General features: G+C 40.0%; 5 protein-coding genes, 1 long non-coding RNA gene, 1 other non-coding gene and 2 pseudogenes across 11 annotated transcripts; 4 read left to right on the forward strand and 5 right to left on the reverse strand.

Annotated features, from left to right (window-relative positions):
• Positions 1-4,970: 4,970 nt before the first annotated feature.
• Positions 4,971-29,741, forward strand: adgrf3b (adhesion G protein-coupled receptor F3b). Of its 4 annotated transcripts, none has more exons than XM_085133418.1 (19): positions 4,971-5,487; positions 5,958-6,030; positions 8,092-8,154; positions 8,418-8,430; positions 8,924-9,058; positions 13,181-13,333; positions 15,982-16,040; positions 16,156-16,214; positions 16,827-16,969; positions 21,531-21,761; positions 22,273-22,509; positions 22,692-22,829; positions 23,210-23,409; positions 24,286-24,471; positions 25,148-26,461; positions 27,237-27,278; positions 27,415-27,444; positions 27,530-27,599; positions 28,453-29,741. In XM_085133418.1, the coding sequence occupies exons 3-18, from the start codon at positions 8,095-8,097 to the stop codon at positions 27,593-27,595; spliced, it is 3,066 nt and encodes a 1,021-aa protein (XP_084989544.1). In that variant the 5' UTR covers positions 4,971-5,487; positions 5,958-6,030; positions 8,092-8,094; the 3' UTR covers positions 27,596-27,599; positions 28,453-29,741. The 4 variants fall into 4 exon arrangements, with proteins under 4 accessions (XP_084989544.1, XP_084989542.1, XP_084989543.1 ...); XM_085133416.1 differs by having other exon boundaries at positions 5,958-6,034; positions 27,530-27,603; positions 28,453-29,738; XM_085133415.1 differs by having other exon boundaries at positions 4,972-5,487; positions 27,530-27,603; positions 28,453-29,737.
• On the forward strand, positions 9,066-13,174 carry LOC146501205 (uncharacterized; annotated as a pseudogene).
• A 325-nt stretch (positions 29,742-30,066) lies between the features above and the next one.
• On the reverse strand, positions 30,067-33,197 carry LOC146501206 (meprin A subunit alpha-like; annotated as a pseudogene).
• Positions 33,198-41,484: 8,287 nt separating this feature from the next.
• On the reverse strand, positions 41,485-43,566 carry LOC146501207 (meprin A subunit alpha-like). Its single transcript, XM_085133216.1, has 4 exons — positions 42,935-43,566; positions 42,436-42,657; positions 42,179-42,322; positions 41,485-42,088 (listed from the first exon to the last, which is right to left on the reverse strand). The coding sequence occupies exons 1-4, from the start codon at positions 42,966-42,968 to the stop codon at positions 41,877-41,879; spliced, it is 612 nt and encodes a 203-aa protein (XP_084989342.1). The 5' UTR covers positions 42,969-43,566; the 3' UTR covers positions 41,485-41,876.
• Positions 43,567-45,013: 1,447 nt separating this feature from the next.
• On the forward strand, positions 45,014-45,095 carry trnas-gcu (transfer RNA serine (anticodon GCU)). The gene has a single exon. It is a non-coding gene; the product is annotated as a tRNA-Ser (tRNA).
• A 3,892-nt stretch (positions 45,096-48,987) lies between these two features.
• On the reverse strand, positions 48,988-50,409 carry LOC146501209 (uncharacterized). The gene is made up of 6 exons (XM_085133217.1): positions 50,270-50,409; positions 50,078-50,190; positions 49,740-49,901; positions 49,592-49,646; positions 49,384-49,478; positions 48,988-49,289 (listed from the first exon to the last, which is right to left on the reverse strand). The coding sequence occupies exons 2-6, from the start codon at positions 50,090-50,092 to the stop codon at positions 49,080-49,082; spliced, it is 537 nt and encodes a 178-aa protein (XP_084989343.1). The 5' UTR covers positions 50,093-50,190; positions 50,270-50,409; the 3' UTR covers positions 48,988-49,079.
• An 87-nt stretch (positions 50,410-50,496) lies between these two features.
• On the forward strand, positions 50,497-57,102 carry LOC146501210 (uncharacterized). The gene is made up of 2 exons (XR_014869397.1): positions 50,497-52,074; positions 52,181-57,102. It is a non-coding gene; the product is annotated as an uncharacterized LOC146501210 (long non-coding RNA).
• On the reverse strand, positions 53,733-64,392 carry brox (BRO1 domain and CAAX motif containing). Of its 2 annotated transcripts, none has more exons than XM_085133213.1 (13): positions 64,256-64,392; positions 63,658-63,777; positions 63,103-63,209; positions 60,448-60,544; positions 60,265-60,360; positions 59,814-59,886; positions 59,123-59,228; positions 58,774-58,863; positions 57,946-58,031; positions 57,756-57,837; positions 56,828-56,978; positions 55,404-55,563; positions 53,733-55,315 (listed from the first exon to the last, which is right to left on the reverse strand). In XM_085133213.1, exons 2-13 carry the CDS (start codon positions 63,756-63,758, stop codon positions 55,232-55,234), a joined length of 1,233 nt encoding a protein of 410 aa, XP_084989339.1. In that variant the 5' UTR covers positions 63,759-63,777; positions 64,256-64,392; the 3' UTR covers positions 53,733-55,231. The 2 variants fall into 2 exon arrangements, with proteins under 2 accessions (XP_084989339.1, XP_084989341.1); XM_085133215.1 differs by lacking the exon at positions 64,256-64,392 and adding an exon at positions 64,016-64,211.
• Positions 64,393-65,150: 758 nt separating this feature from the next.
• On the reverse strand, positions 65,151-68,702 carry LOC146501212 (alpha-1,6-mannosyl-glycoprotein 2-beta-N-acetylglucosaminyltransferase). The gene is made up of 2 exons (XM_085133212.1): positions 68,577-68,702; positions 65,151-68,461 (listed from the first exon to the last, which is right to left on the reverse strand). Exon 2 carries the CDS (start codon positions 68,202-68,204, stop codon positions 66,948-66,950), a length of 1,257 nt encoding a protein of 418 aa, XP_084989338.1. The 5' UTR covers positions 68,205-68,461; positions 68,577-68,702; the 3' UTR covers positions 65,151-66,947.
• Between the last annotated feature and the right edge of the window lie 1,878 nt (positions 68,703-70,580).

Genomic DNA, 70,580 nt, shown 5'->3' on the forward strand with positions numbered 1-70,580 from the left:
ATGAAGGAACCTTTTAAGAAAACAAGCGCGTCCATGCTCACAGGTGTACACACGGGTGACCACACACAAACTACACCCTTTTTGGCTCCTACCTCAAAGCACACTGTGCTGTCGATCTTACGTGCTGCACAATAATGTTTAATATTTAGTATTTACTGTCATATTCCCATATATCATTGTGATGTTGTTTATTGTATTACTCTCGTTTTCTTCTGCTTGTTTTCTTTTTTCTTTCTCAACAGGTGATCCAGGTGATCGATATATGTATTTTTTTTCTGCTTATTCTGTTGGTTTTTGTTTTTTGCCCTTCTCCCCGTCCCTCTTCTCAACTGTTTTTCTTTCCCTCTTTCTTTCTCCCTTTTCTTTCCCCCAGTCAAGTCTGTCCCGTATTCAGCAAGTGAAAATAAAATAAAGAATAAAAGGTGAATCAAATGGACCATTACGGCAAAGCTGGGATGGTCAATTTGGTAAAGAAAATCCGTTGGGCATCTTTCTTCACCTTTAGACAATAATTCTGATGGCAAAAGAGCCAAACGGGACAGGCAAAAAAAAAAAAAAAAAAAAAAAAAAGAAAATGCCTCAAATCATTTCTACTAACCAAACCAATTGATGTGTCCCCCATTCTCCCAGTGGTGGTGACATATTCCCCTGTGTCTTGCAAATTGGTTGGGATGATCAGGAACCATTTTCAAAATCTTCAAAGAAACCAAATCTTGACTGACCACAGGTACAATATCTCAAAGACAAAGAACACCCATACGTACCTGGTAAGACACTTTTTGTCTCATGGCTGGGAATCTGTTAAGGCGACTGTGATAGAGGCAAATCCTAGATGGTCAGTCCAACAGAGGAGGAGGGCTGAAAAGGTCTGGATTGCCAAATTAAACACAATGTATCCCAGGGCATTGAATGGAAAAAGAATTTTGAAAAACACAAGTTTGATGAGATGTACATAGTTATTGGTCTATGTGTGTGTCTAGTGCTATTATGATGATTATGTGTATTACTTATTCCCATTCAACACACACTGTTCTAACATCCCACCCCTGAAACTTATCCTAAACCTAACCTCACTAAACCCCATGCTGGTACTTATTTGAGCCCTAAACCTAACCTTTCCCCTCTCTCCCTTCCTTCTCCCCTCTCTCTTTCTCTCTTGCTCACTCTCTCTCTCTCCCTCGCTCTCTCCCTCCCCCCTCATCTCTACGTCACAGCTGAACCCTCCTCCTCTAATTAAATTAGTTTGATTAAATTAAAAAACTGCTGATATCCCTAATTGTGAACAAGGAATAGAGCCCTTTTACAGGTCTGTAGTGGGACCATGTGGACCCCTGGGTGGAGACTAAGGAAGGCCTGTGCATTGAAGCCCGGCCGCCTTCGGTGACCGAGCTTCAACCTTGTTTCCCCTAACCTCAACCATGGGGGTCTTTACTTTTCACATGGGGAACCCTCATGTTGATATGTTACCAACATTAATTTAAAAAACATATTAAAAAAATACACAACATTATTAACAACACAATAGCCCCGGGCACACTACCATTTGGCCTATTTTGAATGTATTAATTTTTTTTTTCTTTAAAAAAAGCACCTTTTTCAATTTTTTTCATTTTTCTTTTTTGCACTTGCACTATCAATTAGATACATTATCATTCATACCTACATTCATAAATAACAAACAAACAAATTTTATTAAACTATAATACCAAAGGCTGCATCATCCACACAAAACTTTATTATTAGATAACAAAGGCTTCATCACAGACAAGACAAAACAAAACAACACAATACAACAACACAAAATGGTCTACCTGGATGAGGACCAGGATTGGATCCCTGTACGGTACCGGGGACAGCGCCTACTGCCTGGTGGCCGTAACAGGCAGTGGAGTAGCGGGAGGGCCCAAGGGAAGGATCGTGCACCTCCACGTCCCTTCAGGGACCGGAACACTTTTCCTGTCCCTAACCCCCCTAACCCCTAACCCCAAATTTGATTTCCCCTAACCGGCCCGTACCCCCGTACATATGGAATATGTAACAGTGTGGAGAGATAGTCTCAAACTAAAAGAACCAAGTTTACACTGTAACGCCCCCAAAAACTGTGTTTTCGTCTGAAAGCGCTCCACGTCCACACTAGTATTTTCAGTCGTTTTCACACAGTTGTGCGTCCACATTGAACCGGCCAAAAACTCTTACGTTCCAGTCCTGCGCATGTGCAAAAGGCAGTGAGTATTAAAGAGTTTGAAGAAAACCTATCTGGACCATGTACAAACTGATATTAATCTTTTTTAGGAATTGAAAGCAATCAAAACAACTGCTGTATAATGCACTCCGCCATCTTTGTTTAATTGGTCACATGACTGCATCACATGATGCGTTTTCAAAACACTGCATTTTTCCTTGGGGAAAACGATGTCTCAGTGTAGACGGGATGACAGAACAGAGAGAAAGCAATGCGTTTTCAAACAAACACTCTCATACTCATAGTATCACAAACACTCTTCTGTTTTTAAATGCATGTTACAGATAATGTTTTTCGTTATGTAACTCTAAAACAACATTGTCCTTGAAGTACATGCAAAACTGATCTTCTTTTGTTTTACTTTGCAAAACAAATCAGTTGGCAAGGCTTTTCTGACAAGGATCAGTGAACTTATTTATTCAAGGGTTAACATCACAATGACAAACAGACTTGGATGGACCTACCAGTGAAATTGAACCCCAGCATGTAAAATAAGGAATTGCACTCCTTAATTATCAGAGATTGAAAAAACAGCCATTTCTACTCATCCCAGTGCTTCACTGAATGTCAAATACTTCTTGTGGCATACAGCACTGATCAGACCCGTACCTTTCACCATAGTGTTGTTGTCTATCTTAATGTTAATTGCTTTAATGCCAATATGATAAGAAATGTAGCACCTACCATTATCCATTGCCAATCAGATGCTTTTCAGATTGTATTACATAAGTCAGGGTTCTAGACTAACTTTTTGCCATGGTTGCACTGGTGTGCCTAACTTTTTTTCTTAGGCGCACCAGCACAATGGTTAGGCACACCAAAATCTTTCAGCACGATCGCTTAACACGTTTTGTGCCCAGTTTTACATGTGCACATTTAAGGGGGGAAAATTGCTGTCCATACAGACACTATTAATTTGTAAATGATTAACCTAACAATCTTTTCAATGCGAAATTGGAGCACATTTCTACCAGAAAGATAAGTTACTGAAAAACTGCTTGTGCTTAAAGTGCGTTGGCACTCTTTGACAATATTGTAGGGCAATGTTATACTTAATCATCACATCAGCCTCCTCTGACGACTTGTTTGCTGCTGCTGCCTGCCGCTTAAAGTCAGTGGAGAGAGGGGACACTTGGGCAGTGCATTTATTGCAGCATATAATGTATTTTCTGGATTCACTGTGCTTTTTCAGCGTTCAACAATTGATGGCTCCGTGTCAGAGCACTGACTATGAATTTCAGAAGGATCAGGCCTTAACAAAAACTCAACAAAAATCAATAGTCCTTTTCATCTTTTCTCATTAACCACAGCTATATCCACTTCTGTTGGGCCTAGGCTACTCACTAGGGCTGGGTATCATCACTGATTTCTACAAGCCATTCGATTCCGATTCACAAGGTCCCGTTTCGATTTAATTTTGCCTCAGACAGTCAGAAATATTATAATTCTGAACATTTATCAGTACTGATACATGTGAAACCTTATCAGAGGTGTGAGCATCATAGCATATGCCTTTGGGTTAGGGTTAGGGTTACTGTTCTCCTAACCACCACTGTACTTACTGAGAAAGACTCCAAAATTTTCAAATTTGGTTTAATCAGTCCATAAGGCCATACTGCAGTTCTTTTAAAATGTTTCATGCCTTAGTCTTTTTTCTCTGTTTCCCTTCTTCGGGGATGGCATTTTCACAACCACATGATTGTCATTTATGGTTCATCTCCTGCAAATGATGTAAACACTCCTGTCACTTATTTCTGGCAAGATTTAGGCTAGGATCTCTTTGGGAATTGTCGCAAATGTGCTAAAAGGGACTCAAAGCTCATTACATCATGTTTGCTGATATGCAAATACACAATATGCATTAGTTTGCAATACTGTAGAACAGCAGGAAAATATAAAAAGTGAAAAAGACAGATTATGACTGGTCTTTACGCTTTTGATATAAGATCAGAGGTATTTCCTGTTTTGGATACATCATCACCTTTAATTTGTGTATCATCCTCTGGCTTGCCCTTGGCATGATGGATGCTTGCACTTAATTTGAAATATTTAAATAAGTGAGGAAGTCTTAACAAAATGCAAAAAGCAGATGTATGACTCTGTATGCACGCACCTTGTGTGCACACTTGAAAAGAAACTTTCCATGAATTTCACCCACTTCTTCAGGTATCATGTAAAATGGTTTGTTTCCCTGCAAAAGGTTAATAGATGTATTTAAATGATTTTTTTAATAAAGAAAACCATAAATGTGAAAATTTATATATTTTAAATACATAGATAACTTTGTAAACCCTAGCTGGATTATACAATAGTACAATTTTTGAAATGTTTCTATGATACTGGGGGGTTTTTGCATTCAAGGGTTAGCCTTTTGGGTTTGGTGAGTCTAGTTTCCTTTTAGTGTAAGTAAACTTTGCTGCTGCCATAACACCACAGTCTGTGAGTGATATCTTTACATCTTTTTCCAATGTAAAACTGGATAAGTGAAGAATGGATGGATGAGTATATGGATGGATATTGGTGACAAAAATTAACCATCCTGCAAAACTGAATTATGTCTCTTACAACCCAAAGGACTGTGCTACTGTGTAATATTCTAACATATTGTTTTCACATTATGGTACTCCATACAGGAAACCACTGTAATGTTTCTGTGTCCCTGCAGCAAATGGGGAGCAGCATGAAAGTGGTGGCTTGAATCAACACACTTGCCAAAGGCAAGAGATCAAAGGCTTAACTCTAGATAGCTGAAAAAAGACATTTCTCACTACAGCATTTATTATTTTGTTCAATTTAAGAACCATCCTTATTTTATATTATATACACTAGAATCATCCCTGTCACACAACACACACACACACACACTGAACTTTTTTATGAGGCAGGCAGTTGCGCTCTGACCTCCTGAAGGAGAATGCTCGATTTGTTAGACAAATATTCATGGAAAGTCAAAAGGCTCGACACATATGGAGAGATGCCATCAATGCAAATGGTCTTTCAAAACCAAAGCCAGAACAGCACTATCTGTGAGGGAATGTGTCCCGTAACACATCCCCTCCCAACCAAACGCATACGCACTACCCTTAACACACACCCTCTGTTCAGTGTAACTTAGTGTTCATAAGCAATTTGCTCACTCACTTTGACTGGAAATCTGATCGGTGTCTGATAGACATGGAGTGTTGTTTGTTAATTGAAGCAAAGTTAATGGGTTAACAATCATTTTTGTGTAGAGTGCAGCAAAGGTAAGAATGTTTTATTTGTGTATTTCTTTAGATTGTTGTATCTTTTTAAGGAAAATATAACAGAGGTGAGCTCTCACTACCACCTGACTGAACTACACACAAGTCTGCCTCTTGTATTAAATTATTAGAGTTAAAAGTTTCTGACATTTCAAATTAAGTTTTGTATATTGTAGCCTTTCAGGTTTTATGTTGTCAATGTCTCCATCTGGATATATCAGTTTAAAAAAAAGCATATTACCAAAACACTATCCCTGACCTTTGTGGTTTTTAAGATGTTAAATAATCATAGTTTAACATAATCTAAAAAGTCATAAATCCTGTAATAGTTAAACCTTTAAATGTGAATCTCTTTATGTTTCTGCTATAGAAGCCCCCAGCATGCTATGGCTGTCATGAGATACATTACCATTCAGTATCGCAATATGCTATTCCTATGATAAGAAACCCTTTAACATCTGTTTTGTTAACAGGATCTTCCCTTCCGCAAGCCAAATAACAGAACTGAAAATACTTTGTGATTTCATCAAGTTGAGTAGAATCATAGTAGGTGAACAAGTTGTTTTATATCTATTAATTTCACTGATTAGTTTAGGTTTTTTTTTAGTTTATAACATGGTTTGGTGCATACATTTCTGTTTCTGGATTTTTAAAAAAAATTGTTTTTAAATTATCAATATTTATGATACATTACGATTGTTGATCCCAACACACCGGCCGTGTCTTTGACTCAACAAGAAAATAATGTGGGCATAAGCTATACCGCATCACCAGGCTTTGTGTACACAGTGGTGCTATCCTACCGTTGGTGTGGACAGGAATGAACAGTGCACTGTTAAAAGAAAAACCACCAACTTGTTGTTTGTATTCATAGCCAACATGCAAAATGATGCAAACAGGTTTTTCCTAGCTAAATACAAGCTTCCTGTACTTTGGAAGGGAAAGCAGATAGCAGCTGATAAGAGTGTTATGGAAGCTAAGGACAAAAATAGTTTAAGATAGTTTAAGACTCATAGTTAAATATATGGGAGACCCAGTGCTGACATAGTTAATAAAAGACAATAAAACTTTATGGTGAGATTTCAATAAGCGCATGTAGGAATAGAAACAGGTGATGCAGTCTTATACTGCATTTCAGCTCAGTATTTTGGTTTTAAAACCTCTACCTTTGCACACTTTTGAATCCGGTGCTTTTACTGGCTTCAGAAAACAGAGTTCTTGTCATGATCCTGGGTCTTTTGACCCAGCGTTTTAAGTTTGAGTTTATTTTGTTCATTAGGTTATCTAAGTTCATTTGTTTATTAGATTTCCCTTGTGTATCCAACCCCAACATGTTCTCACTCCCAAAGCGTAACATTTTACGCTAGGTGACAAATCGTCAACATATTACGTTTTCGGCTACCCACCACATTCCTAAATGACGACCTCGGAAAAATGAGGAAATATGAGAACCGTATGGACTCAATCTACACATGTTCGCTCTTTTTCTTCAAATCGCTTAGAAACACGCTATTTAACATCATTAAAGTCCTGGTTAACATCAGGAAAAAGCTTAGCGTTAGGGCTAGGGATAAGGTTAGGTTTAGGGCTGGAATACAGGGCTGGAACGTCTATTACCGTGGGAGCATCATTGCACTGGATTTCAGCCATAACCCGCCGCGTACCATAACAACGGCAAAGTTCTCCTTTTGCGTTCCTCAGGAACGCCGCGGGACGTGACAAAACGTCGGCATGTTACGCCTCGGGAGTGAGAACGGGCTGCCAACCCCTGTTAAGTCTCACTTGTCCTTCATGTGCTTCATGTCTGTGTTTCTTATGTTGTCATGTTTGCGTTTCATTATGTTTCCCATTTTATTTTGAAAGAGGTCCTGTGTTCCTGCATTTTGTTTTACTCTTCCCCTGTGGCGTTATGTTCATGTTGTGTCTACTGTGCCTTTCTGTTCCATGTTTCAGGTCCCTAAGTTCTGTCTCCCCAGTCTGTTAAGTTTACATGTCTTGAGTTCCGTCAGTGTGTTTCCTGTTTTACTTTCACAGTTTGTCCTATGTTAATGTTTCTAGTTTTGCTTCCCTTGTCTCGTCCTGCCTAATTACTCCCAGCTGTGCTCTCCTCCTGTGGCTCATTCCCCCTCGTTATCGCTCAGTGTATTTAAGGCCCATGTTTCTCTTTGTCAGTGTTGCGTCCTCCCTCATAGCTGTGTGATTTTTCTCTGTGGCTCCTTGTGCTTTAGTTTTCCCAGTTTAGTTTTGTATTGTTTTTCGTGTTCCACTCAACGCCAGCAATAAAGCTGTTTTTTGAATTTACTTTTTGTCTCTGCAAGTTTGCATTTGGGTCCTACTCTTGCCTGCACACAGCCGTATTGTAACAGTTCTAGCTTAGTGATTATACTTTCCGACACTTTGTTTTGACACTTTCAATTGAGTTCCATTTTATTTATAATAGCAAATCACAATAATAGTTGTGAGAGTGTTAATGTCCTTACAGATAGGACCAGTATTTCTTTATGCATCCATGTGCTGTACCTTGGATAAATTGTGTACTTTATGTATGTTCTTCATTGAGTGTCTCTCTTCTCAGCTTGTCATAACTCGTGTGTTTTTTTTCCCCAGGTGATGAAAATGTATTCCAAGGTTTTCATTTTCCTGACCGGAGCTGTGTACATCTACTACCAGGTAGAGAACCCTCTTCAGTCTAATGGGGTACTTTTTTGTATAGGAGTACAGTTTACCAATCAAGGTTCAAGTTAAATGTTAATTATATTTTACTACTGTGTGTTATATACTAGTTTAATGTAGAAAATTCAACCTGTTTTATTCCAAATCTCAACTCCACAGTATATCCATATATGATTTGTGTACTTTAATTTGTCTTAACACTGAATTGTTAGTTTTTCAAAATGTGTAATTTTGTAATCTTTCTGGTTTTGCCATTGCAGGTCCTTGCACAAGGTAAGCCAGTAAGGTAAAAAGTTAATATGTTTAAAATGTCTTCAAATAGGCAGCAGGATTAAAAGTCCTGGTCACCGCGGGTTTAAAAAAGTTCTAGCAGATTAATTCCAGTGCAACTGTCACTACGTCTGGATTTAGTCAAAGAGGGTTTTCATACACAAATACACAGTGCTCAAGCCATTTCCTGCTAGTGCAAATCTTTAAGTCCAAAATGGACAGGAGTTGAAGGTGATCACATTGATTAAGCTAAGTTTATTTAATAATGTGTTTTAGTTTATTTTATTAGTAAGCCTTAGGTATTTCACAAGTAATGATGAGAACCAAAATCTACCTTTTACTATCCCAACAAATCTGAATTCCTAAATTGAACACAATAATTCATCATGTAGTTAATATAATTTTTACATTTATTCTATTTCTCAAATACCTCTTTTCAAATAAGTTGCTAATCACACAAAATAATAACATATATCAAATCTTATTCCTATTTAAGATATCTACAGCGCTGAGATAATGGTGGAGAGTAATGTCACACTGGATGCCCAAACTGTCCTGTCAGCTATCAATTCAGCAGACCTCTCACTGACCAAACAAACAGTACAAATCATAAACACTGAACTGGTAGCAGGTATGTTTCTGGAACACTTTCTTGAATTTGTTGATAAGTTGTAATTTTTTTTTTGAAGTAGAATAGAATAGCTTTTATTGTCACTGTTACAAGAATAATGAAAGGCTGTTTGGCATTTCTCCATGTATGTGAAGTACACAATAGCGTAAGTATTTACACAATAACAGACAAATTTACATTTACACAAGAAAGATATGTACAAGTTATACATACACCTGCAAATATACGGATACACCAATACACGCACAGACATACATATATCTATACACATGTATGCATGCATACACACACACACACACATATATATATGCCATCTGAGGAGCAGGTGCATTGAGAGGTGCAGTGTGATCAGTGATATTGCACATCGAGTGGGGGGTGCTGTTGCAACTATAATAAATAAGGTTATAATAAATACAGTTTAAAGAGGTAGGGATGTTGGTTGCATCGAAGTATAAATAGAAATACGGTTTATAAATAAGGTGTAATGTCCATGAGTGTTGGCAGTGCAGTTATCCTCCAATCAGGGTGGAGGTAGGGCATGTTGGACAGCATGTGGGTAAAACTTCTGTTGAGTCTGTTTGTCTTCGACCTGATGGACCTGTAGCGTTTACCAGAGGGAAGGGGGGAAAAGTGAGTGTCCAGGATGCATGGGGTCTTTGATGACGATGCTTGCTTTCTACTGAAGTCTGCCAGTATAAATGTCTCTGAGGGGGGTTAGTGAAGTGCCGATTGCCTGCTGCCCTCACCACCCGCTGCAGTTTCTTCTTGTCCTCTGCGGTGCAGCAGTTGAACCAGAGTGTGCAGCAGTAGGTCAGAAGGCTCTCGATGGTGGAGCAGTAGAATTTAACTAGCAGTCTCTGGGTTAATAGGGCCTGACGTAGTTGCCTGAGGAAGTACAGCCTTTGTTGTGCTTTTCCTGCCTGGTGGGAAATGTTTATGGACCAGGTAAGGTCGGCCGAGATGTGGACTCCGAGGAACTTAAAGCTTTCTACCCTTTCTACCTCCTCCCCATCAATGTAGAGGGTAGAGTGCCCCGATCGCTTTGTTCTTCTGAAGTCGATTACCATCTCCTTGGTCTTGGCTTTGTTCAGATGCAGGTTGTTGTCGTCACACCATTGCTTCAGATGCTGAACCTACTCTTTGTAGGCTGAATCATCGTTGTTGTCGATCAGTCCTATGATGGTGGTGTCAGCAAATTTTATAATGGTGTTACTGGTGTGGATTGATGAACAGTCTGGGTGAAGAGTGAGTACAAGAGGGGACTGAGGACACACCCCTGTGGGACACCTACATTCAGAATGAGGGTGGAGGAGGTGTACTCTCCCATTCCGATGTTCTGGGGTCTGTTGCTCATAAAGTCCAATATCCAGCTGCACAGTGAGCTGCTGAGTCATGGGTTGCTTAGTTTTTTAACCAGTTTGTGGGGTTGAACTGTATTGAAGGCAGAGCTGAAGTCCACCAATAGCATTCCAACATAGGAGTTACTAATGTCCAGGTGTGTGAGGGTTGTGTGAAGAGCTGTTTTTATTGCATCCTCTGTTGTAAATAAATATATAATAATGATAAATAAGTAAATAAAATTGTGTAATCTAACCTTTTAAAAAAAGGATCATCAAGCTGTGATTACTTAAACATTATCTTCAACATAACAGAGCTGCAGTAATATTAACTGCAATTTGTCTATAACTGATGTTTTTCTTACAAGAGTCAAAACTATTGGACTGGACTCTGTTTTAATAAAAGAAGAATATTACCAATGTGCACTGTTTCAGGTTTTGTCAGGAAGTGCTCATTTGTCAGCTCTACTAAACTCATGTGAGATTACTAGTTTATATTGATGAATAAATACACTGAACAAAAATATAAACGCAACACTTGTTTTTGCTCCCATTTTTCATGAGCCGAACGGAAAACATCTGAAATTTATTCGACATATACAAAAGACCCATGAGTCTCAAATATTATTCTCAAATCTTTATAAATCTGTGTTAGTGAGCACTTTTCCTTTACAAAGATAATCCATCCCACCTCACAGGTGTGGCATATCAAGGGGCTGATTAGACAGCATGAATAATGTACAGGTGTGCCTTAGACTGCCCACAATAACAGGCCACTCTGAAATGTGCACAGTTTTGCTTTATGGGGGGGGGGCAGTTCTTGCATCCCAGTTCATGCAAGAACTGGAATGTTTTCAGCTTCCAGCAATTGTGTATAAATCCTTGCAATATGGGGCCATGCGTTATCATGCTGCAACATGAGGTGATGGTCGTGGATGAGTGGCACAACAAAAGGCCTCAGGATCTCGTCACGGTACCTCTGTGCATTCAAAATGCCATCAATAAAATGCACCTGTGTTCATTGTCCATAACATACGCCTGCCCATGCCAGAACCCCACCACCACCACGGGCCACCTGATCCACAATGTTGACATCAGCAAACCGCTCACCCACACACGCTGTCTGCCATCTGCCCTAAACAGTAAAAACCAGGACTCATCTGTGAACAAAACACCTCTCCAACGTGCCAGATACCATTGAATTTGAGTGTTTGTCCACTCAACTCAGTTACGATGACAAACTGCAGTGAGGTTCAAACCCCAATGAGCATGAAAAACATGCAGATAAGCTTCCCTGAGATGGTTTCTGACAGTTTGTGCAGAAATTCTTTGGTTATGCAAACCGATTGTTGCTGCAACTGTCCGGGTGGCTGGTCTCAGGCGATCCTGGAGGTGAACATGCTGGATGTGAAGGTCCTGGCCTGGTGTGGTTACACATGGTCTGCAGTTGTGAGGCCAGTTGGATGTACTGCCAAATTCTCTGAAACGTCTTTGGAGACGGCATATGGTAGGGAAATGAACATTAATTTCACGGGCAACAAGTCTGGTAGACATTCCTGCAGTTAGCATGCCAATTGCACGCTTCCTCAAAGGTTGCGGCATCTGTGGCATTGTGCTGTTTGATTAAACTGCACATTTCAGGGTGGCCTTTTATTGTGGCCAGTCTAAGGTACACCTGTGCAATATCCATGCTGTCTAATCAGCCGTTTGATATGCCACACCTGTGAGGTGGAATGGATTATCTTTGTAAAGGAAAAGTGCTCACTAACACAGATTTATAAAGATTTGAGAATAATATTTGAGAGTCATGGGTCTTTTGTGTATGTAGAAAAATTTTCAGATGTTTGAGTTCAGCTCGTGAAAAATGGGAGCAAAAACAATAGTGTTGTTTTTATATTTTTGTTCAGTGTATATTTTAGAGCTAGATTGTCATGCGCCGAGGCACGCATGCACCAAAGGATCAAAAAGCAGACTCGTATGCGAGCAGGAAAACACACTTTACTATGTTAACAAAAGGTGACCCGGGATAACCAGAGAAGAAAGCGTGGAGCTGAAAAACTCGGGGATGTAAAATGACGCGGGGAAGCCGAGATCGGGACCGTGGGGAGGCTGCAACAGAAAGGGGAGAAAATTACTTGAGAGCCGGGAAAACAGGGAAACACTACAAGACAGGGTTTGAGTAGCTTGCTTACGATCAGAGTGGGGACTGTGGGACTCGGGAGGGGAGTGTGTAAGTCCGTGGAAAGGGAATCTGTGGAGTCGGTGATGAGGCCAGGTGATGCACCGGGTAGTCCAAGCGAGCAGGAGGACAGGCAGGTGGCAGATGCAGGACGCCGGATCGAAATCTAGACACACGAAGGCAGAGCTAACGCTGTTCAAATAAGACATCTGTACAATGCTTCCACGGGAGGCTAGTTTCTACAGAGAGGTTATTAACGGACTGGCGTGGAGCATCCGTCAGCGCGGGGTTAAATAGTCCTTTAGGTAATCACCCCGGATGGAAAGCAGGTGTGCCGGTAATGGCCCAGCCCGGGGATGTGGCCACCAGGGCATCCAACACACACACACACACACACACACACACACACACACCTTAGACACAGGACCACGGACCATGACAAGATATTTTTACATTACATGTTGTCTACTGTTGTACTGTGAAGGAAAGCAGGTGTCAGTCAAATTTTCCCATACAGTTCTGATGATCCAGAGTGGCCCTAACCCTCAAATATAAAAAACTAAAAAAAAACCTCAGAGAATTAAGAATGTTTTCTTTTATTTCTAGAGTGCCTCATTGTTGGAACTGACACGAACTGCAACTGCTCTACAAATTATCATTGGAGCAATGAAGTGTGCTACAACTACAGCTGCTGCAGGGATGCTACTTGCAAACAAAATGTATCCTACATCACACCCCTCTGTTCTCCTAAAGTTAAAGGTAGATCTCCTGAAATGTGTAACTCTTTTTTTGTTTGTTTTTTGTTTATTTATTTATTTATTTATTTTCCTATTCTGTTGATTAATGATATGGAATAAGTTTTAGTGTATACCAGTGTTATTATAGAGAACTAATGCAAAATTAAACTATTTGCATTAAAATTAGTGTTGAAAACATTAAAAGTACTTAAAAATAGAAGTACTTTTTTTGCAAGTAAACAATATTATTTATTTGAATAAAAAATATAACAATAGTCAAACCTCGATTCTGTCAGTCTGCCCCAGGGCAGCTGTGGCTACAACCGTAGCTTGCCTCCACCAGTGTGTGAATGCGAGAGTGAATCAATAGTGGCATTGTAAAGCGCTTTGGGTGCCTTGAAAAGCGCTATATAAATCCAATCCATTATTATTATTATTATTATTAAATTAATCAAAAACAAAGCATACACTGAAAGTAATGTAACAACTTGAACATTTTGAACAATTACACCTAAATTAAAATGAGAAAATGTACTTGGATTCCAGTTGAAACTAAATTAATATAAACTATAATAAGTGTAGTGTACAAATCTGTTGAATACAGCTATGTTTATCCTTTGCTTTTCACTCTTCTACTTTTTCAAGATTCAAGAGCTTTATTGTCAATACAGTAGTATTCACAGTATACAGTGTACTGAAATGCTGTTCCACCCTAAGCCCCCCATGGTGCATTTATAAATATATAAAGAATATGTATCCAAGAGATACAAAACTAGGAATTATAAATAAATAACATGCTAAGTTTTGGTTAAAATTAAGGGATAAAAAGGTACTAATTACTAACTATACAATTCTATACAATACTATAATGGTAACTATATAATTCTATACAATACTATAATGGTAACTATACAATATTACCTGTACGATAAACAAAGATAAACAAAGACAGGACTGAGAGAATACAAAGTGGAATGTGCAGTAGGTATTGAATACCAGTTTCAAGCTATTGTCAGGATATTATTGATGAGACATGACAAAGACGTGTGCGAAATGCAAAATGTAAAGATTTCACCTAAAGAATTCAGGTGTGTGTTCAGAACTATGTGACTGAGTGTGCAAATGAGAATATTGTTCCCAGGACCAGTTTGTAGTGGATTTGTGGTAGTTTTTGTTGTTTTTGAGTCTTTTGATGATTATTGTAAGGTGTTTGTAGAGGTGTATGTTTATATCAGTCCTTTTGTGGTAGTGAGTTGAGGGCTATGACTGCTTGGGGGAAGAAGCTCTTGCAGTGTCTGGTCATTACAGTTTTAATGCTGCAAAACCGTCTACCAGATGGAAGGAGGGAGAACAGTGCATGTGAGGAGTGGAAAGTGTCCTTCACTATGCTGTTCGCACGTCGAATGATGTGTCTGTCATAGAGTTGGGAGATGGATGTGAGAGGGCTTCCAGTGATGCTCTCTGCACTCCTGACTATTTGCTGCTGAGACTTCTTTTCAGCGAGGGTGCATTTCCCATACCAGATAGTGATGTAGTAAAAGTAAAATGATGTGAGGATAGGAGGAGGGAGACTGGCCTTCTTCAGTTTCCTAAGAAAGTGAAGACGTTGTTGGGCTTTCTTCATGATGGTGGTGGTGTTCAGGTTCCAGGAGAGGTCAGCTGATATGTGCACACCGAGGAACTTCACACTGTTGACCATCTCAACAGCAGATCCGTTGATGTGCAGTGGGGTGTGGGCCATTGAGGTCTTCCTGAAGTTAACAACCATCTAAATGTTCAGAAGACTAATGAGAGACAGGTTGTTATTCTGACACCAGTCCACCAGGTGTTGTACCTCTTCTCTGTATTCAGACTCATCAGTGTTGGTGACAAGACCCACCACTGTTGTGTCATATGCAAACTTGATGATGTGGTTTGAGCTGTACTGTGCAGTACAGTCATGTGTTCTCAGTGATGTTTTTAAGGATGTCCATGAGGATGCCTGCGAGCTTGTCCCGAAGCACCCGGCCAGGTATGTTGTCAGGTCCTGCAGCCTTTCGCGGGTTTACTCTGCGAAGTGTCATCCTGAAATCTGCTGTGGACAGACAGAGTACTTGGTCATTGGGGGAGGGGGCATCTTCCTTGCTGGCTCTTTGTTCTCTGCCTCAAAACATGCAAAGAAGTCATTTAGTTGGTCTGGCAGAGAGGGATCCCTGCTGCATGCTGGAGGTGTTGGCTTGTAGCCCATGATTGTTTGGATGCCCTGCCACATTCGCCGAGTGTCCTTTGTACTTGTGAAATGTGTGTTGATCTTATCTGCATACTGCCGCTTTGCGTCTTTGATGGCCCGTGATACATCTGCTCTGGCTGTAGTGTAAGCTCCTCTATTTTTGGACTTAAAGGCAGAGTCTCTGATTTTCATCAGGTTGCGTGGCTTTGCAGAGAACCAGGGTTTATGGTTTGCAGATCACGGTTTTGGAGACAGTGACATCCTCAATGCATTTGCTGATGTAGCTGGTCACTGAAGTTGTGTACTCCTCCAGGTCCACTGTGTCTGAGTATGTAGCAGCTTCTCTAAACATATCCCAGTCTGTGCATTCAAAGCAGTCCCCATGCTGATATGCATGCTTGTCTTTGACAACCAAAATAAAACCTAAAGTAATAACTAACTGTAATATTTACAATGAACAGTTTTCATCATTGGATCAGTACAGACTGCAGCAGCATGGGATCCAGCCAAGACCACAATGGTACGTCTCATCCTCACGTTTGTACTATTCTATAAATAAAGTATAAATATTAATATGTTTTCTATTGTTACATAGTACAAAAATATCAACGATGTCATGCTTTTTCTTTTCTTAGCTTGAAAACCAATTTCAAAAACTGAATGCTTTTCAGTATGTGAACGTTACTGGTTCAAGGTACTGTATTTTACAAAGAAATATGTTATATAAGTTACCTTTTTGATTTTGTGTTTGTTTTTTATCAATGTTATTTTTTTAAAACAACATCACTTATTATTGGGACACCACTTATAGTCACCAACTAAACTGTTAGTTATTATAGGTGAGTTTTTTGTAAATGATTCTACCTGAGTTAGCTAATGTCTTCAGGGCTGTTTCAGAGACCTGAGCTTCAAAGCTGATTGGTAGATGGGAGATCCTGAAACCATTCCAAAGAATTCTATGTAAAACTCTCATCATTTCAGTAACTCTGTGCATACCTGATGACTAGTGTCAATAGCTGTTCCCTGGCAATAGAGGGGACAGCACTTGAAAACTGCATTCATTAATTTTCTTTTCTGCATTTCATGGTGCACAAAAGTGATTGCGAAAAAGATCAATCTTAGGATTCCAAAGAGACTGTCCAAATACTTTTTGGAGACATTGCAATATGTAATATAAGTCAGTTTTAGACACCTTTGGAGACTGACAAAATTTATTAGATATGCACAGTAAATAAAACTTACTGTTTGTACTGTAATGTTTTTTTTTAATGTCAATAATAAGTCATTTTTCCATCATTCTCTACAGAAACAACCCCACATCCCCATCACTGCTGACCCTCACTGACTTTCAGGTAGCTGTCAGTGTCAGAGTGCTGACTTATAAACTTCAAGACATAGTCAACAATCTTACAAGTCAGCTTACAGCTACTATATTTGTGGAAACTTTAGGTCAGTAAAAAATTATTTTTACTATTCTTTCAATTCCTGTACAACTTGATCTTCTAATCTATATATTTCTCTGTACCAGAGATTTATGACATTTGTTTGTCTATAAAAATATAGTGTTTGTGTGCTCCAGATATGGAGTTATATTAAGTATCATACCTCTTTCTTTTTTTTTTTGGAATGTGCATTATGGGTATTGTGTTTTTGTATATGTTACCCCATATTTCCACACACTAATTCAAGTATGACAAAATAAGTAAGCAGTATGGTTCAGAATGAGACTTGTGTTCCCAACAATGCAACAGTCTTTGCTCTTTTGCTTTTATGTCTAAAATGAGCCGTCCAGCTGTTTTTGTTCACACCCCAAGTGTCTTTTCTATCCATACAACTTTTCTTTTCTATCCATACAACTATCTATCCATACATTAAGCAACAATGCTTAATGAGTTAGTTTTCATTTTCCAAAGCACATGATCTTTGTTTTGCTTACATTTAATGCAAAGTTAAATGTAACACCCATCCCACGTTCTATTGAGAGGGGCCCTGGGTTCCTGTTGTTACTTTCCTACTGATACTCCCTTTTTAATGCTTATGGCATAAAATATGCAATAAAACTACACTATATGGAAATAAACCACACACAAGCAGGTCAATTATAAAGTTAACTCCACTTTAGTGAATAATTGGTTAACAACAACACAAAGGAAAATAAGTAAAATTAATAAAGTTTGTTAAACAATGGTAAGCCATCTACCTGAACAGAAACAAAATAATCAAATAATATTGTGGGCCCACGCGCACTCTCACCGACACACACACCTGAAGTGCTACAGTCTTTCTGCTAGCAAACCTGAGTCGTGGCTCGGGTGCTTTGGGACCTAAAACAATATGGTCGCTTCACTTGTTGCCAAGCAGTAAAATAAAAAATAAAAAGCACGTGCAAACAACAGTACTCACACCTCCAGGCAGTTCAAAGGGATAGCGGAGGAAACTGGGTCAAGGCTACCAGCAGGCCGCGGCAGCAGCACTCACAGTCGCCGTCTCCACGTGCTACCATGTGAACACATAACTTCAGCACACCAGCAGAAGGGACCTCTCTGACACACCAGCAAGACGTCCGTCTCCTCCTACTCACAGTAGAGTACAACAGTTTTCCACTACAGTTAAATATCCGTCAACCCGAAAATACATTTGTCGCCCTTCTATGAACTCTGCGTTCACTCAATTCAATTCAATTCAATTCAATTTTATTTATATAGCGCCAAATCACAACAAATGTCGCCTCAAGGCGCTTCATAGATACAGAGAAAAGCCCAACAATCATATGACCCCCTATGAGCAAGCACTTTGGCGACAGTGGGAAGGAAAAACTCCCTTTTAACAGGAAGAAACCTCCGGCAGAACCAGGCTCAGGGAGGGGCGGCCATCTGCTGCGACCGGTTGGGGTGAGAGAAGGAAGACAGGATAAAGACATGCTGTGGAAGAGAGACAGAGATTAATAACAGATACGATTCAATACAGAGAGGTCTGTTAATACATAGTGAGTGAGAAAGGTGACTGGAAAGGAAAAACTCAATGCATCATGGGAATCCCCCGGCAGCCTACATCTATTGCAGCATAACTAAGGGAGGATTCAGGGTCACCTGGTCCAGCCCTAACTATATGCTTTAGCAAAAAGGAAGGTTTTAAGCCTAATCTTAAAAGTAGAGATAGTGTCTGTCTCCTGAATCCAAACTGGAAGCTGGTTCCACAGAAGAGGGGCCTGAAAACTGAAGGCTCTCCCTCCCATTCTACTTTTAAATACTCTAGGAACAACAAGTAGGCCTGCAGAGCGGGAGCGAAGTGCTCTAATAGGGTGATATGGTACTACAAGGTCATTAAGATAAGATGGGGCCTGATTATTTAAGACCTTGTATGTGAGGAGCAGGATTTTGAATTCAATTCTGGATTTAACAGGAAGCCAATGAAGGGAAGCCAAAACAGGAGAAATATGCTCTCTCCTTCTAGTCCCTGTCAGTACTCTTGCTGCAGCATTTTGGATTAACTGAAGGCTTTTCAGTGAGTTTTTTGGACATCCTGATAATAATGAATTGCAGTAGTCCAGCCTGGAAGTAATAAATGCATGAACTAGTTTTTCAGCGTCACTCTGAGACAGGATATTTCTAATTTTAGAGATGTTGCGCAAATGGAAGAACGCAGTCTTACATATTTGTTTAATATGTGCGTTGAAGGACATATCCTGGTCAAAAATGACTCCAAGGTTCCTCACAGTGTTACTGGAGGCCAAGGTAATGCCATCCAGAGTAAGAATCTGGTTAGATACCATATTTCTAAGCTTTTCAGCGCCGAGTACAATGACCTCAGTTTTATCTGAGTTAAGAAGCAGAAAGTTAGTGGCCATCCAAGTCTTTATGTCTTTAAGACATTCCTGCAGTTTAACTAATTGGTGTGTGTTATCTGGCTTCATGGACAGATAGAGCTGGGTGTCATCTGCATAGCAGTGAAAATGTATGCTATGTCTTCTAATGATGCTGCCTAGGGGAAGCATGTATAATGTAAACAGAATTGGTCCTAGCACCGAACCCTGTGGAACTCCATAATTAACCTCAGTGTGTGAAGAGGACTCTCCATTTACATGCACAAATTGGAGTCTATTAGATAGATATGATACAAACCACTGCAGTGCAATACCTGTAATACCTACAGCATGTTCTAATCGCTCTAATAGAATATTATGGTCAACAGTATCGAATGCTGCACTAAGGTCAAGAAGGACAAGCACAGAGATGAGTCCACTGTCAGAGGCCATAAGAAGATCATTTGTAACCTTCAATAAAGCTGTTTCTGTGCTGTGATGAACTCTGAAACCTGACTGAAACTCTTCAAATAAACCATTCCTCTGCAGATGATCTGTTAGCTGTTTGACAACTACTCTTTCAAGGATTTTTGATATGAAAGGAAGGTTGGAGATTGGCCTATAATTAGCTAAGACTGACACTCGACACTGTTGTTCAGCTCTCGTCTCTCTCGCTTCCTGCAGAGTGCACTCCCCACTTACTTCCACCCCTCTACCTGAGACTACTTCAGGGTTCACTGGAGCTGTAGTACATATCAATAACATTTCAAAAATAATGACATAAACCTCAAAATACAAATAAAAAGGCTGTGCATTTAACTGACACACATCACATACCTTACAGGCATTTGTATACACATTATTGAACACAGTAAACATTTGCATTTAACTATCAATATAAATGAACTATTTAAATAAATGACCTATTTATATAGCCAGGGCTACATAAAGTTTTCATATCAAGCCAAATTTACTCACTTCTTTTTTAATTAACAGTGTGTGAATGTTTGTGTGAATGGGTGGATGACTGAATGTGTAAAGTGCTTTGGGGTCCTTAGGGACTAGTAAAGCGCTTTACAAATACAGGCCATTTACCATTCACCAAAGCTGCTGTAAACTCTCACTGAAAAAAATATATTTCCACAAGTGCACAAAAGTGAGAACACGTAGCATGAGTCTGAAACATTTTAGTATTTTTGAGACTCATATGTCATATGTATATTTTCATATGTTTTGGGCCTAGCACCGGAGCTTGAGGAACTCCAGATTGTATATCCATGCAGGTTGATTTGTATTCATTTATATCCACAAATTGCTGTCTCATCACCCAATTCAGCACAAACTATCTAATACCACACTTTTCCAGTTTGTTTAATAATATATTGTGTCAAAAGCATTTTGAGATCTAGAGGTATTCCAACTGCACACTCTTTATTGTCTATATAATGTTCAAGTTCGGTGTGCAGGCAGGAAGGAAAAAAAGGACCCAAAATGCAGGACACTCAACGATGGGACTGGAACTCAAAACACAGCTTTTATTGCTGGAAAAACCTCCTCATAAAATAAAAGTCACAAAAGCAAAACAAAATTCAACTCAGAACAAAGGAACTGGAACATGACAAACACACAGCATTTAGAGGGTACAACACGACAAAGGCAAATACAGGGTTTAAATAAACGGCATAGTAATCAGGGAATGAAAAACAGGTGGGAGACACAGCTGGGTGAAATTAGGGCTATTGAGTACTTAAAGCGCTGCATACAACATGCCTCATTCACACCATTCATACAATCACTTCTAAGATCAAGTGCAATTTAACCAACATTCACACTCTGATGAATGCATCGGAGAGCAACTTGGGGTTAGTAACTTGCCTAAGGATATTTGGCATGCAGACTGGGGAAGCCAAGACTCGAACCACAAACATTCCAATCAGTAGCTGATCTGCTCTACCACCTGAGCCACAGCCAAGAATCGGAACATAAATCATAATACAGATAAACACCAGAATATAAAAAAACAAAAAATGCTGGGTCGAAATGACCCAGAACTGTGATATTATCTATTCTAACCATTCAGTATGAATAAAATAAATGTTCATAAATGTTCCAAAACAATGTTGTTGGCTAAATTTAAAGTTGGATAAGTTTAAAGTGACCTTTTTAGCATTTTTATAATTTATATTTCCATGTATTATCTTAACACAGGAATGGTCATTGTAGAGGCCCCAGGGACTCAAGTTTGCTATCAGTCCACGCCAAAACTTGCATGCAAACTTGAGGAGGCCACAGACAGGGCAGGCTGGAATATAACCACAAGCAATCAGCGCTTTGAGCTCAACAACGGCAGTGTGGTCCAGCTGAATACGACCTGTAGCACAAATACCTTCCAATCTTGTATTGGTGTTACCCTCAACAAGGTGACAGGCACTTGGGAAGGCAAGTGTTTACACTTTTTGCTTGATCAAAGATAAAACATCTCTGATATGAAATCAGTATACAAAATACACTTAGTTATAAACTCACACTAACAAGATAGCATAATGAATTAATCCTGTGAAGCACTTCCTCTGAACAGGTTTGAATATTTTTTTTCTTTTTTGCGATCAATATTTTATTGATTTTCAACAGGGATGAGGGGACAGGTTAAAAAAACTGGTTTGATCCTTTGTGTGGGTAGCACAATGGCGCAATGGATTTAAACTGTTTGATCAGCTCTGCTCTGAACCTTTTCATAACAAATAGGAATCAGATTTTTTTAAAACTTGCATTGCAATATTTTTGACATATATTGTTTATACTCTCAGCGCTGTTTCCACTATGGTCAGTAATATGGCAACTGGTGGCTCAGCTCCTGTCATTTCCTGCATGTGTTGTTAACTGAAATGTCAATTAATGTGTAAAGGTCCAACCCTCCATTTTAATTGTAACTGTCTTATGTTCCCTGCAGGCACATATGAGTGTGGATTTACCATTGGGTCAATCAGGCACATAGGCAGGGCTAATCTGAGTGTGGCCCTCCTACCTGATACAATTACCCTGAGTAGCATGCCTCTTACTGTGGACTGTCCATATAATCAGGAAAGTGTAAGCATTACCGTCAGTGCCATAATCCCAGCAAGCAATGCAACCTATAACATTTCGTGGGGCTACAGAGGTAATGTGTCTCCTGATGTAAAAAAGACAAGTAAGATTTTTTTTCCTTGAATTTTCAGTATTCTAACAGAAACTAATACATAGGGGTTTTTTTTGTTTTGTTTTTTATTTATGTCATTAAAAACACTCACATTAATCAGTAATGCAAAATATGTGTAAAGCTTACTGCACAAAATCTTTATTCACTTAAAAAAATGTCATCTTCTGTTACAGCTTCAAGCAGTTACGTCAACTACACATTCAATCCTGCCATCTCCTGCAAAGAAACAACTGAAACATATGTTAATATCAATTTTAAGAATGTAATCGGTCAAATTAAAAGTGCACAATTGAACATCCCAGTTATCTATGGTAAGGATTCTTTAAATTGTCTATTATTTTAAATACGTTGAAAGGGGCCTTATTATGCTCATTCCAGCTCCAGATTTTTATTCTACTATTATGCCAGGGGCTGGGACAATCCTGTCTGAAAAACAGTTCCAATAATACCACCTTTCTTTTAAGCCAACTTTCAACTGACTGGCTACTCAATATTCAGCAATATATGCCTGAAATGTATAATGGGTCTACTTTAATCTGTTTATTGTAAATTTCACGTGTAGTATAATGACATATTCTCAGGCTTTGGAATTGCATATGTTTGCAAAGGCCTATGCTGCACCAGCTAATGATATAAATATAATTAATAATATTATTTTCTTTTTCCTAATGTTTTTTTTTTTTTAATTAAGCTGGGAAGCCATTTTGTAAAGAGGAGCTACTGGATGAAAATACATGGCCAAAAACCCCAGCTGGAGACACAGTGATTATTCGAACATGCCCAGCAGGCAAGGTTGGCTATAAGTCCCGATCTTGTAACGGCCCAGACTGGCAGGCAGTGTTCTCAAGCTGCGTCAGTGAACAATTGAACAAAGTTTCAAATGCAGCTGAAGTGAGTGTGTCTTTATTTGTCATTACAATAATACGTTTTTGTTTGCTCTCGTTTGCATTTGTGTATGTGTTTCAGTATTTTTAGTTTCTGAAACTGCAGTGATAAAGGTTTGTAAATTTTCATCTTAGTTCACCTTGACTTTAAAGTTCATACTCTCAGCTCTCTGCTGAGGCTAGGTCTCAGTCACACAGGCCTAGAGACTGGTCAGTGACCACCATGGTGACCACTAGTTGCTACAGAAAAAGTGTGTTCCAGTATTAAGTAGTAACTGGAAGTTTGCTGATGGAAGCTAGAGTGAATTGCTTTAGTCACCAGCAGGTTCCCACAATAACCAGTGGTTTACAGAATAGATGCTAACTTGGCTCCAAATACACTTACACAAACCAGAAACTGATAAAGTATTCCTTACTAATGCAACCAATACATTTCAACTCAGTCTTCAGTTTACTGTTTGCATCATACTGTCACTACGACTAAGAGAATAAAATGGTGAGTGTTTGACAGACAAGTTGGCATTTTTCATGTAAACTACAGATATCTGCTGGCAACTAATCACAAAGAGGTTTTTGTTGCCATTTGTTACCATTTTCACCCAACATTATAAGTAAAATTTAATAAACTCCAAAACTAAGCTATATAGATCATACCATTTAGAAGGGGTTTGGTCAAATCTGGAGCGATTTCAATTACACAGCGTAGCATATTGCATATGTAAAACTACTGCTTTGTGTAATGTTTTGCATGTAACCCATATAAATCCAAATGTAAAAGTATATCAAGACTTTAAAATAAAATGTCTGTTGTGCTTACTGTTGTGATCTATAAAATAGAATTATAGGATTTTTCTTTTCTTTACACACTAATTCCTTTATCTAGGGCTTCCTGAAGGGACTAGGGGCCACCCCGGAGGTGGCCAAGAATATATTTGAAGGGCTAAAGAACAGCTCTACATTAAGTTCTGGATCCGGTGAAAGTATTGCTGACGTTAGCGCCTCCATCGGTGTTCTAAATATGATGGCCAGCGCATCAAACACAAGTGATTTGGGAGAGGGTATCTTTCCTGTAAGCACATCTACCTTTTCTGTTATACATACATAATTCTGAATATAAAAGTTCAGACTTCATTTTAGAAGTAGAAATTCAAATAATCCTCAACATATACTCTTTCTACATTCTACTACTCATGTCATGTCAAGATAGTTAGGGGAATAATACCAATAATACAACACAATAGAAATAAGTCAAAAAAAATGTACAAGTACCTATTCTGCAGGAAAAATGTCCACCAACAGTATAATATGGATTAATATGGCAGATTATCAGTTTCATCAGTTTAAATATGTTTCTTTAATCTACAGTAAGATCTTTAAGAAAAATAGAATAACAAAAGAATTGCTAATATAATGTCCTTCACGACTCTGTGATGCAGCTAACTGTCAATACAGCAACATATAACTCTTTCTAAACATGTTACTTGTTCTGTTATTAATTAGCTAACATAAATGATGTAAGTCTATTAGCAACAACTAACCAGAACAGGGCTCTGTAGTGGAAATGACCCTTTTATACATGTAGTTTCTCTTCCACTTTAAATTTCAACAACAGACCATGCAGTACTTAAAGATCCTTGACTGTACACCCAAGCAGATTACGCCTGAATAGGGGTCCTAGCATTAACTGAGAAAGTGTGAAAAGTCACTGTTTTTTTAAGTTTATTTTCTATTTTACTGTCTTTCAGGATTTTGTTAGTGCAGCAAGCAATATGTTGAATGGCACCTGGAGTGGGGTAAATGACACAATTCGTTATAAAATGTCATCAGTCTACCTAGATTCTGTGGAAGGTCTAGTGAAGAACATTAACGTCAACCAGAGCAACGGAATCAACAGTACAAATCTAGACCTTACATTCTGTCGAAGCAATGACTGTAATGTGTCTGTGTTTGACATTGGTGTGAATATGAACAAGACCAATGGAATACTGAAAACTGTAGCTGTGAAAAATCTAATGAGTAAATTAAATAACAGCTTTAATGGCACAGAACCTGAACGTACCGACCTCATATTATCAGCCACACTGGACAATAATAGTGATTCAACTATACGAATTAGACTGGACTTCCCCAGTGGGAAAACCAACCCCACTCAACCTCACTGTGTCTTCTGGAACACCGGAAGGAATACATGGTCAGATGAAGGATGCAATATCAGCTTTTCTGATGAAAACCACACAATATGTGAGTGCAACCACCTAACTGCATTCTCTGTCCTAATGTCCAAGGGTGATGGAGGAAAAAAAGATCCTATCCTTGAACTTATTTCAAATATTGGCCTTGGTGTGTCCATTTGCTCCTTGGTGATCTTTCTCATCATTGAATCTCTGGTGTGGTCAGCTGTGGTCAAGACTAACCTTTCTCATTTTCGGCACACAGCTATAGTGAACATTGCCACATTCCTCTTGCTCGCAAATTGCAGTTTCTTGGCTTCTAGCAATCCCAAGACTCTAACTGACAGCTGGTGTCTAGTACTGACCATATGCAAACACCTGTTTTTCTTGGCTATGTTCTGCTGGATGCTGTGCCTGAGCATCATGCTTGTCCACCAGCTCATCTTTGTCTTCAGCCCACTGAGGAAAAGAGTTTTTATGTTCCTCTCCAGCATTTTAGGCTATGTTTGCCCAATCGTAATGGTGGGATCCAGCTATGTGTACTGCAAATACACCAACCAGAACTACTACAACAGCGAAACATGCTGGCTAGTTTACGAAAAACTCTTGGTTGGCTCCATGCATGCTTTTCTCCTGCCTGTGGGAACCATTGTTTTGGCAAATCTCTTTTCCATGGTTGTTGTCATCGTTACACTGATGAAGACCTCAGTCCCTGACAGCAGCAAGGCTGATGACAAGGAAACGGCAAAAGGCATCCTCAAAGTGGTGATTGTTCTAACACCTGTCTTTGGAGTGACATGGATCGTTGGCTTCATTCAACTCATCATGTTTGATAGCCCGCACCATAACGTTATCACCTACATTTTCACCATCCTTAATACCTTCCAGGTAATTTGAATGCACAGTTAGCACATACCAAGCAAATTTAGGTAATAATTGTTTCAAAAAATGTATTTGATGATCTAAAACAGGGGTGTCAAACTCAAATACACAGTGGGACAAAATTTAAAACTGGAACAAAGTCGTGGGCTAACGTTAATATTTATTGAAATATATTTATTCCTCTAGATATAAGAACGAATCTTTTCTTATGGACTCAAACACGTTTTGCTGAAAAACTGAATATGGAACTAGCAAAGCTTAATACTAAACAATATATATATTAGCTGTATAATACCAGTAGGCCAGCTCTAATAGTAATTTGGTGTGGCAAATTTGGCCCGCGGGCCAGAGTTTGACGCCTATGATCTAAAACATTCACAAATATGAAAAAGAAAATCAACAATGGACAAATCTCCATTTCACTCTATTATATTTTATAAATTATAATTGTCTTTTTTTATAATTCTTTTTCTTTAAAAGTTATATTTTTTTGCTTTTCATTGTTGATCAGTTGTAGAAGTAACATATTTTAAAACATTCTTATTTCATTGTTTAAGAGTAAAAATAAAGCCATGTATTAAAGTTGAGTTAATTATCAATATACAAGTTTCTGATGATGATCAGAAAATGTCATTCAATGGCAATATGCACAGATCTAACTTTCCCATTGGCATATAATTCCCTTAAACTCTTGTCTCTGCTGATAAAAACGGCAAACCTGATTCAAAAGGAAAACCATTGTGTATTTTTAGACATGTTACGTATTTTTTCTCTCTTCCAGGGTTTTTTTATTTTGATCACAGGGTGTTTTGCAGAGCAGAAGGTAGGTTTAATCATTTTAGTGGAACAGATATCACTCTAGATATATTTATTAAAAGAAACTGATGGTTAGAAGAAAGTGTTTAGTATTTGCCATGTACCTAATGTATTAAACAATTTGTCTACATTGTTACTATCAGGTCAGAGAGGAACTGTTCAAGCTCATAACTGTAAGCACAACAATGAGATACATACAGAATTGCCTGATAAAGTGATAGAAACATGGTTGATAATACTTCTGGTCTCTTCCCTCAGGGAAAATCAAAAGGAAATGACAGCACAAAGAAATTCACTTCAACTACGTACACAAAAGACCACTGAAGATGTAGGTCAGTTCTATCTATTGTCCTTTACAATATTCCTTTAATAATGCCAAATTTCTATCTTGAAACTTGGTAGCCCACTGAACTGATCAATCCTGAGTGATGAGAGATCCTTCAGTAACTAAACTTGCATTTTCAGGGTTATATCTATTAACTGTTGATGGCTGCTGTAAACCACCACACAAATACAAGTTGTTTTGTGTTTACAAAGTAATCTATAACACGGCTGAGTAGCAGGGTTGCACTTGTACTCAGGTGGAATAGGTTGTGTAATATCAACATACTAACATGCTTAAAATGATAACGTTGGTGTTTAGCAGATGTCATGTTTACCATTGCAGTTTACTGAGCTACCATGCTAATTTACACAGTTGCATTAAAAACTATGTGCAGCTAAGGGATAAAGTAATTACAAATAATTGAAACAATTTAGCCAAGAAAGAAATTTTAATTTTGCCTTGATTATGTTGGATGATAAGCATTTCATGGATTGCCAAAGTTATGAACCCTGTTTATTTGCTTTATCTACAGTGTGGAAAAGACACATTTCTCAAGGTTTTGGGGTTTTTTTTAAGCAGCGGAAATTGACATTTTGATTTCTGGGTAACCCAAACTGAATAAAATGAGTTATTAAACCATGGTCACACTGAACCTGTTGAAACAATATGAATACTTGTTTTCTGCTGGTTTTGTGATCACAATTTGAATGTTGTGCTGTTTTTCACGAGGCTCTCGTGTCAAACAGTTATAGTACCCATATGGTCAGCATTAATTACTTTTTCACCACATGGAAGCAGAAATGATCTTTTGTGAATTAAAGTTGAGTCTTAAAAGTTTAATTTTTTTGCTTTTCAGACTGTGAATCCTGAACTAACAACTCGCCTGTCCAACTACCCCTCTACAGGAGAATACAGTTAGCATTAAGTTAGTATGTAGTTCATTGACATTTACAGTGGGTTGTTTAAGGAGATTTAACTAAATGTTGTTTATAATCATATCATTATCTATAGTTATTTGTAGTTTTCCTAAAAAGCAATAGAACCCCTGTCTAGTTATTATTTATGACCAATTAGAAGTGCATGACAGTGTCTTGATCTCCAGAGACCCTGCCTTTCTTATTTATTCTTATTTTGCCATGTAACTGACATTTCTTGACTGTAACACATATACAGGACAATAACAGCAAACAGGACGAAGAATGCACTTCAGCTGCATTGACAGATAGTGTAAAACATGGATGTACCTGCCAGATGTAAAAGTGAGGCTTGTCTTATACTTTTGTTTGCAGTCGTTACTAAATGACGTCCTTGACATAAATGACAGCCTGAATGGCGAGGGTTAGGGTTTCAGTGACTCATTTCCAGTCATCTTGGAAATCTAGGTCATTCTTCTTGCCAGAAAAGAGAATTTCCCACGATATCTACATCAGCACAAGTTTCATGGTCAGTTCTACCCTTCACTCTTCACATCAGGTTTCAAAACACCAAAATGCCACTCAAAAGAATTATCTTGAAGCTTCAAATGAGATTTCAGGAACCAGCGGGTTACACTGAACATCTTTTATACTGTCTTTGGCTGAAGTGAATCTGGTAGTGAGTTTGAAAATTGTGTTTGCTAGCAATAACCAAAAAATGTAGCATACTATACCTTTAAATAGAGCATTGTTGTCAATGATTAGCGCTACGGTTCCGATGATATTTGTACATGACACATAGTACTTCTAGCTATTCTTCTTGCTATTATTATTAGCTAAGGTTGGTAGATTTTGTCAGTTATCTTTGTAGATGCAAAAATCATTTGTTTTCTTCCATTCCAAGTAAAATTAAAGATAACTAACTGTGTACATCTTCGACTTAACTGGATTTTGGATATTAAGTAGACCAAGAGTGCAAGTGCTCACTGTGCATAGAACAAAGTAAATGCTTTAACAAGTCCGGACTTGTTTAATGGTTGTATTTAAGATGAATTACTGTATATTTAAATTTATGTTTGGCGTGAACTATAACCTGTATACTATCCCTGTGTGGCCACTGTATGTATCTGAAATCTGTTCAAATAAAAATAAATAACATTCTTTTTTTGTTGTGAAATTGAATTCCAACCTTACATTTTCCTTTAAAAAAATCACTGTCACATACAAATAGACAAATCATTGTTTTTATAATGTTATGTTGGGACATCACCTTTGAGTGGAGTGGCTCAATTTACTCCTGGTCCCTATATTGCTTCTAATCCTGATGCCTAATAGAAGGTCCTTGTTATTTCAAAAATCAATGGAAAGGTTTATGTGATACAATAATCTTTGCAAGTGGAAACATTCACAATCCATCTCCCTCCCAAATGAGCCATAATATAACAAATTTACATTTCAAAGTTAAAGTTTCAGCTACATTACACTCCAGTACTGATGACAGTTTTGATTTCATTAATGAGCAAATGCAGAGAAAATGTCATCCACTCAAGTGAAAGTTACTGTGGTCTTCTGATAATGAATACAATAGCCAGGGTCAGCACTACTGTTCCTGTTGTGCCACCAGTCACAGCTGCCAGGAAGCTTCTATCCATATTAACCTCTTAAGCCCCAACGCCCCCTGATACGGGGGCAAAAGGCAGGAGATCAGTTAGGCTTGGGGCTTAAGAGGTTAAGCTTCTCACACATCTTTCCAGAGTAGTATCTGGCCTGGCTTGTTGCACACCTGAAAAGCAGCAGACAGACCTTTTAATATGAAAGCAACCCACTGTATCTTAAAAACATGCTTTAAAACTGTGTCTAATGCCCAGGCTCAGGGGTGATATTGATCTGATGTTGCAATGGAATAAAAATGTGCATGTTTATAAAGATTTCAGCCTTATAGATTGTGTCATTGACCTCATCCATTTATATTCCTTCGATAATAAAATCTATAATATAAAATTAAATATTATGGAAAGCAGTAAGCCCAAAAATAAAAAAATTACCCCATGATTAATAATGCCACACAGTATATTCATCCCAAAATGTATGTATATATTATTTATATGCTATTTATATGCTATTTCTAAAATTTGTAACATATTGTGTTGTTTAAATAGTTTAGTCTTTTACTTTTGCTGTCTTGGAGCAACTGTAACCCACATAATTTCCTTAGGAACTAATAATAATAATAATAATAATAATAATAATAATAATAATAATAATAATACATTTTATCTATAGGCGCCTTTCAGACCCTCAAGGTCACCTTACAGTAACACATAAACAATACCATAAAAAACATAAGAAAAATGTATAGATAGCAGACATGGTAAGATAAAATTTAGACATAAACAGTCATAAAAGTATAAAAGCAAATATAAAAACTGAGCAAGGTACAAATGGCCTAAGACAGATCAGGTGTATGCAATTCTAAATAGATGAGTTTTGAGACGTGATTTAAAAGTGGTGAGACAGTGTGTGGTCCGTAGAGCAAGTGGAAGTGCATCCAAAGTCTCGGGGCAGAACAACTAAAGGCTCTTAGTCCAATGGTAGTCAGGCGAGCAGGTGGAACAGACAGAAGGGAAGCTGAAGAAGAGCGGAGTGTACGAAGGGGTGAGTATGTATGGAGAAGATCGGATAGATATGGAGGAGCAAGGTTATGAAGCGCTTTGAAAGTGAGAAGCAGGATCTTGAAATTGACACGGAGGTGAACTGGGAGCCAATGGAGCTGTTTAAGAACAGGTGTTATATGTTCAGTGGATCTAGTTCTGGAAATAATACGAGCAGCTGTATTTTGAACTAACTGCAATTTGTGGAGGGATCTATGAGGTAGACTATAGAGAAGAGAATTACAGTAATCCAGATGAGATGTGACAAGAGCATTGACAAGTATGGCGGTACTGTGTGGTGTGAGTGAGGGACGAAGACGGTTAATATTATGGAGATGAAAGTAGGAAGACCGAGTGATATTATTTATATGTGCTGTGAAGGACAGAGTGCTATCGAGGATGACACCAAGACTCTTAACCTGAGGGGAGGGTGTGACAACAGAGTTGTCAATGGATAACAAAAGACTGGTTGAAACTGTAGTCAGTTTAAGTCAGTCTAATAAAGTATTCTGATTCTGATTCTGAAAACGAGACCATCACAAACCTGCGAGATGATTTCCCCTCACTTTCCACACACACTCCTCCATTAAAACAGGGGTTGGGGAGACAGGGGTTGGCAGCACATGCCACTCTGTGGCTGTATCCCAATTCAGGGTCTGCAGCCTTAAAGTACACAGCCTTAATGGTCCACAAGGGCCGCGTACTCAAAGACCCCTAAGGCCGGAAGTGCGAGGCCTGTGAAATGGGACAGTCCAGCCTCCGTCACGCTGCCCAGGTTGCCCAGCAACCATGATACTAACCACTGGAAATGTTTCTAACAGCCATTAATGTTGTGGGGATGGAGCTGGACTCCCTCAAGGTGGTGTCAGAGAGGCGGATGTTGTGCAAGATGAAGACTATGTTGGATAACATCTCCCACCCACTCCATGACATGCTGGTCAGTCACGTTCAGTGAAAGACTGAGATTACCGAAAAGCACCACTGAACGACACAGGAAATCATTCCTGCCTGTGGCCATCTCCCTGTACAACTCATCCACTTAACACACTGTTTACTGCAACAGCTACACCCTTCTTGCACATGTTATTTTCAGCTATTTATTAATAAGTGACTTTTATGTATACATATGCCTGTATATATTGTGCTATTCTTAATTAGTGTATTGTCTGTCTTTGTAATGTTTGTTTATAATGGAGCACTGTGACGAAAAATAATTTCCCCTAGGGATCAGTAAAGTATTCTGATTCTGATTCTAAACGGCGTATATTTTAAAGTAAAGGCTTTAAAACAAAGTAAACGCAGAAAGTACAAACATCTCTAATGGCAAATAACTTTGCCGACATGTGGCCAACAGTAATGTTTTAATGTTCTTCATTATTAAACATTTGCACATAAATAAGTGACATAATATTCAGTACTTACTTTTAAAAGTTTACTCTTCGGCCAGGATATGTTGGGCCATGAAGTCTACACCCCCACATCCTTAAAATTCAGGGAAATGAAGGACGTATTTGAGCAGCCTAATTAGGACAGCCTTCGTCGCGTCGCTGTGATGTAATCAGCCATAAAATGTGGCCTTTAAGGCTGGAGACCCTGAATTGGGATACAGCCTGTGTTTTGGAGCCTCTGGTCTCATTTCCATCTTACTCTGGTACTTCTCATCTATGATGTCATTGCTTGGTGGGGCCAGTTGAACAGGCACCTCAGTCTTGATTAGGTGGGTCAAATCTAGCAAACCATTGAGAAGATGCTAATTTAAAATGTTAGATAGAAAAATTAAATGGGGCATCACATTTCAGATCCTTACCACTGAAGTCGGCAGTAACAATGAGATTATTGTTCTTGAGGAAGCTCCTCCTTTGTAGATGTGAGTGGGAAATGAATGTGCTCCAGCCAAAGTCTTGACTGCGGAAGCATTTACAGCTGTCATCCCACACTGGTCAGGATGTGGCTGTTGGTTTGTTCCAATGAGCATGAGTGTCTGAGTGGACAAAATAAGAATATTCATGTTGGAAACCTGGATGTTGGGGACACATTGCCGAAAATGTACAGACTTGGTCAAAACTAACAGAATTGTCAGAAATGGTTAAAAGACTTAATTCTTTAGCTAATGTCCTGCATGTGCTTGCAGCAGCCATACAGCAAAGTTAGCATTCATTTGAAGTTATTTTTTCAGCCTACAGCAAATACAATATTTAGGCAAACGTTTGCCTAAAGTGATCCACTGTGCACTGTTCTCCAGGAATTAGTCAAAGCTGTCTATAGTTTCTTGATTGTGAGGCAGATTATCCACAATTTTCATATCCTTTCAAGGTTTTCTTGACTGGAAATAAACCTTTGTATGGCCATAATTAACTGCAAAGTCAGGTGATGTGTTCGTTTTTTAATAAGTTTAATTTCACTAGCTGGGGCATGTTTGGAGGTGTGGTCCTGCTCCTGAAATTCCAATACATAATCTCCAATTCACTAGCTGGGCCCACCTCCTCATTTTAGGTTTGACAGTAGGTAAAGGTAAACACTTGGACATGAATTGAGCTTGAGGTTTGGGGAAGGCCTCGAAGGGGACTGACGACGGCTCCTGGGCCTGGCAGATCCCCAAAGAAGGCATCCAGAAGCAGTAATAACTGTGCAATATGAAGGTTGAAGACGTCAGTGTTAATAATTTGATTTTCAATTCAACTTATTTATACAGCACCGAGCCACAGTGACGGACACCTCAAGACCCTACAATGATGTCTAGAGGAAAAGCCTAACAATTGTATGACCCCCCATGAGCAAGCACTTTGGCAACGGTGGGAAGGGAAAACTCCCTTTTAGCAGGAAGAAACCTCCATCAGAACCAGGCTCAGGGAGGGGGAGCCATCTGCCGCGACAGGTGGGAGAGAGAGAAGGAGATTGGGGCAAAGACAAGCTCAGGGAAAGCAAACATCGCTCCATGGTGTGGAGTAGATCAGCTCGGACAATTAGGAAGGAATGGCAGGAGAAGAGATTAAAGGAAACAATGGAAATTTTAATAGATGAATGAGGGGAATCCTCGATCAGGTAGCGATGTGGCTCGACTTTGAGCTGAAGCTCTGACAGAGAAGAATGCTGGATTTGAGATTTGAGGTAAGGCTTGACGGCTCAAAAAGCTTGTGTGAGCTTGTCTTTGAGTAGAAGATGGAGAGGTGGTGCTTAGCTGGTTAATTGCTTCAGATAAGGTAGCGATAACAACTGAGCTGATTTCTGAATGAACAGAAGTGATAGCAGCAGCTTGGGAAGAGTTAAGGAATTGAAAGACTGATTAGAGGAAAATAATCTTCTTTAATAATAACCTCCAAAGTCATCCAAGACCAGAGTGCGAGTCCACTGGACTTGGCTTAGATGATAAGCCATTTAGACGTAGTCAGAACCGTGAGTCGACTTAGAAAGCAGTCTTGAATGATTGTGTCGAGGGTGGATGCCTGATGATGCCAGTGAAAGCACATGACACGGAAAGCACATGAGAAGTGAAGGAATGCCATGAATAATTATGCGCCTGGCACAGTTTGGATGTCTTGAAAGGAGCGATAGAGGACAGAACCTGGCATCCCGGTGCCACGAAGGTTTACCAGTGCTTTGTGAGGGCAGGAAAGATGGCAGCGAAACTGGCATCTCAGTGCCGGAACGGTTTGCAGCTACATCTTGTGGAAGACTGGACGAAACTGAAAAACTGGCATCCTGGAGAGAGGATTTTTTTTTTTGCGCAAGTGATTGATGGCAGAAGCTGCCAATCCAGTGCCAGAAGGTTGAGCTGCTTAGGGAATGGGAATGGAACCTGGCATACCATACTGGAGTTTAGCAAAGGAGGGATAAGTGGCCGAGAACTTGGCAACTCAGTGTCAACATTTGCCACTGAGTTTAGCAGAGGAGTTATGAGTGGTCGAGAACCTAGCAACTTGGTGCCGAAGCATACTGCATTTGCTACGGAGGGATGGAGTACTGGCAACTCTGTGGCCTTTTTTCCCTAACTATGCTGAGAAACTGGCAACTCAATAGTCAAAAAGCTTGCTGCTGCTTTTGCGAATGAGGGAGAAAGGAACCTGGCAACCCAATGCCAACGTTTGCTGCAGAGTTTAGCCGCGGAGGCGTAAGAGGCTGGGAACCTGGCAACTCGGTGCCAAGGTTTGCTGCCGAATTGTTCAAGGGAGGGATGGGTAGCTGGCAACCTGGTGCCGACGTTTGCTGCGGAGTTTAGCAGAGGAGGGATGAGTAGCTGAGAACCTGGCAACTCTGTGCTGACGTTTGCTGCAGAGTTTAGCAGATGAGAGATTGGGAACCTGGCAACTCGGTGCCAAAGCATACTGCATTTTGCCACCGACGGATGGAGAACCGGAGACATGGTGCCTTTTTTGTGTGTGCGTCGTCTTTGCTGAGAAACTGGCAGTTCGGTGGTAGGAAGCTTGCTGCTGCATTTGCGAATGGCGGATAGGGAAGAACTGGGCAGGGATGAAAAAAATCATGACGATGGAGAACAGTAGACAGTATGGTGTCATGGTGGGGTGTGCCGAAGTGTTTTGACTTCAGGACCCAGATGCAGATGCAGAGAGAGAGGTGTTGCAGGAGACGGGATGTGACTTTAACCAAAAGCGAGCTTTATTTAGCTGATTGCAGACAAAACATGAAACTAAGAAAACAAAGAGGAATAAGATTTCTTTATTGTCATTGCACAGTCATATATAGTACAATAGTACAATGAAATTGGAAAACTGTCCTACGTCGGCACTACATATAACATAACACGACCCGATACGACACATCACAACGCAACACAAACAACACAACACAGTATAATAACTTAGTAATAAAAAAGAAGAATAAGTGTATTTGTATTGCACACTGTTATTATTGCACATTAATTGTTATTGCACCTTGTTATTGTAATGATAACAGCAAATCCTTATTTGCCTAGTATCATGTTTTATGTTGTTAATACTCCTAGACTGTAGGGGGAGCTAGAGAACCAGAGGGAGTTACCTCGGAGTAGACTGTGATGGTGAAGCTTTGTTTACATGTGAACCACAGTTCGATAAAATACCTTCTCTTCAAGTAATGGTGTCATTCTTAAGAACCCACAACAACATAAAGAAACAAGACATGGTGTCAGAAGATGGACTTGAAGAAAGGTAACGGACTAAAATATAGCAGTACCGACGGATCAGCTTAGCAGTGAACGTAGTGTAGCTAACTCGCCGAGGGAGAGAAAAGAGACCTAGCGACGTAAGCATGGACGGCTTACACCCACCACCGATTCTTCAGTTGACTGGAAATGTGGCTGAAAATTGGAGAAGATTTAAGCAACGTTTCACATTGTACCTATCAGCAATTGGACTTGACGAGGCAAGTGATAAAAAGCAAGCGTCAGTGTTTTTGCATATAGTGGGTGATGAGGCACTGGAAGTCTATAATAACTTCACGTTTACTGATGGTGACGGAATGAAGCTGAATAAAATAATGGAGAAGTTTGAGGCTTACTGCATACCTAAGAGAAATGTGACATTTGAGAGGCACAGATTCTTCGATGTGTACAGAAGACAGGGGAGACAATAGATCAGTATGTCACAGAGCTGCAGAACAGGAGTAAAACATGTGAATTTGGAGGACTGACAGACTCTTTGATAAAAGACAGACTTGTGTGCGGGATTCCAGACAACGGTCTGAGAGAGAGGCTACTGAGAGAGGAAAATCTTGACCTGGAAAAAGCATTAACACCGTGCAGAGCAGCTGAAACAGTGAGGGCACAAGCTAAAGAACTGCTTAGTGACAGCTGCAGAGTGGATGCTGTGAATAAGAACACACACAGAGTCAAAAAGGAGAGTGCTGCCGCTGAAATGAAACTGCAATTGAAATCGCCAGCAAACAGGGACAGAAAAGAAAAGACTTGTGGTCGCTGCGGAATGCAACATCCTCCTTATGCTAGGTGCTGCAAAGCTCAAACCCTGAAACAAAGTACAGTCCATACTGTGGATGAAGAAGACACAGAGGAACTCTATGTAGCTGCAGTGACAGACAATAAGACAGGTGAAAAGGACTGGATAATGACACTCAAAGTGAATGACACACTCATGAAAGTCAAGCTGGATACTGGAGCTCAAGTGAATGTCATATCAGAAGCAGAGTTCAAGAAAATCAGACCTAGACCTAAAATGCATGCAACGAAGGTGAAAGTGAGTGGATACTCAGGTGCAGAAATACCTGTGAAAGGAAAATGCATGGTTAAAGTGACACACAAAGACAAGGAGCACACACTAACATTCATTGTGGTGCCGAAGAATGTGCAGCCTATACTAGGGTTACATGCCTGTGAGAGTCTGAACCTAGTGAAAAGAGTGCTCGTTGTGGAAACTGATGATGACATGGACTATAATGAGTTGATGAAGGAATATGGTGACCTATTTCAGGGACCTGGTTGCCTTGCTGGAGAACACACAATCAGAGTCGATGAAAGTGCAACACCAGTCATTCATCCATGCCGCAAAGTACCATTTGCTCTACAAAAGTCACTGAAAGCCGAGTTGGACAGGATGGAAAACCTGGAAGTGATTGAAAAGATAGATGAACCAACGGAGTGGGTGAGTTCTCTTGTTATTGTGGAGAAAAAGACTGGAAAGCTCAGAGTTTGCATGGATCCTAGAGATCTGAATAGAGCAATAAAGAGAGAACATTTCAAACTACCTACAAGAGAAGAGATAATGTCACAGTTTGCAAAAGCCAAGTACTTTAGCAAGCTAGACGCTTCATCAGGATTTTGGCAACTGAAGCTGGACGAAGCAAGTTCAAAACTGTGCACGTTCAACAGCCCATTTGGCAGGTACAGATTCCGGCGACTGCCGTTTGGCATTGCTTCAGCACCTGAGGTGTATCACAAAACAATACACATGATCTATGAACACCTGGAAGGATTCGACACGTCAATGGATGACATCATTGTGTGGGGTAGCACAAAAGCTGAACATGACATGAGACTGAGAAATGTTCTTGAAGCAACCAGAAAAGCCAATCTGAAGCTGAACAAAGAGAAATGTCAGCTTGGGGCGAAGGAACTGACATTCGTTGGAGATATCCTGAGCAGTGAAGGCATCAGACCAGATCCTCAAAAGGTATCTGCAATTGAAAACATGCCGAGGCCGCAATGCAAGAAAGATGTGCAGAGATTTAATGGCATGATAAACTACATGGGAAAATTCATACCCAATCTCTCTGAAAAAATGTATGATGAGTGGCAGCCTGTTGCATATGCATCGCGATCCATGACAGACGCAGAGACAAGATATGCACAGATTGAAAAAGAACTGCTCAGCATAACATACGCCTGTGAGAGATTTCACCAGTTTGTGTCCGGGCAGGCCATCAGTGTTGAAACTGACCACAAGCCACTGATAGCATTGTTCCAAAAACCACTAAATGACTGTCCACTGAGAATCCAAAAAATGAGGATCCGGCTGCAACGTTACACGCTTAACGTGATGTACACACCTGGCAAGCGGATGTACACAGCTGACACATTATCCAGAGCTGTTGATCCGAATGAGCCAGCAAACACCAAGATGGATGATGATGTAAGAACATATGTGGGCATGGTCACAAGTGCACTTCCTGTTGCAGAAGAGAAGATGGAACTCATAAGAACGGAGACAAGCAAAGATGGAACGTTACAAGTACTGCGCAAAACCATCATAGATGGATGGCCCAGCTGTAAGCAAAACTGCTCACTTGTTATTCAAGAGTATTGGAACTGCAGAGCAGAACTGTCTGTAGTGGATGATGTGGTGTTCAAGGGAATAAAATTGTCATCCCAAAGAGCCTGCGAGGAGAGATGCTCAAAAAGATACACGCAGGGCACTTAGGCATGGAAAAATGTAAAAGGAGAGCACGTGAGGTGATGTACTGGCCACGGATTAATCAGGATGTGACAAATGAAGTGTTGAACTGTTCAACATGTCTGACATATCAAGCAAGCAATCCTGCCGAGCCACTAAAGCCGCACCCAGTGCCAGACCGACCATATCAGAAAGTGGGGGCTGACCTCTTTGTGTCTGGAGGAAAGGACTATATTGTGGTCACAGACTACTACTCTTTGTATCCGGAAGTATGTAGACTGCAAACAACAACAGCAGAGGCTGTAATCAGCTCTATGAAAGCCGTATTTGCACGACACGGTGTGCCAAGTGAAGTGTTCACAGACAATGGACCACAATTCTCCAATATTAGGTTTGGACAGTTTGCCAAAGAATGGGACTTTGTTCACACAACATCAAGCCTGCACTACCCACAATCTAATGGACTAGTGGAAAAGTCCGTCCAAACAGTGAAGAGGCTGATGAGTAAGGCGAGAGACAGTGGTGCTGACTTCTACCAAAGCCTGCTAGTATACCGCACAACGCCACTTGAGTGTGGTATGTCACCAGCACAGCTTCTTATGGGACGACGCCTGAGATCAAACCTGCCCATTCAGGATAATCTGCTTAAAACAAAAGAGGGAAACAGCGTGAAGAAGTTTAAGGAATAACAAAAAGCAAAGCAGAAGTTTTATTATGACAGAAGAACAAAAAACTTACCTGAACTGCATGCTGGGGATCAAGTGAGATTCAAAGACAAAACCAACACATGGGCACAGAAAGCGACTGTTCTAAAGAAAGATCAACCACGATCATACATCATTCAGACAGAAGATGGAGCTATGCTGAGAAGAAATCGCCGAGATCTTCTTAAGGGACCAGTAGTAGTGGAGCAGAGGTTGGAGGCTGCTGAACAACCCCAACACACACATGAGACACTATCACCTGAAACACCTACACATACACAAGAACAAACACTGAGAAGATCTGTAAGACAAGTGAAGCCACCTATGAGACTGATTGAACAGATGTAATGTGTTGACATGTTGTTTGGAAGATGATGTCATAGTATCTATGCATGTTTGGTTACTAGTGTTGAATGGACCATAATTGTTGAAAACTAGTTGTGTTGTTAACGTTACTTTGACAAAGCCTGGTTTAACAAGTAAAAAACAAATAGACTGTTTATGTTTGTGAAAGTAGGTACGTTATTTTATTGTTGAAAAAAAAAAGGAAGATGTAATGATAACAGCAAATCCTTATTTGCCTAGGATCATGTTTTATGTTGTTAATACTCCTAGACTGTAGGGGGAGCTAGAGAGCCAGAGGGAGTTACCTCGGAGTAGACTGTGATGGCGAAGCTTTGGTTACATGTGAACCACAGTTTGATAAAATACCTTCTCTTCAAGTAATGGTGTCATTCTTAAGAACCCACAACAACATAAAGAAACAAGACCGTTATAAATATAAATATTATTATTGTTACTATTTTACCATTGTTACCCCCCCCCCCCCCCCCCCAAAAAAAAAAAAAAAAAAAAAGGTCCAGGTAGGTAGCCAGTCAGGTCAGCTGTTAGCATTGATTAGGGCTGTTTCCCTGTTGTAAAAGCTGTCCTTGAGTCTATTTGTTCAGGACCTCAGCAGCCTGAACCTCCTGCCGGACGGCAGCAGCTTGAACACCCGGTGTCCTGGGTGTGTGCAGTCCTGTAGGATGCTGTGTGCCCTCTTGAGACAGCGAGTGCTGTACAGGTCCTTCAAGGAGGAAAGAGGATGTCCAATGATTTTTTGGGCCATATTGATGACCCTCAGTGCCTTTCTGTGTGCTGTGGTGCAGCTGGAGAACCACACCGATGCAATATGTCAGCACACTTTCAATGGAGCAGCGGTAGAAGACGGTCAGCAGCTCCTTCTTCAGGTCCATTTTTCTGAGGATTCTCAGAAAGTGGAGACGCTGTTGGGCCTTTTTTAAAACCGCAGAGATGTTAGAGCTCCACTGGAGGTCTGTGTCTATGTGCACACCCAGAAACTTGAAACTGGAGACCCTTTCCACGCACTCGCCATTGATGCTGACAGGCTGCAGCTCAGACTTCCTCCTTCTGAAGTCAACTACCAGTTCTTTTGTCTTGGTGGTATTGAGGTCCAGGTTGTTATCTACACACCAATCTGACAGCCTCTGAACGTCAGCTCTGTACGCCATCTCATCTCCCCCAGAGATGAGCCCCACCACGGTGGTATCATCTGCAAACTTGCACAGTTTTCATTGTGTCGGGGGTCTATAGGAGTTTTTCCCCTTAATAAAGGAAATAATCATTTTAAAAACACATTTGTGTATTTACTCAGGTTATCTTTGTGTGACAAATATGCAAAAAAAAACCTCCAAAAAATCAGGAAGTGGAAAATAGTTTTTCAACAACCCTCCACAGATGTCATAACTCGAAATACCGCAACTTTCCATTTTTTAATTTTTGTTTGTGCATGCAAATTGTGACGTAAGAACCAGCAGTTGACCTGGTACACCATAGTCAGTGGAGACTAAAAGAAGAAGAAGAAACCACTTGTCTTGCTCAGTCTATTGGTTAAACCAACCAGACTAGCAGACACAGAAAATAAAGACACAACAGAAACATTTTATCAGTGCTGTACCTAAGAGAACGTGTTAACTGTTGGGATGGTTTATGTTGGGAGGATGACTTGAAATAACATCATTTGAATGCCATTTTTATTCCGCTGAGAAGTTAAGCAAATGTTCCAATGAACATTTGCCTCGATGCAAAGCTGTTTGTTCAGACATTTGCTTCAACTTCATGAGGAAGCTTAAGGCATTTTCTATGAAACGCTCATCCTTGCTAACCTGCTTATTTAACAAATACCATAAAACATCCTGCAAACAGTGTCTGTGCCATCATCTGTCTTGACCCATACAACCAGCCTGTCCGCGGGGCCCCCTGTCATCTTGTAGAAGAACTGCAGACACTGAAGCTTCCTCTTGGGGTAGAGGATTCGAGGTTCCAGCATAGCAGACTCCTGGGGCTCCCCAGTCATAGTGTTGAAGTGCATGAAGTATCCAGCATCTAAAAAAAAACAAATAAACATAAGACAATCTATAATAATGTTTCATTCCCTCTGAAATTACAGTAAACATGAAGAGACATTATTCAGACTTCTGCATTGCCCCAGGAGTGTGTGATCCAGTGTGCCTGCAGAGCTCTGAGTGTAGACACACTTCACATCATCAGAGGCCTGGATCATCCCACAAATGCTTGCATAATCAAAGGTACACTGATCCAGCAGGATGAGTGGCCCGGCTGTATGAGAATGAGAGGAGGGGTATGCACATAGGAATGTGTTTTACACAGTCCTATAGCTGTCAGATTAAAAAGTCGACTCATTGAAGCCCAGTGTGACAACATATACATACAGCAGTTGTACATCCTGGTGAGCCTGAGGGTGTCCATCTTGCTGAAATCAAGGTACTGGCCAATAATATTGTAGAACTCTGGGATTTTGGTGGTGATAGTGGGGATGGATTCATTCTTGTTGGAGGAGAAGTGCCTGTAGTGCATGACGGACTCATAGTCGTATGCAGTGTTTTGATCAGTGATGAAGTCGTCATTGTATTTGTTGAAGTTATGTGGAAGTCCTGCAGGAAATGTTCTCTTATTTAATAAATGTTATCATAAAAAAGCAATCATAAATAACTGTACATTTGACACTTCAATTATGTGTCACAATACAATGCATCATAGTATTACACTATAATGATTGTAGCATGTATGTTTGCGTGTTCCCTGCCTCTCATGCACAGCGCAGGGTTTGCTAGTGTAACTATCTATGCAGCAGTACACTTTATCCTAATATTTTTTTAAGTCAATTTCTACATAGAAAATGGCTGAAAAGAATGAAAGAACTACATATACCTGACGTAACCTGGTCCAGCCAGATGTTGTCCATGCGGGACTGTTCATGGTAAAATCCCAGAGCATGGAGCAGCTCGTGCTCAACCACTGTGGTCACAGCCTGGTCCCAGTGACAAGATCTGACCTGTCTGCTGGTCACCAACACTAGAGAAGCACCTATGGGAGAGGAAGTTTTTGATAACAAATTATAACTGCAAACGTTCAAAGCTTGAAAATCAATAACCCCTCCAAAGTAACTAAGGAAATTACCAACTGTTTTCAAGTACTATCTGTGATTTTTGTCTAAGCAAAAAAAGGTTACCCACACATTCTTGATAAACATTAGACAGTACAAGGATAAGTATATAAAATGTTAATAACTAAAGATATATAGTGCCTCTAAGCTTTTTGGACATTAGTGTTCCTCTGTGAAACTTCGTCATCAAGCCTGAACCTGAATGCACCGTTGAGTCCACCAAAACCATTGGTGTCACAGTTTATGACTGTAGTAAATATGAGTGCCGTCCCCTTCAAACAGGTCGGCATCTGATCCTACAGCACGGTAAAAAAAAAAAAAAAAGAAATTGTGTTTAACTGTATCATGAGCAGCACCAAGTATGCAACAGTTTTGATTTTGGAACCATTACGTGTTGAAACATATCTCACCTAAATTTAAGATAGGATTCTCATCTTCTCCATTCCATACACCTCTGTAACGCAAACAGACTTGACTCAAAGTCTTTCCACATCTCTAAAAATTAAGAGCCTTTCAAGTATCATCTTTGCACATACCGTGTACTTCAGGGGAAACTGGTATCTGCAAAACACACACACACACCAAGACGTGCGGGTAAACATTCAGTCTCTTCTTTTAAGTCTCCCTAGAAATGCTGAATGGATACTTACAGTATATGAAGTGTGAAGAACCACTAATCCCAACAATAACAGCACTCTCTCCATCATGATGCAGCGTGTCTCCAAGTAAATGCTGCTTCTTTAGTTTACATATAATACGACCTTTGGAAGTGGAGTAGTTTTATGCCAGCTGTAAACAGTAACTGAGGAACTTTGACTCAAATTGTTACTGATTTGTGAGTGTTTTCACATGTGCATCAGCCTGAGGTGGCGTGAATATCTCCACACTTCCTGTCTTAGGCTATTGCCTGGGTATTATTAGATTCTCTGATGGCAACCCAGAATTCAGCGCAGCAATTGTTCAGGAGCACAAATGCTGATTTTCTTTTATGTGATATATTCAAAGCATAAGACCCACTCTCCCTAGCTCTACCTATGCTCGCTCTTTTTTCTTCAGGTGTTTTCAAACGTGTAGGCAATTTGATAAAGTTGTGGGTTTTAAGTTAAAGTCTCGATTGTCTATATTTTCCTGTGGGTATTTAAACTCAGACGTTTATTTTTTATGACCAAATCTAATCGCTAGATGGGGACAGATACCCAGTTTTTACCAGTACGGCACTCGACACTACGGCACATGCACATGCTACGTAATGCTATACGTAACCCCGGTGGTGGAGTGGACACTTTTTACGCTAAATCCACACAGAGAGGTGAAGGAGCTAGTTAAAACCTACAATTCAATCCAACCCTGAAAACAGTCACGCTCTTATCTTTGCTGTTGGCGATGTTACGCAGAATTTTCCATTGATCATGGTCCTCATTTCCCTACGTTTGCACAGATGGACAGATAAAAGCAGCAGTGCTGCAACTTTTACGATGTTATCTGTGTCGTATTACAGAAACGCCCCCAAAGGCAGCACACACAACGGCATGTATCAACACTCGGTACGTCACTGATTTAAACGCAGCTTTTAAAAAAGTGGCATATATCAAGGTTTATTATGTCGATACCGACATGTGTCCACACTACGCATTTTCCGGGTTTAGGTAGTTGTAGCCACTATCTTTTGTGTTGTCATATTGCTAACGTCAGCAAGGTGGCTAACGGCAGTGCCACATTTAGCCTAACATGCTAAAACACGATGGTGTGAAACCTTAGAAAAATAGTCTTGCCCACTGTCGGGATTTTAACTGACAGCCGTTGAATGTTGATATTACTATGGGCATGTCCCAACGGTGTATCGAGACGAGGTGGCCGAGTGGTTAAGGCGATGGACTGCTAATCCATTGTGCTCTGCACGCGTGGGTTCGAATCCCATCCTCGTCGGAAACTTCTTATATTTAATGCGCGTACTAAATTTTGATATCATTTTTCATAATGTTTAAAAAGCAACAACGCTTAGTTTATGTGGTTTCAACCCTGCTTTAGCATCTATAGTTTATAATTTAAAATTCACTTTATTCTGACAATTATATAAATAGTAATATTATTTAGTTGCTAAGCACTTTTTAAAAACAGTTACAAATTGCTTCACAGTTTGTTCTTCTAATATGTGTGTGGTTGACTCTGTTTGCATTTATAAATAGGTCCACGTATTTCTAGTGTCTTTTTTTTATCCAAAGGGCCACAAATAATGGGGCGAAAGATAAGGTAAAGCCAACCTATAGAAATTAATTTTCAGCACCCCATAAAAACAAATCCGAAAACCAGCTGACCTGATAGGCTGAGGATACAGGTCATGGATACATACACACACATACATACACACACATCCCCCCCCCCCACACACACACACACACACACTTGAGAAGTAAAATTGGGCAAAATTGAGCTGGGCACACATGAGCCAGGTGAGGGAACACTATCACACGGAGCCGTCTGCACCGGGAGCTGGTCACAGACCGCAGCCTCCAGGCCGGGCACACAGCTGGAGGGATGCAAAGAAGCCCCCCAGCCAGCCTGAGAAGACCCACAGAGCCACAGCAGCCACGGTCGATCACAACACCAGTGCAGAGAGCCCCCTCCGAGATATGACCTAATAAGAGTATATACAGAATAAAAAGATAAAATTCAATAAATATTATGTAGGACCTAATTTAATAATATAAAAAGAACAATAGGGTAACATAAACATACTTAACGATAAACGTTAAGTAAAAGCTAAATTAAAAAGGTGGTCTTGAGCCTGTTCTTAAAACATGTACGTTCTCTGCGGCCCTGAGCTCCTCCGGCAGGCTGTTCCACAGACGAGGACCATACCACTGAAAAGCTGCCTCTCCGTGAGCATGTGTCCTGACTTTAGGGACAATCAAAAGGCCAGTACCAGAGGACCTCAGGGTCCGTGAGGGTTCATATGGTAGAAGCAGATCTGAGAGATAAGAAGGCCCAAGACCATTAAGACATTTAAAGACCAATAAAAGAACTTTAAAATCGATCCTGAAACACACGGGGAGCCTGTGCAGCGATTCTAAAACCGGTGTAATGTGGGCCCGCCCTCTGGTCTTCGTCAGCACACGAGCTGCAGAGTTTTGTAAAAGTTGTAAAGGTGAAATATTCTTTTTGGGGAGACCAGAGAGCAGGGCAGTAATCAATGCGACTGGTAATAAAAGCATCAGCATCTCCGTGTTGGCCCGAGAGAGAATAGGGCGGACTCTGGCTATATTTTTTAGATGATAAAATCCCATTTTGGTTACATGTTTGATATGTGGGATAAAACCAAGCTCAGAGTCAAAAACAACACCCAGGTTTTTCACTTGTAGTGAAGCACATAGTGAAAATGCCTGTAATTTAGACAAGAGTTTCTCTCTCTGAGCCTCAGGAGCAATGATTAAAACTTCAGTTTTGTCCTGGTTAAGCTGTAAAAAGTTTTCTGCCATCCAAGATCTTATATCTAGAATACAGTTAAAAAGGGTATCCATTGGTCTGGTGTCATCAGGAGACACGGAGATGTACAGCTGAGTGTCATCAGCGTAACTGTGGACGTTCACTCCATGCCTCCTGATGACTCGAGAGGGAGCTTATACAAATTAAAAAGTACAGGGCCTAAAACTGACCCTTGAGGCACACCACATGTCATTTTATGGATCTTAGAGGAGCATGTATCCATACTCACCATAAAAGTTCTGTCTGACAGACAGGAAGTGAACCAGTTGTGTACAGCACCAGAGAGGCCCACCATGTGTTTCAGTCTGTTTAAAAGAATAGCGTGGTCTACTGTATCAAACTGTACTGTGCGCTTGGATCCAGCAGCACCAGGACTGAGAGCTTTTGGGAGTCCCAGTTACATATAAGATCATTTAAAACCTTTAGGAGAGCAGTCTCTGTGCTGTGGTTCACCCTAAATCCAGACTGGAATATCTCCAGGATCTGTCTATCATTCAAAAAATCATTAATCTGAATAAAAACAAGTTTTTCTAAAATTTTACTTAAAAATGGTGAGTTGGATACAGGTCTGTAGTTATTAAAATCATTACAATCCAAATTGCTCTTCTTCACAAGGGGCCTCACCACCGCCGTTTTAAAGGCAGCAGGGAAGACACCCAACTGAAGAGAGCAATTCATCATATATAAAAGCTCAGCTTCAAAAAATCCATAAAGTGAAGAGGGGATAAAATATCAGATCTGATGGCGCTGACTTTTCCCCTGAAGTGGTGCAAACTGCTCACAGAGCGAGTCTGTGGGAGCTGTTAAAATCAGGGTTAAATAAATGATCTATGGTGGAAAAGAGGACCTTGGGATTATTTTTGTTATTACTGATTAATTTGGTGAAGTATGAATTTCTTGAATTCCTTAATGTATTATTGTAAATTTTAAGTTGCTCGCAAAGTATTTGATGATTGATTGTATTTTTATTTTTCCTCCATCTCCTTTCTGCTGCCCTGCAATTCCTTTTGAGTTTTTTGACTTCTTCGTTTCTCCAGGGTGATGCATGTTTTACGTTAATCTTTTTGGTGGTGAGTGGAGCAACGCAGTCAAGGCTTTTCTTCAGTTTGCTGTTAAAATTATTAAAAATAAAATCACAGGGGGGCATTCGTCTAAAACCCTGGTAAAATTTGCAGCCACTTCAGAGGTTAGATAGCGCCTCCTCACAGTTCGCACTGAGGTCTCCCGCTGAATGAAACCGGTGATGTTAAAAAACACACAGTAGTGGTCAGAGACAGTCAAGTCAACAACAGAGGACATGCTGGTGGACAGCTCATGGGTGATGACCAGGTCCAGAGTGTGTCCTCTGTTGTGAGTCGGCTGCGTGACGTGCAGGTAAAATCCAAACAGTGAAGAATGTTTAAGAATTATTTTGCTGCAGGGTCAGAAGGATTATCTATGTGCAGGTTAAAATCACCGGTTAGAATTATCATGTTATATTTTGAGTGTATGTTTGTTAAAACTTCTGAGAATCCCTTGATAAAAGCAGCACTGTCTTTAGGTGGTCTATAAACTGTGACAGATAAAGCTGGAGGGCTGCTAAAAACAACAGCGTGGAATTCAAAAGTGGTAAAAGGATCAATTAAAATGTGTTTGGTGGTGTGTTGTTGGTTAAAGATGCAGTCCCACCACCTCGCTCACCACTTCTAATAGAAAAAGAGAAATTAAAATTTGGTGGGGAGGCCTCAGTGAGAACAACTGGTGCATCCGAGCCCAGCTATGTTTCAGTTAAAAATAAACAATCAAGTTTATTATCTAAAATTAAATCATTAATAATAAAAGACTTGTTCAACAGAGAGCGAACATTTAGAAGTGCCATACTGATCAAGACTGGTGGATATTTGACAGTAGAGTTCAATGGATGTTGACATTTTTGAAGAGGCCGGAGGTTATTAATGTTTTTGGAGTTATATGCTGTTAATAACATTTTTTTTTAATGAAATCAAATCACATGCAGGCTAGTTCTTGATAGCAGTCTAGCTGTTGCTTTGTTGACCAACTGAAGATGGATTAAGGAGGAATAAGATGCAGAGAGTTACAATAATCAAGACAGGAGAAAATGAAAGTGTTTACTAGAGATTCCACCTTACTGGGAATCAAAGAAGGTCTGATTTTTGCATTATTTCTTAAGTAAAGGTAATACGACTGGATGAGCTCAATCTCATCTTAATTTTTGGTCAAAAATAAGACAGTGATATTGTTGGCAAAGGGGCTGAAGTAAGAACCTCAGTTTTGCCAGGATTGGGAAGAATAAACGGTGAAAAAAGCTTGTACTGGTAGTTAGACACAGAAAATGTTTTAGTTTGTTTTGTTAGCTTTTTATTCTTCACGTTGTTGTAACATTCCATCCTGGGGACTTCACATTCTTTTGCTTTTCTTCTCTGAGATTCATTTCAAGTGCTCCTCGTCCGTTTGATAGCCCTTGTTGTGACATCCTTCTTTTCCAGCCATTTGTTTCTCATCAGAGCTCTCCTGGGGATTGGCAGGACAGCTTACATCTCCTGTGGCCCCATAATGACTCCAATCAGACCTGGGAGAGAGTGTCACGGTCTCTGCCTGTCCCTTCTTGAGGTCATCTGAAGCTCGACTGTTTGTTGTCTGAAGAAGGTTAAACAGTGAACTTATTTTCCTTTTATAAGATAGACGATAGAGTGAGTTCTATTTTTTGCTTGAATGTTTGTGAACACATTACCTTGTGATCATGTTGATAACGATCTATGGCGTACTGGTATTTGGCTGCACTGAGTCCAAGAGCACCAGCTAATCTTTCTCCGAGGAAGTCACAGGCTGAATTTGGAAACAGAAAATGTGGAGACTCAGTGAAGCCTGCACAAAAAGCTAAAGTCAGGGCCTTCTCTACAGTCACTTGGCTTCTGTATTGATTATGTCACATGGCATACCCAGCAGTGAAAACCTCCCAACTAGAATGGCCACATTCTTGAACGATAGCCGAGTCTGAGAAGGAAAAAGACAGAAGCAATCACATGAACTGACTGTTGCTAAACATTCACCACAAGTCCCCCCCCCCCCCCCCAAACAGATGCCCACCTTCTGTTTAGGTTCTTCAAAGGGAGTTTTGTTTGACGTCTCCACCTCTTCCTCCTCGCTGTCTTCAACTACAAGAGTTTCACCGCTGGAGAAGTGGATCACCTTCCTCTCTTTGGCCGAAGCAGGACCCTCAAAGTTTGTTTCAGTGGTGTTTGCTGATGTCTGACGCATCAGAAAACTTTTATTTATTCACAGCATATCATCTAAGTACTGTGTGTTATACTCACTGCATTTATAATATTGCACCAGAGCGACAGAGTCATGGCAGACAACTGGACAAAGTTCATTTTGTGAATACAAGCTAACAGCTATGTTTGCTTCATTATCACAGCACTTACTTCCTGGTTGTTCATTCTTCGGGTTACATTAGTGTTTCTGTATTGCTCCAAAGGACAAGTATCCAGTCATTGTTCTGTGTCACTGCTGTCCCGGACATCCATCCATGCTGACTCTGCGTTGTGGAGAAAAACAACTACAGGATACAGGATCTGACTTGAAACCTGAGACGCCAAATACAGAAGTGCACAAACCTTATCAGAGGCAAGTAGCTCCAACACAATCAGTTTCACTCTTGAATTCAAGGGGCTGGGCTTGGGAGGCAGGTTTGGTGGCATGTTGAATATCACAGCTTAGCCATGCTAAGCCACTCTGCTGTTAAAGTTAGATTTTCTTTCAGTAAAGTCTGACTGCACATACTGGCAATCACGCCATTCTTAGATAACCAAGTTAGCCTTACTAGCTCAGACAAGCAGCAGAGAAATGACAGAGCACAAATTCTATACCAGATTATCTGGTAGCACCAGACTGTAGGGTTTTAGGGCAGCAGTGTCAAACTCAAATACACAGTGGGCCAAAATTCCAAACTGGAACAAAGTCGCGGGCTAACATTAATATTTATTGAAAAAAATCTTCCTCCAGATATAACAAGGAACCTTTTCTTATAGACTCAAACAAGTTTTGCTGAAAAACTGAATATGAGCTTGTTCCATATTCAGTTTAAACGATATATAACTTATATAAAAGTATATATAACTTAATATTGCACACATGCAAAATTGAAATTCCAATTAAATAACATATCAGTGGAATTTATTTCTTAAATAAAAATTGTATTTTCAGCCTTCTGAATTAAATTTTAACAGTAAACCTTTTCCCCAGGCTAATAATAAATATAAAAATAACAATAATAAACCACTTAACTAATAAAAATATCATTGAACGTGAAACCATTCAAGCCGATGTCTGGGAGTAGCAAGAAAAAGTGCACAAAGAAAATGTTAATTATAGCTCAGTTTGCTACACACTGATCTACTCTGATGTGTCCAAGCCAGATACCTGGCATCTCTTCTTGGATGCTAGTTCCTCAATGTCTGGGCTCAGGCTCTGAGCTGAGGAAATCCTCAGGATCGAGTGAAGGTGTTCATCGGTTAGATGTCTCCTGTGAGATTTTTTGGCCATCTTCATTGAGGAGAATAGTTGGTCACATAGGTAAGTGCTGTCGAACATGGAGAGCGTCTGAGCAGCGTGGGTGTGGAGCCCAGGCATTGTGTCAGGGATGAAATGTGGAAATTGTGAAGCGCCGACAGCATCATACTTTGATTTCAGCGTGTCACTACACTGGAGTTCAATCAGCTCCATTTGGAGGTTTGTTGGTGCTTTTGCCACGTCAACTGCAAAAGGATTACTGAGCAGTTCAAATCGACATTTCTGGGCATCAAAGTTGGCAAATCGGGTTAGGGTTAGGGCAAACTCAGCACAGAGTTTTTCAGCAAACTGTGCACATGGGAACACAGCAGTAGAGATCTGCATGTTCATTGTTTGGCAGCAGGGAAAATGGCCCAGGTTTCCTTGTAGCATCTGATTCTGCCACAGGCACAATTTAGTTTTAAAAGCCCTCACTGCAGCATACATATCTGTGATGATACGCCCCCGTCCCTGAAGCATCGAGATCGCTCATGACCTCACACATAAAGGCATTGCCACAAAGTGATTCTTGATGTATGATGCAGTTATAAACAGTTAGCTCACCTGCACAGTTCTCCGCTCACATCTGCACCATCTGTCGTTAACCCCACAAGTTTTTCCTATGGCAACTTCATTTCAGTTAGACATTTGGAAACCTCATCAAATATTTCCTTCCCTGTGGTTGTTCCATGCATTGATTTTAATCCTAAAAGTTCCTCCGTAACACAGAGATTTGAGTCCACACCACGGATGAAGACTGAAAGCTGGGCAGTATCAGAGGCGTCACTGCTCTTATCAACAGAGATGGAGAATGCAACACAATTGTTTTCCTTCTCCATCAGCTGGTTATATAGATTGGTGGCAACTTCAGGTGTGTGATCAGCTACTGTGTTTCTGCTCAGGCTGACATTTGAAAATGCTTGCTTTTTCTCTGGGCACACAATGTCGCAAACTTTCATCATACACCTTTTTTAAAGATCCAAACGGGACAGGCAAAAAAAAAGAAGAAAGGACACACCCAACCCATCCTTCAAATTCGGGGAAAAGGAGGACACATTTGTCGGCTGCATTCGGAGGAGTCTACAACAGCCTTCGGCGCGTCGCTGTGATGTAATCGGCCTACAAATGCATCCTCAGGAGGATGCAGCCCATGAATTTGGACACGACCAGGGTGTTAATGGGTCCTGTCGTGACTGATGCGCCAGAACACCAACAGAGCATTCTGGGATTTGTAGTATTAGCAGTAAATGCACTGTATAATACCGGCAGGCCAGCTCTAATAGTAATTTGGTATGGCTTCGCGATCCAAATGTAATTAGGCTGCGGGCTAAATTTGGCCCGGGGGCCAGAGTTTGACACCTATGGTACAGGGTATTATAGGGTTTGTATTATTGTAGGGTCTTTACCTTACATTATAAAAATCATGCCTTCCAAACCTTAGCGCCAAAACAGTTTCTCTCTCTCTCCGCACCCGTAGGTCTATGGCGTCTTTTTAAAAAACAGTTGAAAACTGGACAGCTTACATCTATTCAGCCAGTCATTTGGATAATCTTGTGTTTATGTTGCTTTTGTGTAATTAAGATTTTTTTCTTCATTCTGTATTTTTGTTATCTTTACAATATTATAATGTTCCTATCTTACATAAATAAATTTTACTTACCGACTTTGAGGGAATAGAACTGAACTGTAGTAACAATCTGTTTATCACTGAGGTAGCTTAGCCTGGTTTACACATTGGAGGCAAATGCTGTGCAGGTAAGCTATGCTAACTGTTTAGCTTTAGCTGTTGTGTTTATAAACTGAGTCTTGGCTACACAGGCATGGCCGATGACAAACATTGTCTTTGCTGTCCGCCACCTAGATAATCACTCTAGCCAGACTTACATGCAACACCAGCCTCGTCATTTATGTTTATCAATCTGACTATATTGGCCACCAAGTATAAATTTTTCCTTTGTTGATTTCATGTGCTAGGGTGAGGAAAGAGAAATAGAAAAATTCTCAGTTTGCCTGCCAAAGTATTTCAAATCCATTCAGTTCAGTTTTATTTATATGGCAAAAAAATTCAAAACAATAGTAACCACAATGAGCTTTGTATTGTAAGGACCTTACAATGACAGAGAGGAAACCTCAATCAGACAACGCCAATGAGCTAGCACTTGGCAACAGTGGGAAGGAAAAACTCCCTTTCAACAGGAAGGAACCTCTGGCAGATTGGTGTGTAGATTTGTTGTAGAGATAAAATTACAAGTCGTATGTTGTTCAAACACACATGGACCTAAGAGGAAAAGCTTTGTGTTTTGCATGTACCTGATGGTTCTTGTCCCATTTGCTATGCAGATAAAACAACTTGTTCTGTACATCGTAACCAAATTATTTGGGTATGAAAATAATGACCCTTCTTTCACAAAACATTTCTGTGTTGAAATAAATCTATCAGTCTTTAGACCAGTTGTGTCAGTTTGACCTCTTGTGGACGTGATGTGACAGTCTTGTTTTTACATCTACAAAAAGCCAAGAAGAAAAAAGTGAGTTTTAAGGGAATATTTAATACCATTTGAAATACCTTTTACATGAAAGACACCATCAGAGGAGGGGAGAGCTGCAAGAGTGCACAATGTAAAACCGGTGATGTGACACACCTGAATGACAAACAGCTGTCTTAAAAAAGGTTGTGGAACGTATCCGATTCCTGCCACACCTCCTGGATAAATTCACTGCTTTAAGTGTTATGACATCCAGTCTAATCAAAGCAAAGAAAAGCACAAGGATGAAAACAGGTGCACAACTCAATAAAAAGTCCAACGGTGAGATCAGGGAAGCAAATATACACCAAGGTTAAATGAGTTGGAATATTACAGTTTTGTTTCTCCAGTAATTAGTAACTTAAGTTTTATTTTTTATTAGACCTTTTATTTTGAAGTTGTTAGAGTCTGATGGATATAAGAAACTTCCTTGAAGCAGTTCTTCAAAAGCAAGTCACACACAAAGGTACAAATGTCATGATGATGGGGCCTGCATTCTGCACACTGTCAACTATTGACAACAGCACGTGAACATCTAACAAAAGTAAGCTGTTCGTGCATCAGTTCACACACTGAAACAGTACGATTGACTCCAACACCAGCAAAAACGTGATTGGACTTTATACCCTCTGAAGTGTTTTGGATTGTCTGATAAATTACCACAAACACAAATAAATTAAAACTATAGTTTTAAGGGATAACAGACACAAATTCACAACCTGATAAAGAATGATTCAGCCACAGGTAATAATAATAATATAGTTCCTTTAAATGAACAGTCAAAGTAGAAAACAGCTATGTCATGTACAAAAACTATAATACATAAGTCGTGATGTAAATATTGATTGTAAACTGCTACTACAGCTAAAAGAAAACCAAACTCAACGGCAAAATCATGTGCTGTCCTTTCTGTCTGTCCAGTATTGATTGGGATTCCTATTGATCAGTGTAAATATTTAAATGACAATGTTCTGGACACGTAAAATGCAATTTAAAAACTTTTTCAAAGTTTCAATTATCTTATTCCCAGATATACAGGCAGAGTGACAGAGTGCAGTTTCCCACATTTACTCTTTTGGATTAATTACATTGCATTTATATGTAGTGCTAACTATTCAATATCAAAGTTTAAATACCTACTGCATTTTTATGTTTTAGGAGGCCACTTTAAGCCTCTTTAATAAGTCAGTTTCCATTGTCTGAGTTATCTATAATCAGAGCGACCAGTTTACAATGCAGCTGAAGGCACCACTGACACAACCATGGGACCCATAAGGCTTATTTATTTTCATGTCCTAATTAAAAGTGATTCTCACAGAGCGAGACATTTTGAGTATCTGGTCACATAACTGGCTCTGACTTAGACACAGTTATAACTGCTAAATGTAATATACATGTCTAGGATGAATGTACAACATGAGGACTAAATATTGCAAGAAAGCATCTCTGGAGTTATGTGAGGAAAGTAAATGGATGTCGTGAAACAGGCTGAAAATGGAAAGTTTAGGAGAGGATGCAGCCTGTGTCCTTCTGAGGCTTCAAGTCAGGTTCCTTCACTGGCTTCACCTCCTCCTCCTTGGGTTTGGCCTGCACATCAAGTAATAATTATAATACCACCAACAACTATAACATTGTTATGAAATAATCTAGAATAAATAACTGATTTGGTGTGTACCTTGTCGTTTTTGGCTCCCTTTGTCAGATCGAAGGTGGCGTAGACCTCAGGAGTGCACTGCTCACTGAGAGGCGGCAGCTCAAAGGGGACGGGCTCAGCCAGGCCGTAGCTCGCCTTCATGTCCAGCTGTGGCGGCTCAGCCGGGACTTTATGGAAGTATCTGTCCAAAGAAACAAGCAGAAGGAAGAATTTCAGGTTTTCATGTTTGAATGCTTTCCCTGTTGTTACAAAGACCCTTTCTAAGGGTAACTTAAATATGTACAAGATTTAACCGTGCAAATGGGAATCCTCTGTTGTGGTTCTCAATCATTGTCAGCCGGGTCTTTAAATAGTTTGTGATCAACTTAACTCACAACTCAAAGAACTCAAAACTCAAAAGTTTTTTGCAAAACTGCCAGATGTTATTGTCACACTGTTATCAGCCTGTGTCAGTTAAGGGTCATAGTAATTTACACATAGACTTGGTTCTAGTATCTCTTGTCTTAAATTCAATGTTTTCCTGCTTTTACCTGTGCCTGACACAGGAAAGGTACCTCTAGCCACCAGCAGGTGGCATTTATGCATCTACAGAGTGACTGGCATTAAAGCACAAAGTAGAAGAAGAAAACAACAATCACCAAACTGCTGACCAATGAAATTAGATGCTACTGTACAAACAGGAACAGGCATCAACAACTGTTTACATAAGGATGGCTATAAACTAGGAGGTAGAGTGGGTTGTCCCCTAATTAATTAATCCAGTTTTATTTACATAGCTCGAAATCACACCAACGCTTTAAACTGTAAAAGACCCTACATTAATCCTCATGTTGAGGTGTTTCTATGTGATAAAAGTAAAAGCATGAATGTGTGTGAATGGGACAAATGTAGCTTGTAGTGTAAAAATGCTCTTTGGTTTATTCGATTCATTTGCAGTTAGAAGCAGGCGGGTTGGGTGGCGATACAGCAGGCAGGGCCAGTGCTGTAGATAAATGAACAATACTCCGCTCACCTCCAACATGCAAATATATTTAACTTTTCAGGTGACAGCTGGGCACTAAAGTGAGGTCACGCGTTAGTTTCAGGTGAAAAAAATGAGAGAAAATAATATTTTGACAATGACGCCCAACAGAGCTATCTCTATGATGAACACATGCAAATTCACAGGAACATAAACCCGAAGGTGAGCGTTTGTGCAGGTGAAGCTCAGGGTAGCCAGCTGACTGTTTAATCTGACAACACACAAATATGCCTTTGTGTGAGTGGAAAATGTGCTGTTAATGATTGAAAACATGTCCTCAGAGTTTGACTCCTGAGCGCCACGGGAACAACGACGTAAACATCGCATCATCTCGTCACATGTGTGACAGGGAAAGTGTAGAATCTGAGCCACAACTCTGTGTGTGTGTGTGTGGGGGGGGGGGGGGGGGGTCTGGCTGACTCACATGAAGCCATTTTCTCTCTGGCACTTCTCCAGCGTCGTTTTAATGAGGCCACCCAGCTTGAGGAAGAACAGCTGCTCCGATGGTTTGGCCGTCGTACCCGGGCCTTTGGTCTGACGGTACTCTTTACACAGTGACTCAGCGCGGGAGTAACCTGCACGCAGATGTTGCTGTGTTAACACAAAATATATCCAGGGAACAAAGAAGGGGAAACAATTCAAACACAACTCTAAGATCTGCTGCAGCAATCACACAGGAAGCTCCTGTTTGGTAACCTACATGACTGAACCCAAGTGAGCAGGTAACACTGAGTTTCTGATTAACACAATTAATGAAGTACTTTCAATAATAAATTTACAAAAGAATAACAATGCAAAAAAAAAGGTTTTAAAACACAAACACACACAATACTAAACGTCAGACGGTTCTTTTAGAAGCAAAGACGGAAGAAATAGGAGCTTTACAAATTTATCAGACCACAGCCCAACATAAGACTTGTGCTGCAATGAGCAAAGTCACATTTACCTCTGCAGAGGAGGGAATGTGTTTGTGTGCGTGTGTGTTGTTTTGTCTGAATTCTAATCAAACTTAGGAGTGCAGAGTTGGTTAGCAATTCATTCAAGCTTGCTTTACAGTCTTCAAGGTCAAATCAATGATTTATTAGTGCAAAAGTCTTATACCTTATAAACTGTGATTTGTGTATTTTCAACATAGAAACATACAGAGCTATTTAAGACTGTTTTAACAGGTTTAAGGCACGTAGGGAATGATATATTCTTAGTATGACGTTGCTCATATATATTAAATACAATAGTATACCCTTTAAAGTAAATACTGCACAGAGAGTGAGCTGCCTGGGTGAAGTTTGCGCTCTCGGCGTGCTTGTTTACGTCTCTGTAATTGCTTTACACATTACAACATGCATACATACATTTCTCTGCTTCCTGGAGAGATCTGATAGCTTCTCCACATTTGTCACTTGCCAGCAGTGTCTGTCCATGATAGCAGTACGCCTGCAAACACAAAGTCAATGACAACAATCTTAACACTTTGTTTGTTTGAATTCTGTAAACAGAATAGTTGTTTTATTAACCATAGCTGTGCTGCAAACTTTAGCTTACATAAGCCATGTAGAAGAGCTGCTTCAGTTGGAGATACTTCCTCCACTTGCTGCTGCACTCTGGCTCCAAGGTGTTCAGTGTGTGGTCTGCAGAGACAGAAAACTGACCTTGATATCTTTTCAGTAACCATCATTTTATTTTCTAGGCTCTTGGTCAACAAACCAGAAAGCTTCCCATTGTGCCTGGTCATCCAGAAAGCACAGTTGCCTCAGTGACTTCATTTGTTGGAAGGCATACATCTTTTTATAACTTGATACCTCAAAGTCAGAAATGCTGACTGAGAGTTCTCCTGAGTTTCAGCTCTTAGCTTTGAACAGTTCATTTCATTCAATTCAATTTTATTTATATAGTCCCAAATCACCAAAACAGTTGCCTCAAGGTGCTGTATTTATAACGCGAAGACCCTACGACAAGATGTCCAGTCTTGCTTCTTTCAACCATCTTGAAAATAAAACCACTACATTTATTTTCTTAAGCCTCGACGGCTACATCTTCCTCCTCTATTGCTCGAACAAAACGTCACTTTCTCATTTCCAGCCGGTTCAGAAAGCAGCAGCTCAGCTTCCTGTTGGTTTCATTCGTTGCCAGCATGTAAAAGCAAGTCAGACTTGCTTTTACATGCTGGCATTACACCTTGTCTAATTTTATTCATTGTTGTTTTTCTTTTCTCTTTAATGTTTCCCACCTAAATGTAAAGACTGGTGCTCTGTTTAAATCGTCGATCCTGCTTCTCCCCGTCTGTCAAAATACTTAATAAACTGTTTCTAAAGGTGCCATACCAATAAGGTTGATAAACAGCTTTATTTTATTTGTGTCAAAAGTACAGACCAGCTTTTTGATAGAAGTTTGCAGTCTCAAATGCCAAAGCTGCGATGATTGTCGCATTGTGTTTCAGTTCAATCGCTCTGGCAATGGTCACTGTAAAAACAAAAGAGAGGAAAGAACCAAACGTTGGCACACCATGTCAGTGATGATTGATGATTATCAGTGTAACATGGATTCTGACTCAGGCCATTAACTGTCAGATTATTTGCAGAGTCAGCCTTTTTATTTTTATAATATGTAACATATATTTTATAATATAACAGACTTTAATGACCATCTTAAACGTCAGAGATGAGAGGAACAATATCATCAGCGATCTGCACGATCACTGCACAGTGATCACTGTCGTTACCTTCCTGTGCTTCTGCCTGACACTGGATGATGTATGCATCAATGACTCGGGGCTCCAGGTCTCTGCCCTTTTCAGCTGGAGTGATGAGGCGAGGGATGTGGACATCCTGTAAAGAAGATATCAGAATAAATAAATAAAACCTATAGCTTATATGTCTTAAATCCCTCAATCTATTTGCTTGTCGCTAAAAATAAGAAGAAGAAAAAAAAGAAAGAAAAACTATAGTACCGTATTTTCCGCACTATAAGGTGCGGGTAAATCCTTTAATTTCCCCAAAAATCGACAATGCGCCTTATGTATGAATTCTGGTTGTGCTTAATGACCTCGAACCGATTTTATGTGGTACACGGCGCTCAAAAATGTTTTAGTATGACTTTGCTAAGCTGCGAAGCCGCACCGCCAGACGGATTGTCAGAGCAATACAGCTACGGTAGTCAGGAGCCTCGGGGAGTAATCCGGGTCCTAAACTCTGTCCGTTTCAGGTCCCAAAGTCAAACGAACACTGCGGCATCAATGAGAGTTAAAAACTGTCTAAATTATTTCATCTGTAATAAAAGGAGGTAAAGTGTGTCATTAATGTTTTCTGCAGGGGCAACTGCACTGATCGGCATCCACTTTTTGTCCTAAGCGTCAGTTTGTATAATAAAACCTTTACAGTTTCCACTGAGGAAAGAATTGACATCTCCCTCACCTTAAGATTTTTGAAGATTCCAGCAGCAACCTTTAAGCTTCGGTGAACGTCTTTCGCTTCTGTCTCTGATACACTGTGTAACAGGTAAACACGAGCAGAAATAAAGTAACAACAAATAATAGCAATGATTTCAAGGTCATTTAAACCAATTAAAACCTTTCAATGAAACTAGTGACATTAGGTTAAATGGTGATTCTCTATGTGTTAGACCTGTGATAGAGAATGTATGCATGTATAGATGGACCAATTTAATAGTGTCAGATATTGCACCTTAAAAATCTAACATTGTTTTTGTAATACTTTATGTTCAAAAGTCATGATATTCTGTGCATATTCACATTAGTCACAGCGTCCTTTGTTTTTGATGAGGTATTAAAGTATGAAACTAAAGTAATTTGTAAAATGCATTTATGGAGAATAGTTTCACAGAAGAAGCCAAAAAGGCTCTTACTTTTCCTTCCCTGCCATTCTTGAGGCAAACTTTGTGTACCAGATGGCAACATTAAAGGCCATGGAGACCAGTTCAAAGACTGCATCCTGCTGGGCACTGGAAGGAGAGTAGGGAGAGGCGGTGAGTTAAAAAAAAAAAAAATCACCCTTACTCAGACTAGAAGTACTCCCTCTGTGTCCTTACCTTGGTGTGTTTCCTTGTAAGGTATCGGTCCACTTAAAGTTCTGGATGAACCTCATCTTGTTCTCCTGTGTAGTTCCATCCAAGGGCATGATAAAGCCTAATGCATCATAAAGATTTTTTAAAGACGGGCAAAGAGACTGCTGGTTAGATGCAGAGCAAAATAAGTGAGACACAATTCACAACCATTGAACTGGGAAATATAAAACAAAACATTCTCATTTACAATTTATTTATTACATTATTTAACCTCCTAGAACCTGACGTCCACATGTGGACAGCACATTTTGGGTTGACTAAAATACCAAATTTTGCTCTACAAGGGTCTGATATCCACTTACAAGGACGTTATACTGCCACTGTTCTATCAAAATTCAAAACCAATGTCCTCTCCTCCTCAGACTCAGCTGTACATCTGCTCCTAAAGGATAGCAGTCACTCTTTTGAGGATGCCAGCGTTCACATTTTGGACAGAGAAGACAGATTATTTGAAAGAGGAGTGAAAGAGGTCATGACACCAACTGTCAGCCACCTAGAATGTAGTTTTCAGATCCCTTCCCAGCCCCCCCTTACATCCCAATAAGTCACATGGTGAGGCAATGGTTTTACCTGAAACCTCTGCTGGTAATGATGCACACCTTTTTTCACACCTTGGCTAATGATGACAACACACAAGATTAACAGTCCGTCAATGACTCTCCGAAGGAAAATCCCCCACTAGGGTTTAAATTAGAGATGGACCGATCCGATATTACGTATCGGTATCGGTCCGATACTGACCCAAATTACTGGATCGGATATCGGCGAGAAATAAAAAATGTAATCCGATCCATTAAATATCCAAAAAGCACCTCACAAAACTTGCTACGCGGCATAACTCGGCTCATAACCGTAGCACATAGCAGCAGTGTGCATCACGTGATAGAGCGGCTGTGTGTATTTGTAGCCTTGCTAGCAAACCAGCATTTCATCTATGAGGACGTTTTCCCAGAGAGAAGTAAAGCAAGTGTGTAAGTTCATCTCTGAATGTCTGTAAAGCATTCCCACGTTAAGCTTAACAACCATACCTGGAGCGACTGCCTCTCTCTCTCTCCTGCTGCTTCAATCGTGAAACTGATCAATGATCAGCTGATCGGCTTTTCTGTCGCGAGTCCGTCTCTCTTCTTAGTTTTTGGCCCACTTCTCACCAGAAAGAGGAAACCAGCGGCTGAACAACAGCAGCACGTTTAAGCTTGATAAGCTGTTGTTAGAATTTATTTAATATTACTTTCTACACCAGGATCTTTTTCTACGTAGCTGACGGCTGGTAATTGTGCAGGGGCGGATCTAGCAAAGTGTAGCCAGGGGGGCCGATAGGGCATGAACAGGGAAAAGGGGGCACAAAGACATACTTTTCTTTCTTATTCTCATTTAAAATGTCTAGTTTTTAATAAATAATTATCTGACTCTTACACCCAAAGTTTTAATCTTGTGTAAAATATATAGAAGTCCATTACTGTATATAGTAACTGTTAAGTCTAATATACCCTAGTAAGCTATAGTACTTTTTCCTTTGGGAAGATACCATCTGTGCAGTCTGCAATTCTGTTGAAGAAAGATGTTGAATCTATTTAATTATTCTTGAAAAATAATTTATTTTTGTGCATTTTCCCCCTGCATCAAATTAAATTTGATTACATCGATTAAGCATCATGAGGTGGAGGGTGGTTCCCTATTTTTTTTTTTTTTTTGCTGGGAGTTTGCAACCCTATTATTTAGGTTGCTTAAAATTTCTTCTAAGTACTCTTTAAAATACCAGAATAGGGAGGATGGAGCAGGTTTAACTTTATTAGATTGATCAGTGTTGCTGAACTATGACATATTTTGGACGCAGTGTATTTTTTACATACAGGTATAACAGAATAGCTTTAGTGTTGTTATTTATTTAAACTTGAGTATAAACTTATACAAAAAGCAGCAAGATATTAAAAAAACGTTTTGTTGATTAAAAAACACACTATATCGGATTCATATCGGTATCGGCAGATATCCAAATTTATGATATCGGTATCGGTATCGGACATAAAAAAGTGGTATCGTGCCATCTCTAGTTTAAATATCAGGGAGCTGAAGAAGCCTCTTGAATGAGAGGTAAGAATATCTTGAAAAATCTTATAGAAGTCCAGTCGCCTTCTGTTCAAGCTCCTTACATTAGCCATCTTCTCTGGATATAAAAAGTGGGTTGTCTCAGTTTGTCCTCACTACTGACAAACAGGGATGTCCAAATTCAGAGATGACACCAGTTTCAAAGGGCCACACTCAGTTAGATGCAAATACAGTGTTGTTTTTGAAGGCTTTGAAAATCAAGACTGTTTCATGGCAAACACATTCAAATGGGAAGGAAGGAGTTATTTCTCTCTTGAATCTGTCTTCCTTTATCGACTTTGCTGTCTACACTAAAAAGTTGCAGGTGCGATCTGGGTATGCATTTCTGTACAGACTACAGATGAAGCTAAGCAGGCAAGAATGTACAGAGAACCTAAACTGTTATGGAGACCAAATTACAATTTGTTTATAGCCAGAGCTGTGGCCCCTAGGCCATAACTTTGATATCCTATCTGTATCTAAAGTTATCTTGGAAAAAGATAAAAAGATACCCTGAAATGCTGGTGAACAAACCTTGAAGAAGGGAGAAGTATGCATCTGTGGCATTCTTCATGATCTCAGGATTGCAGGTGATATCAGTGAACATCTCCAGCAGCCTCGCTCTGGTTGTCCTCAGGTCACTGAACATATCACAAATAGTACTGTTGCTTTGTGGACAGCCATATTCAGTGAGACTAAATTTGAACAAAACTCCACCATTGCCTGGTCCCAAATCCAGGATGAGAAAGGAGGGTTGAGCGTGGGGCTAGCAACCCCACCCTCTAAATAAAAAAAAAAAGTCATGCTACAGAAACCGCAACAATTGTTGTTGCGGCCCTATGCTCCACCAGGAGTCTACAGGAAAATTGATTGACATTTGAACAAATCATTGCCATTGTTGTTTAGCAGTGAGGCGACTGAGATTAGGTGATCAAATAATGGTACCAGTAGCATAGTAATGGTCAAATGCTATTGATAGAGGGTAAGAAACTATACATAGCAGTTTATTAACCAACTATGGTCATGGTGACGAACACCGTCCATTGTGATATCCCTGCTCACGGTGTATCAGGTGGAGATAAGACATACTTGCATATCTTATTGGCAGCTGGGCTCCCTGCCACCCCATAGAAGTTAAAGGACACAGGAGCTGTCGCCTTCAGTGGGTTTCTGTGAAACCAGTGTGCCATCCTGTGAATGAATACACACCTACAAGACAGAGGAACAGTGTGACAAACAGTTAACAGTTGAGATAAAGGCGATTTAGATGACTGACACGCTAAAAATGCCATAAGTTACGTGGATGACAACCATAGTTGTTTAAATATCAAGCAGCGCTAGCTAACAAATCTGTGACGTTGGCTAGCGTTATTTCACCATCACGGTGGCTACAAGTATCCGTGTCAGCACTCCAAAAAAAGCGCTTTTAAGTACTAACCAAACTTACTGTGAGAAACCAATAAATCGTTAACATTACTTTAAGATGCCGTGTACACTGTTTCGTTTAGTATTTTTCTTGTCTGTTCTTGACTAAAGTGCATTACGTAAGCTTCTAACAACAGCGGCTAACGGCTAACACTATGTACAGTTCCAAACGTACGGGATTCGTTAAAAAGACATTACGGCTGCCTTCTAAACAGACAAGTGAACTGAACATATTCTAATACAATAGAAACTGTTCTGTTACCTGTCGGAGCTTGTTATAGAGCTGACGTTTAATAGCCTTATTGGAAAGTCTCTCAGACTACAAAACTTACTTCCGGAAATAAACACGGCATAGTAAATAGCCAATGACAAAGCCGGATTCAGTCACCTGACATGCATCCCAGACAACGAGCTTCTGTTTTGTCGAGGGTTCCGAGTGGCCGGTGTCGTCCCAAAAAAGCCATCATAAGCCAAAATAGTGACTGCCGATGTTTCTGTGCGGATTTTATGTGTAATGCTGGTAAATAAGCTGCAGGCACCTGGATTTACAAATGGGTTATATTTAAAACTAAGAAAACCTGCTTTGCAAGTATCCGAATGAGTCTGCAGTTTGGAGCTGTGCTGTACACCGTAATTAATCAAGTCTTTTTTGGCCACTTAACATATCTGTTATATTTGTCGAATTTCTGATGTCCTTTTGACCAGATCTCTCTTGAAAAATCTATTTTATATCAATGCCGCTTTTAACTTATTGCCAAAATGAAGTTATTTGGCAATAGCAGACTAGCCACAAATAACCTTGTGACAAGAATATACTTTCTGGCTCAAAACGACGTATATAATGCAAATTAGAGAGGAATCTGTGAATTACAATAGTTTAAATAACAGCAATCTGTTGTTTGGCAAATCCCCAAAATCACTTTTTAGCATGACACTACAAAGGCTATAAAGATGCAACAATAGGCTTCTTTTTAAGGTGTGACCTTCCACCTGGGGTTATTTCGTCTGCCGAGGTGCCTTGTTAATGGCGTCAAGGTGTTACATTATATTCCAACAATTTCCTGGAAATACCTTTCCAGTATATGCAAAGCATCACTTTCCCAAGAATAACCTTTTAAAAAAAAAAAAAAAACAGACACCCATGGCATACACACTGATTTTTGATTGTCTGAAACGCTGCCATTTTTATTTGATGACCAGTACAAAAACACATTCAATATGTATAAATGCCCACTGACCAGTAGGACATACTTCTATGTAGCGCTAAATTCTTAGGAATGTTTCCCGGAAGAACCAATTACAATAACTGGTTGTAACTGAAGCATTATTTAGTGAATACATTAATGGCAGTATGTTTAGAAGTGTAAAAGCAAAGTGTCACAAGGGATAACATTTATTTTATTTTCCCATCATCCTTCAAAAGTGAGCAATGAGCTAGATCATTAATATCAACACAATAAAAACAATGACAAAAAAAATTGCCTCATACTCAGCAAGTCAGGAATCAGCAAAACAACAGGTACACACACATACACCAGATAAAGTGTTGTGTATAAAGTACTTGTGTGTACTGTAGGAATCATTTCATTATTACATTCATTTCAGTTGTTAGAGAGCACACAGAGGTGCACAAATACCAGATCACACCAGGTATTACACCTATAGTATACACAATGCCAGTGTAAAAATATTCTTTACAAACTACAGACTGAAGATTTTGGCAAAAAGCAACATTCACATTTCACTTTCCCTAAATATCGAATGGAGAAAGACCATAAACTATCAAAACAAATGTTATTCTGCATTACTGGAATTTCTGGTCAAAAACAATGTTAACAATACAGCTTTAAAAGCTATTCTAAAAGAAGGCCAGGCAGAAAAGGCATATTAGGTCAGCTTAAAGGCACTAAATGTATCATTACACCTAGTTTTACTCACCCAACACTTGCACTTAAAAAAGATTGTTTCTATAGAACCATAACAGATAATAACATTATCATTTAGTCCATTTTGTCAACAATAAAAAGGTGCAAATGTAAAAATGCAGCATTACAGGACCCTGATCCTGCTTCCAAATGGTTCACTTTTGCATATCAGAAAGAGAATAAGCCACCTCCTGCTTTTGCAACTGGGAATCAATAAGTCAGGGAGTTGGAAACTGATTAAATTGTCATTTTCGCCCCAAAAGAGAGATCCCCATTTATATCAGACAGAAACTGAATGTTACAAAGAAAATTCCATTTACAAAGTCATTCATTCCAACAGCTAGCTTACAAACATCTGCTGTAAGAGCTGCAACGTTCCTAATGTACTGTCTTTCACACTTTGATTAAAGCTGTAAGTCTGAATTATATGCATTTTTACTTTAAAATGTACCAAAGACGCACATGAGTAAAAACATTTAATTTCAAACGTTTGATAATAACAGTGTAAAAATCATGTTGCAACAAGCTGAAATGTAAATAAATGAGTGCAGTGCTCCAAGTTATGGAATTTGCAAATAAATTCACAAATGACAGTGCGTATGTGCACACTCTGGATATGGTTTACTCTCTGAATATGGTTTACTCTCAGTTTACAACAAAGTGCAATATATATATATATATATATATATAAAAATATATATATAGTCTAATTTTGTGGCTTGTAGGAAACCCAGAGAGCTGCTGACATTCAGTTGAACTGAGCTTGCAGGCAGCATACAGAACAAATTTCAACAAAAGGTGTTGGCACCCATACATCTTTGGTAATTTAAGAAAAAAAAATTGTCTTTACTGTGCTGAACAATGCAGTATGTTTAGATGTGATTTGGTCCAATTTTGGGGGGTGATCATTTAAAAAGAAAACAAACAAAAACAAAACACTGAAAGTGAAGGCAACCCAATGCAGCCCCTAAAAAGCCTGAAAAAGTCATTTTCAGATGGCACACCTGTAGAATGTTAAAAAGTCGCAGTTCAGAGTCGTTTGGCGTAGTTATTACATAGAATGTGATCGCGAATGTCTCCCCATCCTCCGTTCTTCATGTGCGCTTTGTGCGCCACCGGTTCTGCACCATCGAGGTCAAGTGATGGAGGAAAGAGGCCGGCCTTAGCTTTCTGAAGTCCTTCGTCAACCTTCTGCACGGCCCACTCTGGTCTGCAGTTCTCCTTCTGGTGAAGTCCACAGTCTCCTGTGTGAAGAACCCTGGAGCCCAGTGCTGCCGCCACTTTGAGGGGCTTCGATATGCAGGTTCCAGAGATGTGCTGCAAAGTCCAGTCCCAGTTGTAGTCGTCGTACGTGCAGAATTCATTGCTGCACCCCATCAGCTTGTAGTACACCTCCCTGGAGATGGCCATGCCTATGTTGTGTTTGGTGGACATCCAGCCTGTGGTCAACACCTTGTTGGATAGTGCGGTGAAACCATCCAGGCCATTATGGTTACCCAAAGCCAGCATGTCACAGTCTGGGCAGTTGTTTTTTCTGAACTCGATCATTGATTTATAAAAATGGAAAAAGTCTGGTAAGATGTAGTTGTCTTCCTCTAGAAATACTGCATAGCCACTGTAGCCCTGCATCGCCTGCACTCGCTCCCACACGAAGTGCAGCTTCCACCACCAGTGGTGTTTGGTTTGAGTGATGAAGGCTTCTCTGTAATGACCGTAGGAGTCGGGGTGTTCTGCATTGAGACATCCTGTTTCCAGAGCCCTGTCCTTGGATATGTCTCGGGGGCAGTCTCGTGGATCCTGCCCAGGAAACTCTCTGGGATACAGCTGAGTGCTGAAGGGGAAATAAATCTGCAGTACCTTGCAGAAAGTTATCCCTTGAACAATTGTGTTGATTTCCTCTGAAAAATAGTCATGGCTAAAGATGAGGAGGAAGCTGTGGACCTCAGCAGCTTTGGCCAAAGATTTGATAAGCAGTCTGAGGTATTCTGGTCTGTTGTGGACTTGCACGACCAGCACCAGCCGAGGGTCCCCTGGAAATCTGTCTACATTGTAAACAGACTGCTTTAAGTTGGCACTGTAAACGGACTGAGTTAGCTCTGACAGCGACCTGAAGTTCAACTTTACCGGGTCACTAGAGCTCACGCCCGGGTTCTTTTTTACGGTGTTACCGGGTCCGCTTGTGTCATCAGAAACTAATAACACGCGTGTTGAAAACAAGAGAGTAACAACTACGAATGAAATGCCGAGTAGCGCGAGCAGATTCCTCTTGAGCAGCCGAAACCTCATTTTCTTTAAGTAAAAACACACTCCGAAGCTAAATAGCAGTGGCGTTCATTCACCTTGTCGCGCGCCTCTTCGCCACAAACTTCCGTGCAACATTGCGTCCTTGCGCTCCTCCTCATGAACGCTCCATTGTCGCGTGACAGTTCTTGAACCGTGTGTCAAACGCTTCCTGACGGTTGCTCTAAAAAGATGTCGAGGGCTTTCCAGAGGAGAGCCGTGTCATTTGTTACACAGTCGCTCCTGCCGCTTGTTTTTAACACCTGTGTGTGGAAAAGTAGAAGCAAGCGGTTTGACCAACTTCATAAAACTTACGTGTACATTTAGCGGTTAAGAAAAAGGGAAGTTAACTCTCCGTTGTTAGCTTGTTTTACTTACCCGAAGTAGTTGTACTGTGTCAACACGATACTACCAGGAAGAGGATGATAGGACTGTGATACATGTTGGGTTCAACTTGTTGACTGCTGACGTGTACAATCCAACCAACTGGGGGAGAGCGCGACGTCCTGCTCAGCGAATCATGATCCTGCGTGTAGCTCCGTAACATGAGAAGGAAATGCAGATCAGAGCCCATTTGATTGGTAAATGATAGCGAATGTTTTATAGAAGGGTACTGCTTTCACTGCAAAGACTTTGGAATTAAATATTTGCTTATTACGTGGTGTATGAAATTAGACTGTTGTATGTAGGTACTAAAGCCAGGGAGTGAAATAAGAGTGACTGGGACTGTTTGTTTTTTGCTCTCCTTTTTTCTCCCTTTTTACTTCTCATTCGAGTAAGCGTGCTGCCCCTAAATTGAAAAAACAAATCTATTTGGGGTGGAATCAAGGTTAGGGATGCTAAAGGAGGCATGGCATTACACTCTGGTAACATTCAAGTGATGAGGGAAGTTATTTTGGGTGGTTTGGAGAGCACCCTATTAATCTGTGATGTAAGCTAGAATAAGGACTGTACATCATTTGAAATGTCCCATTCTAAACTGAACCTTTAAGAATCCACCCACGCTATAAAGCTGCCTTTTGTTGCTGTCACATCATCTCCCAGTGGAAGTAGTTGGGAACTGTGATGGCCCACCCTCCCTGGGCGAGGCCTGTGATTTCAAAGTAGGAGTTAAGTGTTAAGTGTGTTACCCTTGGCATGTCACAACCCTCCATGTTTACCATATTAGCTACAACCACCTGGGAAGTTCTGCAGTCTGACCTGTAGAAACACCAAACATGTGGATTTAGTGGGTCACTAGTCAATACTAACGAAAGAAAGTTGAGATTAGATTGATCTCGGTCACAAATATTTGTTATTATTTATTCTTTGGCTGACTGTAAGTCTGAAAACATAAAGGTGATCAGTTCTGTATATAATATAACTGTTTCTTTTTTGCATTATTTATAGCTTTTTTGTTATCAGCTAAGCTGGTTAGCATTGTTTCCATTGATAAATGTAACAAAGTAAAAACAGCCTGGTTACAAATTGAGGACCACATTACAACACTTTATACAGGTTGTGTTGCAGTAGTGAATTATATTTGTGTTTCAGTCAACTGCCTATCTGGTATACTCTTAATTTATTGACCTTACAATAAAAAAATTAGTTTTAGGTTATTTCAGTTTCCTCAACCTATGCTTTACACCCTGCTGGATTCTTGCAGGGTGTAACATGACATCAATGATGTCATGTTACACCAGCACATGCAATTCTGATTTTCTTTGCAGATAGGGATTGCGAAAAAAAAAAAAAACACCAGGGAAAAAATGAATGCTGTAAATGTTGTATAGTTATACTGTTCCATACTGTTGTGACCCAGTCACTGTTCATGCCTCCTTCACTCTTCCTTCTACACGTAAATGTTTCTGTGGCCTTACTGACTTTGGGCTAGTTCTACATCATTCATGAGAGGAAACACAATGAACCCCCCCCCCGATCTGTTCAGGTCTGACTGGTTCAACACATAACAAAAGCATGAGGTGTAACTCCTGAAACTCTAAGGCTGGAAAGCTTGATCCTCCTGATAGGAAGGAACCTAACAAAAGGAGATGGAACTAAAGATGTTATGGCTTAGTATTAACAATAAATTCTTTCCATCCAGGAGCAACGGTTGGAAATGACCTTTTAGCTATGTCTGGTACAGTATATGTGTGTTTTGTATTATCTCTGCTATATAATATAAATAAATAAGTAGAATAAACACAAATACCAGATTTTCAGTTTCATGGTTTGTGGTCAAATAATGAGAGAGGTCAGCATTGTTTTATTCCTTGATTTTGGATGTTTCCTTTATTTCTCAAGGTGCTACTGAGATTACATGACTTTACAAAAGAAAATAATAGAGAGAGTTAAACACAATAGAGATAGTTAAATGTGCAAATGCAAAACACATATCACCAT

Source organism: Neolamprologus multifasciatus, chromosome 15, assembly GCF_963576455.1.
Source record: "Neolamprologus multifasciatus chromosome 15, fNeoMul1.2, whole genome shotgun sequence".
Lineage (NCBI taxonomy): Eukaryota > Metazoa > Chordata > Actinopteri > Cichliformes > Cichlidae > Neolamprologus > Neolamprologus multifasciatus.

Excerpts from the sequence above, each read along its gene's own strand:
- adgrf3b (XM_085133418.1), top strand. The coding sequence starts at position 8,095 with ATGAAAATGTATTCCAAGGTTTTCATTTTCCTGACCGGAGCTGTGTAC. Across the intron at positions 16,215-16,826 it reads GTGAACGTTACTGGTTCAAG|AAACAACCCCACATCCCCAT; the intron begins GTACTGTATTTT and ends CATTCTCTACAG. Across the intron at positions 22,830-23,209 it reads GAACATCCCAGTTATCTATG|CTGGGAAGCCATTTTGTAAA; the intron begins GTAAGGATTCTT and ends TTTTTAATTAAG.
- LOC146501209 (XM_085133217.1), bottom strand. Across the intron at positions 49,647-49,739 it reads TTGAAGAACCTAAACAGAAG|ACTCGGCTATCGTTCAAGAA; the intron begins GTGGGCATCTGT and ends TTTCCTTCTCAG. Across the intron at positions 49,479-49,591 it reads TGGGAGGTTTTCACTGCTGG|CCTGTGACTTCCTCGGAGAA; the intron begins GTATGCCATGTG and ends TTCCAAATTCAG.
- LOC146501207 (XM_085133216.1), bottom strand. The coding sequence starts at position 42,968 with ATGGACAACATCTGGCTGGACCAGGTTACGTCAG. Across the intron at positions 42,323-42,435 it reads CACCAGGATGTACAACTGCT|CCGGGCCACTCATCCTGCTG; the intron begins GTATGTATATGT and ends ATTCTCATACAG. Across the intron at positions 42,089-42,178 it reads ACTCCTGGGGCAATGCAGAA|ATGCTGGATACTTCATGCAC; the intron begins GTCTGAATAATG and ends GTTTTTTTTTAG.
- brox (XM_085133213.1), bottom strand. The coding sequence starts at position 63,758 with ATGGCACACTGGTTTCACAGAAACCCACTGAAGGCGACAGCTCCTGTG. Across the intron at positions 59,229-59,813 it reads GAATCTTCAAAAATCTTAAG|GATGTCCACATCCCTCGCCT; the intron begins GTGAGGGAGATG and ends TCTTCTTTACAG. Across the intron at positions 58,864-59,122 it reads TCAGGCAGAAGCACAGGAAG|TGACCATTGCCAGAGCGATT; the intron begins GTAACGACAGTG and ends TTGTTTTTACAG.
- LOC146501212 (XM_085133212.1), bottom strand. The coding sequence starts at position 68,204 with ATGAGGTTTCGGCTGCTCAAGAGGAATCTGCTCGCGCTACTCGGCATT.